Source organism: Bos grunniens, chromosome 26 (assembly GCF_055505025.1).
Source record: "Bos grunniens cultivar Pamir isolate PY7600 chromosome 26, Bosgru_T2T1.0, whole genome shotgun sequence".
Lineage (NCBI taxonomy): Eukaryota > Metazoa > Chordata > Mammalia > Artiodactyla > Bovidae > Bos > Bos grunniens.
The window spans coordinates 16,616,875-16,688,963 of NC_141190.1; the positions used below are offsets into that span (position 1 = coordinate 16,616,875).

At 38.7% G+C, this 72,089-nt stretch overlaps 1 protein-coding gene and 1 pseudogene across 2 annotated transcripts; one reads left to right on the forward strand and one right to left on the reverse strand.

Moving 5' to 3' along the window:
* Positions 1–4,460: 4,460 nt before the first annotated feature.
* Positions 4,461–52,033, reverse strand: LOC147344092 (cytochrome P450 2C21-like). 2 transcript variants are annotated; one of them, XM_086378797.1, is made up of 9 exons: positions 51,759–52,033; positions 44,588–44,750; positions 43,759–43,908; positions 36,428–36,588; positions 31,921–32,097; positions 30,786–30,927; positions 30,014–30,201; positions 7,333–7,474; positions 4,461–5,104 (listed from the first exon to the last, which is right to left on the reverse strand). In XM_086378797.1, the coding sequence occupies exons 1-9, from the start codon at positions 52,029–52,031 to the stop codon at positions 4,923–4,925; spliced, it is 1,578 nt and encodes a 525-aa protein (XP_086234923.1). In that variant the 5' UTR covers positions 52,032–52,033; the 3' UTR covers positions 4,461–4,922. The 2 variants fall into 2 exon arrangements, with proteins under 2 accessions (XP_086234923.1, XP_086234924.1); XM_086378798.1 differs by lacking the exons at positions 4,461–5,104; positions 7,333–7,474 and adding an exon at positions 9,084–9,232.
* Positions 10,330–11,090, forward strand: LOC147344093 (uncharacterized; annotated as a pseudogene).
* Positions 52,034–72,089: the final 20,056 nt, after the last annotated feature.

Consider the following 72,089-nt stretch of genomic DNA (forward strand, 5'->3'; position numbering starts at 1 on the left):
GATAAGGTGTCCATAGGTATGTGGATTTATTTCTGGGCTTTCTATTTTGTTCCATTGATCTACATTTCTGTCTTTGTGCAGTACCATACTGTCTTGATGACTGTGGTTTGTAGTAGAGCCTGAAGTCAGGCAGGTTGATTCCTCAAGTTGCATTCTTCTTTCTCAAGATTGCTTTGGCTATTCGAGGATTTTTGTATTTCCATACAAACTTGAAATTATTTGTTCTAATTATCTGAAAAAATACCGTTGGTAGCTAGATAGAGATTGCATTGAATCTATAGATTGCTTTTGGTAGTATAGTCATGTTCACTATATTGATTCTCCTGCTCCATGAACATGGCATATTTCTCCATCATTTGTGTCATCTTTGATATCTTTCATCAGTGTTTTATAGTTTTCAGTATATAAGTCTTTTGTTTCTTTAGGTAGATTTATTCCTAAGTATTTTATTCTCTTCGTTGCATTGGTGAATGAAATTGTTTCCTCAATTTCTCTTTCTGCTTTCTCATTGTTAGTATATAGGAATGTAAGGGATTTCTGTGTGTTAATTTATATCTTCTGCAACTTTTCTATATTCATTAATTAGCTCTAGTTATTTTTTGGTAGAGTCTTTGGAGTTTTCTATGTAGAGGATCATGTCATCTGCAAACAGTGAGAGTTTTACTTCTTCTTTTTCCAGTCTGCATTCCTTTTATTTCTTTTTCTGCTCTGATTGCTGTGGCTGTAACTTCCAAAACTATGATGAATAGTAGTGGTGAGAGTGGGCACCCTTCTCTAGTTCCTGACTTTAGGGGAAATGCTTTCAATGTTTCACCATTGAGGAAAATATTTGCTGTGAGTTTATCATGCATGGCTTTTATCAGGTTGAGATATGTTGCTTCTTTGCCTGCTTTCTGGAGGGTGTTGAATTTTGTCAAAGGTTTTCTCTGCATCTATTGAGATAATTATATGGTTTTTATCTTTCAATTTGTTAATGTGGTGTATCACAATGATTGATTTGCGAATATTGAGGAATCCTTGCATCCCTGGGATAAAGCCCGCTTGGTCATGATGTATGATTTTTTTAATATGTTGTTGGATTCTGTTTGCTAGGATTTTGTTAAGGATTTTTGCATCTATATTCATCAGTGATATTGGCCTGTAGTTTTATTTTTTTGTGGCATCTTTGTCTGGTTTTTGTTTTAGGGTGATGGTGGCCTCATAGAATGAGTTTGGAAGTTTACCTTCTTCTGCAATTTTCTGGAAGGGTTTGGGTAGGATAGGTGTTAGCTTTTCTGTAAATTTTTGATAGAATTCCACTGTGAAGCCATCTGGTCCTGGGCTTTTGTTTGCTGGAAGATTTCTGATTACAGTTTCTATTTCCATGCTTGTGATGGGTCTGTTAAGATTTTCCATTTCTTCCTGGTTCAGTTTTGCAAAGTTGTACATTTCTAAGAATTTGTCCATTTCTTCCAAGTTGTCCATTTTATTGGCATATAGTTGCTGATAGTGGCCTCTTATGATCCTTTGTATTTCTGTGTTACCTGTTGTGATTTCTCCATTTTCATTTGTAATTTTGTTGATTTGATTCTTCTCCCTTTGTTTCTTGATGAGCTGGCTAATGGTTTGTCAATTTTATTTATCTTCTAAAAGAACCAGCTTTTAGCTTTGTTGATTTTGGCTATGGTCTCTTTGTTTATGTTGCATTTAGTTCTGCTGTAAATTTTATTATTTCTTTCCTTCTACTAACCCTGGGGTGCTTCATTTCTTCTTTTTCTAGTTGCTTTAGGTGTAGTGTTAGGTTATTTATTTGATTTCTCTCCTGCTTCTTGATGTAGGCTTGTATTGCTATGAACCTTCCCCTTAGCACTGCTTTTACTGAATCCCATAGGCTTTGGGGTTTTGTGTTTTCTCTGGTTTGTTGGTTATTCAGAAGTGTGTTATTTAGCCTTTATATGTTTGTATTTTTAATATTTTTTTTCCTGTAGTTGACATCTAATTTCACCGTACTGTGATCAGAAAAGATGCTTGAGATGATTTCAAATTTTGTAAATTACCAAGGCTAGATTTATAGCCCAGGATGTTATCTGTCCTGGAGAAGGTTCTGTGTGCCCTTGAGAAAAAGGTGAAATACATTGTTTTAGAGTGAAATGTCCTATAGATATCAATTAGGTCTAACTGGTCCATTGTATCATTTAAAGTTTGTGTTTCCTTGCTAATTTTCTGTTTAGTTGATATATCCATAGGAGTGAGTGGGGTATTAAAGTCTCCCACTATTATTGTGTTACTGTTAATTTCCCCTTTCATACTTGTTAACATTTGTCTCACATATTGCAGTGCTCCTATGTTGGGTGCATATATATTTATAATTGTTATATCTTCTTCTTGGATTGATCTTTTGATCATTATGTAGGTCCTTCTTTGTCTCTTTTCATGGCCTTTATTTCAAAGTCTATTTCATCTGATATGAGTAATGCTACTCCTGCTTTCTTTGGGTCTCCATTTGTGTGAAATATCTTTTTCCAGCCCTTCACTTTTGATCTGTATGTGCCCCTAGGTTTGAGGTGGGTCTCTTGTAGACAGCATATATAGAGGTCTTGTATCCCTTCAGCCAGTCTTTGTCTTTTGGTTGGAGCATTCAACCCATTTACATTTAAGGTAATTATTGATAAGTGTGATCCCGTTGCCATTTGCTTTGTTGTTTTGGGTTCAAGTTTATAAACCTTTTCTGTGTTTCCTGTCTAGAGAAGATCCTTTAGTATTTGTTGAAGAGCTCGTTTGGTGGTACTGAATTCTCTCAGCTTTTGCTTGTCTATAAAGCTTTTGATTTGTCCTTCATATTTGAATGAGATCCTAGCTGGGTACAATAATCTGAATTGTAGATTTTTCTCTTTCAGTATGTCACTTTCAGTATGTCCTGCCATTCCCTTCTGGCCTGAAGAGTTTCTATTGAAAGATCTACTATTATCCTTATGGGAATCCCCTTGTGTTTTATTTGTTGTTTTTACCTTGCTGCGTTTAGTATTTGTTCTTTGTGTTTGATCTTTGTTAATTTGATTAATATGTGTCTTGGGTTGTTTCACCTTGGTTTATCCTATTTGGGATTCTTTGGGTTTCTTGGACTTGGGTGGCTATTTCCTTCCCCACTTTAGGGAAGTTTTCAACTATAATCTCCTCAAGTACTTTCTCATAGCATTTCTTTTTGTCTTGTTCTTTGGGGACTTCTATGATTCAAATGTTGTGGTGTTTAACATTGTCCCAGAGGTCTCTGAGGTTGTCCTCACTTTTTAAAATTCTGTTTTCTTTTTTCCTCTCTGCTTCATTTATTTCCACCATTCTATATTCCACCTCACTTATCCTATCTTCTGCCTCAGTTATTCTACTGTTGGTTCCCTCCAGAGTGCTTTTGATCTCGGTTTATTGCATTATTCATTATTGATTGACTTTTTTATTTCTTCTAGGTCCTTGTTAAACTTTTCTTCCCTCTTCTCAATTCTTGCCTCAGGACTATTTATCTGTAACTCCATTTTGTTTTCAGGATTTTGGATTATTTTTACTATCATTATTCTGAATTCTCTTCAGTTAGACTCTCTATCTCTTCCTCTTTTGTTTGGTTTGGTCAGCTTTTTATCATGTTCCTTAACTTCCAATGAGTTCCTTAACTCATTGGAAAAGACTGATGCTGGGAGGGATTGGGGGCAGGAGGAGAAGAGGACAACAGAGGATGAGATGGCTGGATGGCATCAATGACTCGATGGACATGATTTTGAGTGAATTCCAGGAGTTGGTGATGGACAGGGAGGCCTGGCGTGCTGTGATTCATGGGGTCACAAAGAGTCAGACACGACTGAGCGACTGAACTGAACTGAACTGAAGCAGATGTGTAATTTTTAGGGCATTATGCTTCTGTATCTATGAAAAATTAAAGTGCATATATATGTGCAGCCACACCACTTCTAAGAAACTATCCTGAAGAGACAGTAAAGGAATAATAGAAGATGTGTGCATGTATTAATAGTAGCATTTTTATATTAACAAGCTTTCAAAAATAATATAAATATCCTTGAATAGGACGATAATTTTTAAAAATTATCATATCTATTAACAGAGTATTATGAGATACATTAACTTACACTGCTTGTGAAAATATCAACTTTATGCTATTATATAATGTCACCAAAAAACCATAGCTATAAGTAATACATACACACATGAACACTAAACACACACATAGATTTCTCTGTGTATGTTCAAATATAACCCACATGTATATTAATTACCTTCCCCTCTTCTTTGCCTTTATATGTCTGTATGTCTGTGTGTGGGTGTGTGTGTGTGTGTTTAATCACTAGGGGAAAGAGGAAGAACATCTCTGGAAAGACTAATAAATTCAAGTTTTATCTCATACTATTCCCTCTAGCTGGAGTCATCTTCACCTGATTTCTTTTGCATGTATATACATATATACACAAACATACCCATCAAACACATAATTATATTTTTAATAAACATTGGGAAAAGGCAAAATTATACATCCAAACTGTCAAGAGATCATTCCCCCAGAGAGCTAAGTAGGAGTAAGAGATGAATACATTTTTAAAAATTTTATCACATGGGATAATTGCCAATTTTAATTTTTAATAAAATATAACATTTATAAGGTGCCCTCCATTTGGTATACACAATAAATGGGATGTAGCTTAAGATCTCAGGACTGTAATTTAAAAAAAAAAATTATTGGGGACAAAACTGTTTTATTTCATGCAAAAAAAAAAAAAACTTGAACTGAATCTTAAAGAAAATTAGAACAGGCAGGGCTCAAGAATGTCACTCCTAAAGGTAAGGGAGAGTTGGACAATGGGTAACAGCCAGGACAGAGAGCATCAGCTTGTGTAGATGGAGCTGGAGAGGCTCACTCTGCAACCTGGCAGTCAGCCCTTTCTTCAGACTGGAATGAAACACATCTCACAGAAGGGTGGAATAGAGATTAACCCTTTGAAACTTGGTGCAGTATCAATGTGCTTTGGATCAACCACAGATTTCAAGGTAAAATGCTGTAAAATGCTGACCAGGAGTAAAAACAGCTCCATGCGGGCCAGGCCTTCTCCAACACAAACTCTTTTTCCTAAAAATGACACATAAATTAAATAGTTGTTCAATTCTATTTCTAACATATCACAAAGGGGAGCATAAATAAATATGGAATGAGTAAATACATAAACAAACAAATTAATAAAAGACAAATTAACCTATGGCTTCTTCTATTTACACCAAAATCCGGTTTGCTTTATTTCCTCAGAACAGATTTCAGTGTACATTCTCTATTAAACGGAGTCTGTTCTGTACACCCATGTCAATATTGCTTTACTGAGGCTTGCCAGTAATATCTTTCTACATACACACTCACCCATCCCAAATAACATGAGCTCCACACTATATTTTTCCATCTACTTCCAATTCGAGAGTTTACCATTGCCAAGTATAAAAAGAAATGTCACAAACTTGACACAAATATTATTAACCATTCTCTAACCCCCAGACACACTAGCTATTTCAAGTGTTATGAGTATCCAGTCATTCCTCCAACTGAAATATTGTTTCCCTCAGCTCTTCCTGCTGAGATTATCTATATCCTTCTAGATCCACCACAGGTGTCACCTGCTCTATACAGAGTTCTTTGATCTATCCAGGGGGATATAATTCATTCTCTTGCTGGTTTTCCACAAGACTCATAAATACTTCTAATACAAAATGTTTCACATGAAATTATAATTATCCTGTGTCCCACACCCTGGAATATAAGCTCATAAAGTAAAGGCAAAAGGAGAAGGGATGTGACAGAGGATGAGATGGTTAGATAGTATCACCAACTCAATGGACATGAATTTGAGCAAACTCCGGGAGACAGTGGAGGACAGAGGGCCTGGTGTGCTGCCATCCATGGGGTTGCAAAGAGTCGAACATGACTTAGCAACTGAACAGCAACAAGAAAGTGAAGCCTTAGGTCTTATAATGATACTACAGTGCCAAGACAAAGCAATCCTGCAAACCCCACAAACTGGGCAGAAATCTTAAGCCAGTTTGTTATGAAACAATGGACCCAAAATTCAGGAAGTAGATAAGGAAAAGATTAGCAGGATCTCATTTTGAGATCAAATTCTGGGCATTGTTCATAATCTTGGGACCAAGCATCAAGCATTCCTTCAAACCTATTTTCCTGGATGTTCAATGAGGAGTGAACCTCCTATTTCTATCCCTATTTCAGTTCCTTCTGTAGGAAAGGCCCTTCACCCTCTACTTTCTACCCTTATCCTTTGGACTGTGCTGAACACTCTCCATTTCTCCATTTTTCCAGATCCATACTGTGTTTGTTTTTCTTTTACACCTACTGTGTATTTAGGAAGTTGATTTCTATGGACTGCATAACCCCACTAGTTAGTTCCCTTCTTCACCGTGAATAAACTCAGGATTAGACATTGAGAAGGTTAGAGTATGCCCTCCCTCAGTCCCGGCCTGTCAGGCCACAATTTCAGCAGTGGCTGTATTCTCCAGCCTATAGACCCATCTCCTGATGAAGCATCCATTCTCTCTTTGCTAAAGATCTGCTTGGGTTCCAGCAACACCCTCCTTCTCCCAGTCCTTCTGACATAGGATGATGACATTGTCCTGTTGATGCTCATCCCTGAGTACTTGACCATTCCTTGATACTTCAGTTAATCATGTCCACACCTCTGAAAAGAGTCTCTTCATTAAACTGCCTTTAATGAAACTTTCTGAGTACCCTGCCTCTCTTTCAAGGACTTCCCCAAATTAAAGGAGGATACTAAAATATTTCTTCCTGCAAGAAAATTTCTCTTTTGTTCCAACTACTCTGTCCTCTGCCCTGCTCCCAAAATGTAAGATTCAGGAGCTCCTCTCTCTGGGTTTCCACAGAAGCCTTTTGAATAGCACTTGTCTCTCTGGAGTATCATCATCTGTTAACTCACATTCCTCTTTCTTAAAGGAGAGCTGTCCCTTATTCACATTTCTATCCCTGGATCTGAGTGAGCATGGGTCTACTACATATAAGGTCCTCAGAGACATTTATTGAGTGAATGGCATCTCTGGACGGGGGAGAAAAGTCTCAGTGGAACTAGACTTCTCCGAGGAGCCCTTAAGATTGTCAGAGGTGGGTGAGAGGGCAGAACTCAGTGAGTGCAGCCTCCAATCCAATCAGAAATTATCTGCACCTTGGGAGTGGTGCCTCTGGACTCATGAAAATGACAATTTGTCCAGCTCAGAGTTGCCTCCATACAAAGCTCTTCCTCCTCTCATTTGACCTCTAATGTACAGACAAAAATGAAGCATGCTTGCCTGCTGAAAAAGCCATGAAGTGGTCAGTCTTCTTAAAGTTGCCACTTTCATCCAGGAAGTGACCAGGATCAAACTGCCCTGGGTTGGAAAACTCGTTATCATCATGCAGAACAGAAGTCAGAGATGTTAATATGACTGTGCCCTGAGATAAGGAAAAACACAATAACTAGATTATAAAGAAAGTCATGGAGTTTGAAAAAAATGCCTTATCTAATCCTTTTATTTTATAAGTGAGGTGGCTGAGGCACAAACATATTTTATTCTCTCCATGTCAAAGAACAAATTAATGACCAAGCCTAACAGGTCTTAAGTCATATGATGCCATATAAATCATATAAATGATTTATGATTCAATCATATAAATCAACAGTGCCAGTTGATTCAATCATATAAATCAACAGTGCCAGTTAAGTGACTCCAAGGCTAATCATCTTCAGCTTGTAGCCTACCAACAGCACTTGCTCTTCAGAAAATTAAGGCAGGTGCTTTGTTCTTGACAAATAAATTGGAGTGTTGATTAAAAGTGCTGATGTCACTAAAAATTCAGCTCATTCTCTTTGGAACTTAATATAGGGTCCTCTCCAAACATGACCTGATTGGCCATATTCTTTTTTTTTTTTTTAATGGGGTGATTGGAAATGTTTCACTATAGCTTACTCAATAACAGTAAGCTGCATAAGTGAAGCTAAGAATTTTACTTTTATCTTACTCATTCTTTTTTTTTTTAATTTTATTTTATTTTTAAACTTTACAATATTGTATTAGTTTTGCCAAATATCGAAATGAATCCACCACAGGTATACCTGTGTTCCCCATCCTGAGCCCTTCTCCCTCCTCCCTCCCCATACCCTCCCTCTGGGTCGTCCCACTGCACCAGCCCCAAGCATCCAGTATCGTGCATCGAACCTGGACTGGCCATATTCTTGAAAACTATTCAGTTTCCCTCTAAGATGAGAAACTGATATGTATCCCTCTTGCTGCTATGTTTTTTCAATGTAATTGTTGCATGCACTTGTGGAAACAAGAAGGAATTTCTGGGTTCTAGTAAGGTTTTCATAAACTCAGAGATATAGTACATAATGATTTGCAGTTTAGTTTTTATCATCAATCAAGTATTTCTCTCTTAAATTAAGGTTTATGACCATAGGTAATTTGTTTAGCTTTTCCATGCCCTTTACAAAAGTTTTGCCAACCTTGCTTTAAAGCAAAATTTATAACATTAATGATATGTTCATAATATACAAAATATACATGTGATAACTTTAACATAAAGGAAGTGGAACAAGTTAAATAGCCATACACAATTGCAGTGTCCTTGTATTTTAAACAAAATTTAATAGTATTAATTTTAAGACTGTAAATATATAAGGATGCAAATTGTAACCTCAGGGGCTTCTCAGGTGGTGCTAGTGGTAAAGAACCTGCCTGCCAATGCAAAAGACACAGAAGACGTGGGTTCAATCACTGGGTCAGGAAGATCTCCTGGAGGAGGGCATGGATTGCAATGGAGGAGGGCAATCCACTCTGGTATTCTTGCCTGGAGAATTCCATGGACAGAGAAGCCTGGCAGGCTACAGTCCATAGGGCCACAGAAGCGACTTAACACATGCAAATGCACTGTAATCTCAAGAAAAAACACTAAAAAAGAAAAAAATAGTTTGATGCCAATAGAAATTTACAGTAGCACAAAAACTTAAACTATTCCAGAAGAAGGAAGAAAAGGAGAAATAAAGGAATATAAAGAAGGGGACAACAGAGGATGAGATGGCTGGATGGCATCACCGACTCAATGGATATGAGTTTGGGTGAACTCCGGGAGTTGGTGATGGACAGGGAGGCCTGGCGTGCTGCAATTCCTGGGGTCGCAAAGAGTCGGACACGACTGAGTGACTGAACTGAACTGAAAGGAGAAGGACAAACAAAAACAATTATTTTAATATATAATTATTCCAAGAATAATAAAACAATGAAGGAGGAAGAGTGGAATATAAATTGAGTGAACAAGTGGAACAAAAATGATAGATTTATAGAAATAAAACACCTATTGATAACTATATTAAATTTGTGTACACCCGTGGTGGATTCATGTTGATGTATGGCAAAACCAATACAATATTGTAAAGTAATTAGCCTCCAATTAAAATAAATAAATTTACATTAAAAAATAAATTTAAAAATATTTTTTAATGAGCTAGGCATTCCCACTTAAAAGTCAGAATGCACTTAACAGACATATAAGGAAGACTCCATCCAAAAGCAACAGAATATGTTCTTCTAACCACAGATGAAAGATTCTCCAGAATAGATCATATGATAGAGTACAAAAAAGGTATTAATAAATTAAGAAGATTAAAATCATATCAACTATCTTTTCCAACCAAAATGGTACAAATCAAGAAATCAATTACAAGAAGAAAACTGGAAAATTCACAAAGATATGGAGATTAAACAATGTGCTATTGAACAATTGATGATTCAAAGAAGAGAATCAAAAAGTACATTGGGACAAACAAAAATGCAAGCACAGCATATTAAAACTCATGAGATTCAGGAAAAAACAGTTTTAAGATAAAAGTTCATAGTGAGGGGCAGTCCTAAGATGGCAGAGGAATAGGACCAGGAGACCACTTTCTCCCCCACAAATTCATCAAAAGATTATTTGAATGCTGAGCAAGTTCCACAAAACAACTTCTGAACACTGGCAGAGGACACCAGGCACCCAGAAAGGCAGCCCATTATCTTTTAAAGGAGGTAGGACAAAATATAAAAGATTAAAAGAGAGACAAAAGAGTTAGGGATGGAGACCCATCCCGGAGAGGGAGTCATAAAAGAGGAGAAGTTTCCAAACACCAGGAAACCCTCTCACCGGCGGGTCTGTGGGGAGTTTTGGAATCTCAGAGGGCAACATAACCGGGAGGAAAAATAAATAAATAAATGAATAAATAAAACCCACAGATTACACACCTGACGGCAACTCACAGTGGAGAAGTAGCCCAGATGCTAGCGTCCACCAGCAGCAAGCAGGGGATGAACAGGGAGGTGCAGGCGGCATTGCTTAGGGTGGGGACCAGGTCTGAATGCCCTGAGGACAATCTGAGGGAGCTAAATGAGATAGCAATCCAAACAGTGGGATAGCCAGAGAGAGAAAAAAAAGAGAGAGAGAGAGAGAGAACTTTCCTGAAAAAAGCTCTAAACTAAGGCACTGCCAGCCCGCTCACAGAACAAAGGACTGAGCAAATATCAGAGGAGAGCTAGCCAGCTGTAGGCTGGCCCATGCCCTGCCGGAGACAGAGAGGCAGGTGGGCGACAACCAGAGCTGGAAAGGGGCAGTCTTGGTTCCAGAGATGGCATCTGCGACAAAACTGCAAGCAGGCTCCCAGTTGCTAACCAAGTCTACCTGGGATCCTGGATAGTTGACATCCATCAGGAGGGTCGCAACCAGAGATCAGCTCCCTAGAGGAGACACTAGGCACACCTGAGATGGCACTCCCACTGCGCACCCAGGAAACCGAGCAGCTGGGACCAGGGAGGTGATACAATGCACCACTCCACCTGAGGAGAGTGCACTTGCCAAGCACCTGGTCACCTGAACCACTTGGACCTGGGAAGGACACAAAACACAGGCCCAATCGAGTCTGCATCTTTATGGAATACCCGAGAAGCTGAACCTGAGTGGCTTAGACCTGGGAGGTGCACGCAACGCAGGGCCTGCTTTAGATAATTCCCCTGTAGAGCAACCTGGAGCCTGAGCAGTGTAGACTGGGAAAGCACACACAACCTGAGCAGGGGCAAACCCAGTGTGTCATAGACACTGTGAGCACTCGCCACACACGCCAGGCATATTTGTTTGCAGTTTTCCTCCCTCCCCACAGCACGACTGAACAAGTGAGCCTAAATACGTGACCACCTTCGCCCCCTTGTGTCAGGGCAGAAATTAGACACTGAAGAGACTTGCAAACAGAAGAAGCCAAAATAAACAGAGGGAACGTCTTTGGAAGTGACAGGTGCAACAGTCATTTAAAATCCTGTAGTTGGCACCAACTACTTTGGAAGGGGCCTACAGACCTTGAGAAGTATAAGCTGTAACAAGGAAGTATCTGAAACTGAACTGACTCCACACTGCCCACAACAGCTCCAGAGAAATTCCTAGATATATTTTTACTATTAATATTTTTAAAATTTTTAATTTTTAAGTCCTTTATTACTGCTTTAATTTTCATTTTTATAACCTGCCTTGCAAAAGAAAGACCCTATTTTTAAAGTAAATTTCATATATATTTTTATAATTTTTGTGGTTGTGTTTTTTTTTTTTTAATATTGTATTTTTGAGAGTCTAAACTCTAGATTTTTAATCTTTGCTTTTTGGTATTTGTTATTAATTTTGTACTTTTAAGAATCCAATCTTCAGTACCCATTTTTACCTAGGAGTGTGATTACTGGCTTGATTGCCCTCTCCCCCTTTTGACTCTCCTTTTTCTCCCCTAGGTCACCTCTATCTCCTCCCTCCCCCATCTCTTCTCTACCAAACTCTGTTAATCTCTTTGGGTATTCCAGGATGTGGTGAACACTTAGGAAACTGATAACTGGCTAAATTTGCCTCTATCCTTTTGACCCCCCCCCCCCCCACCCTTCCCCTTCTAGCGACTCTATCTCCTTCCTCCCTCTTCTCTTCTCTTCTCCATGTAACTCCGTGAACCTCTCTGGGTGTTCCAGGCTGTGGAGAGCACATAGGAATTTGATTACTGGCTAGATTGCTCTCTCCCCTTTTGATTCCCCCTCTTCTCCTCCTGGTCACCTTTATCTCCCTCCTCCCTCTTCTCTGCTCCATGTAACTCAGCGAACCTTTCTGGGTGTCCCTCACTGTGGAGAACCTTTTACCATTAACCTAGATGTTTTATCATTGGTGCTGTATGGATGGAGAAGTCTTGAGACTACTTCAAGATAAGACTGAAAACCAGAGGCAGGAGGCTTAAATCCAAAACCTGAGAACACCAGAGAACTCCTGACTCCAGGGAACATTAATTGATAAGAGCTCAGCCAAAAGCCTCCATACCTACACTGAAACCAAGCTCTGCCCAAGAGCCAACAATTTTCAGAGCAAGACACACCAAGCTAATTCTTCAACAAAGCAGGAACATAGACCTGAGCTGTAATATACAGGCTGTCCAAAGCCACACCAAACCCACACACATCTCAAAACTCACTACAGAACACATCACTGCACTCCAGAGAGAAGAAATTCAGCTCCACCCACCAGAACACCAGACACAAGCTTCCCTAAACAGGAAACCTTGACAAGCCACTCGTCCAACCCCATCCTCAGGGAGGAACCTCTACAATAAAGAGGAGCCACAAATGGCAAGAATACAGAAAGGCCACCCCAAACACAGCAATCTAAACAAAATGAAAAGGCAGAGAACTATTTAGCAGGTAAAGGAACATGAGAAAGCTACTGGAGATCAATGGAGAAATAACTCCAGAAAGAATGAAGGGATGGAGCCAAAGGAAAAACAATACCCAGTTGTGGATGGGACTGGTAATAGAAGCAAGATTCAATGCTGTAAAGAGCAATATTGCATAGGAACCTGGAATGCTAGGTCCACGAATCAGGGCAAATTGGAAGTGGTCAAACAGGAGATGGCAAGAGTGAACATCGAAATTCTAGGAATCAGCAAACTAAGATGGACTGGAATGGGTGAATTTGACTCAGATGACCATTATATCTACTACTGTGGGCAAGAATCCCTTAGAATAAATGGAGTAGCCATCATGGTCAACAAAAGAGTCCAAAATGCAGTACTTGGATGGATTCTCAAAAACGACAGCATGATCTCTGTTCATTTCCAAGGCAAACCGTTCAATATCACAGTAATCCAAGTCTATGCCCTGACAAGTAATGCTGAAGAAGCTGAAGTTGAATGGTTCTATGAAGACCTACAAGATCTGCTAGAACTAACACCCCAAAAAGATGTCCTTTTCATTATAAGGGACTGGAATGCAAAAGTAAGAAGTCAAGAAACTCCTGGAGTAACAGGCAAATTTTGCCTTGGAGTACAGAATGAAGCAGGACAAAGGCTAACAGAGCTCTGCCAAGAGAAAGCGGTGGTCATAGCAAACACCCTCTTCCAAAAACACAGGAGAAGACTCTATACATAGATATCACCAGATGGTCAACACTGAAATCAGATTGATTATCTCCTTTGCAGCCAAAGACAGAGAATCTCTATACAGTCAGCAAAAACAAGACCAGGGGCTGACTGTGGCTCAGATCATGAACTCCTTACTGGCAAATTCAGACTTAAATTGAAGAAAGTGGGGAAAACCACTAGACCATTCAGGTATGACCTATATCAAATCCCTTATGACTATACAGTGGAAGTGAGAAATAGATTTAAGGGACTAGATGTGATAGACAGAGTGCCTGATGAACTATGGACAAAGATTTGTGACATTGTACAGGAGATGGGGATCAAGACCATTCCCAAGAGAAAGAAATACAAAACAGCAAAACGGCTGTCTGAAGAGGCCTTACAAATAGCTGTGAAAAGAAGAGGAGCAAAAAGCAAAGGAGAACAGGAAAGACATACCCATTTGAATGCAGAGTTCCAAAGAATAGCAAGGAGAGATAAGAAAGCCTTCCTCAGTGATCAATGCAAAAATATAGAGGAAGGCAATAGAATGGGAAAGACTAGAGATCTCTTCAAGAAAATTAGAGATACCAAGGGAATATTTCATGCAAAGATGAGCTCAATCAAGGACAGAAATGGTATGGACCTAACAGAAGCAGAAGATATTAAGAAAAGGTGGCAAGAATACACAGAAGAACTGTACAAAAAAGATCTTCACGACCAAGATAATCACCATGGTGTGATCACTCACACTCACCTAGGGCTGGACATCCTCGAATGTGAACTCAGGTCGGCCGTAGGAAGCATCACTATGAACAAACCTAATGGAGGCTATGGAATTCGGGTTGAGCTCTTTCAAATTTTAAAAGATGATGCTGTGAAAGTGCTGCTCTTTTCATGTCAGCAAACTTGGAAAAATCAGCAGTGGCCAGAGGACTGGAAAAAGTCGGTTTTCATTCCAACCCCAAAGAAAGGTAATTCCAAAGAATGCTCAAACTAATGCACAATTGCACTCATCTCACACACTAGTCGGAGAAGGCAATGGCACCCCACTCCAATATTCTTGCCTAGAAAATCCCATGGACGGAGGAGCCTGGTAGGCTGCAGTCCATGGGGTCGCTAAGAGTCGGACACGACTGAGCAACTTCACTTTCCCTTTTCACTTTCATGCATTGGAGAAGGAAATGGCAACCCACTCCAGTGTTCTTGCCTGGAGAATCCCAGGGACAGGGGAGCCTGTAGAGCTGCCGTCTCTGGGGTCACACAGAGTCGGACATGACTAAAGTGACTTAGCAGCAGCAGCAGCACACACTAGTAAAGTAATGCTCAAAATTCTGCAAGCCAAGCTTCAGCAATATGTGAACCATGAACTTCCAGATGTTCAAGCTGGTTTTAGAAAAGGCAGAGGAACCAGAGATCAAATTGCCAACATCCGCTGGATCTTTGAAAAACCAAGAGAGTTCCAGAAAAACATCTATTTCTGCTTTATTGACTACGCCAAAGCCTTTGACTGTGTGGATCACAATAAACTGTGGAAAATTCTGAAAGAGATGGGAATACCAGACCACCTGAACTGCCTCTTGATAAACCTATGTACAGGTCAGGAAGCAACAGTTCGAACTGGACATGGAACAACAGACTGGTTCCAAATAGGAAAAGGAGTACTTCAAGGCTGTATATTATCACTCTGCTTATTTAACTTCTATGCAGAGTAATCATGAGAAATGCTGGGCTGAAGGAATCACAAGCTGGAATCAAGATTGCCAGGAGAAATATCAATAACCTCATATATGCAGATGACACCACCCTTACGGCAGAAAGTGAAGAACTAAAGAGCCTCTTGATGAAAGTGAAAGAGGAGAGTGAAAAAGTTGGCTTAAAGCTCAACATTCGAAGATGGCGGAGGAGTAGGACGGGGAGAACACTTTCTCCCCCACAAATTCATCAAAAGAGCATTTAAACGTCGAGTAAATTCCACAAAACAACTTCTGAATGCCGGCAGAGGACATCAGGCACCCAGAAAAGCAACCCAACTCTTCGAAAGGAGAGAGAAGAAATACAGCTCCACCCACCAGAACACCGACACAAGCTTCCCTAACCAGGAAACCTTGACAAGCCACCTGTATAAACACACACACAGTGAGGAAATGCCACAATAAAGAGAACTCCACAAACTGCCAGAATACAGAAAGGACACCCCAAACTCAGCAATTTAAACAAGATGAAGAGACAGAGGAATACTCAACAGATAAAGGAATAGGATAAATGCCCACCAAACAAAACAAAAGAGGAAGAGATAGGGAATCTACCTGATAAAGAATTCCGAATAATGATAGTGAAATTGGTCCAAAATCTTGAAACTAAAATGGAATCATAGATAAATAGCCTGGAGGCAAGGATTGAGAAGATGCAAGAAAGGTTTAACAAGGACCTAGAAGAAATAAAAAAGAGTCAATATATAATGAATAATGCAATAAATGAAATTAAAAACACTCTGGAGGCAACAAATAGTAGAATAACAGAGGCAGACGATAGGATTAGTGAATTAGAAGATAGAATGGTAGAAATAAATGAATCAGAGATGATAAAAGAAAAACGAATTAAAAGAAATGAGGACAATCTCAGAGACCTCCAGGACAATATTAAACGCTACAACATTCGAATCATAGGGGTTCCAGAAGAAGAAGACAAAAAGAAAGACCATGAGAAAATACTTGAGGAGATAATAGTGGAAAACTTCCCTAAAATGGGGAAGGAAATAATCACCCAAGTCCAAGAAACCCAGAGAGTCCCAAACAGGATGAACCCAAGGAGAAACACCCCAAGACACATATTAATCAAATTAACAAAGATCAAACACAAAGAACAAATATTAAAAGCAGCAAGGGAAAAACAACAAATAACACACAAGGGAATTCCCATAAGGATAACAGCTGATCTTTCAATAGAAACTCTTCAAGCCAGGAGGGAATGGCAAGACATACTTAAAATGATGAAAGAAAATAACCTACAGCCCAGATTATTGTACCCAGCAAGGATCTCATTCAAGTATGAAGGAAAAATCAAAAGCTTTTCAGACAAGCAAAAGCTGAGAGAATTCAGCACCACCAAACCAGCTCTCCAACAAATACTAAAGGATATTCTCTAGATAGGAAACACAAAAACGGTGTATAAACTCGAACCCAAAAAAATAAAGTAAATGGCAACGGGATCATACTTATCAGTAATTACCTTAAGCGTAAATGGGTTGAATGCCCCAACCAAAAGACAAAGACTGGCTGAATGGATACAAAAACAAGACCCCTACATATGTTGTCTACAAGAGACCCACCTCAAAACAGGGGACACATACAGACTGAAAGTGAAGGGCTGGAAAAAGATTTTCCATGCAAATAGGGACCAAAAGAAAGCAGGAGTAGCAATACTCATATCAGATAAAATAGACTTTAAAACAAAGGCTGTGAAAAGAGACAAAGAAGGTCACTACATAATGATCAAAGGATCAATCCAAGAAGAAGATATAACAATTATAAATATATATGCGCCCAACACGGGAGCACCACAGTACGTAAGACAAATGCTAACAAGTATGAAAGGAGAAATTAACAATAACACAATAATAGTGGGAGACTTTAATACCCCACTTACACCTATGGATAGATCAACTAAACAGAAAATTAACAAGGAAACACAAACTTTAAACTATACAATAGACCAGTTAGACCTAATTGATATCTATAGGACATTTCATCCCAAAACAATGAATTTCACCTTTTTCTCAAGCGCACATGGAACCTTCTCCAGGATAGATCACATCCTGGGCCATAAAGCTAGCCTTGGTAAATTCAAAAAAATAGAAATCATTCCAAGCATTTTTTCTGACCATAATGCAGTAAGATTAGATCTCAATTACAGGAGAAAAACTATTAAAAATTCCAACATATGGAGGCTGAACAACACGCTGCTGAATAACCAACAAATCACAGAAGAAATCAAAAAAGAAATAAAAATTTGCATAGAAACGAATGAAAATGAAAACACAACAACCCAAAACCTGTGGGACACGGTAAAAGCAGTCCTAAGGGGGAAGTTCCTAGCAATACAGGCACACCTCAAGAAACAAGAAAAAAGTCAAATAAATAACCTAACTCTACATCTAAAGCAACTAGAAAAGGAAGAAATGAAGAACCCCAGGGTTAGTAGAAGGAAAGAAATCTTAAAAATTAGAGCAGAAATAAATGCAAAAGAAACAAAAGAGACCATAGCAAAAATCAGCAAAACCAAAAGCTGGTTCTTTGAAAGGATAAATAAAATTGACAAACCATTAGCCAGACTCATCAAGAAACAAAGGGAGAAAAATCAAATCAACAAAATTAGAAACGAAAATGGAGAGATCACAACAGACAACACAGAAATACAAAGGATCATAAGAGACTACTATCAATAATTATATGCCAATAAAATGGACAACGTGGAAGAAATGGACAAATTCTTAGAAAAGTACAACTTTCCAAAACTCGACCAGGAAGAAATAGAAAATCTTAACAGGCCCATCACAAGCATGGAAATTGAAACTGTAATCAAAAATCTTCCAGCAAACAAAAGCCCAGGTCCAGACGGCTTCACAGCTGAATTCTACCAAAAATTTAGAGAAGAGCTAACACCTATCCTGCTCAAACTCTTCCAAAAAATTGCAGAGGAAGGTAAACTTCCAAACTCATTCTATGAGGCCACCATCACCCTAATACCAAAACCTGACAAAGATCCCACAAAAAAAGAAAACTACAGGGCAATATCCCTGATGAAAATAGATGCAAAAATCCTTAACAAAATTCTAGCAATCAGAATCCAACAACACATTAAAAAGATCATACACCATGATCAAGTGGGCTTTATCCCAGGGATGCAAGGATTCTTCAATATCCACAAATCAATCAATGTAATACACCACATTAACAAATTGAAAACTAAAAACCATATGATTATCTCAATAGATGCAGAGAAAGCCTTTGACAAAATTCAACATCCATTTATGATAAAAACTCTCCAGAAATCAGGAATAGAAGGAATATATCTCAACATAATAAAAGCTATATATGACAAACCCACAGCAAACATTATCCTCAGTGGTGAAAAATTGAAAGCATTTCCTCTAAAGTCAGGAACAAGACAAGGGTGCCCACTTTCACCATTACTATTCAACATAGTTTTGGAAGTTTTGGCCACAGCAATCAGAGCAGAAAAAGAAATAAAAGGAATCCAAATGGGAAAAGAAGAAGTAAAACTCTCACTATTTGCAGATGACATGATCCTCTACATAGAAAACCCTAAAGATTCCACCAGAAAATTACTAGAAATAATCAATGACTATAGTAAAGTTGCAGGATATAAAATCAACACACAGAAATCCCTTGCATTCCTATACACTAATAATGAGAAAACAGAAAGAGAAATTAAGGAAACAATTCCATTCACCATTGCAACGGAAAGAATAAAATACATAGGAATATATCTACCTAAAGAAACTAAAGACCTATATATAGAAAACTATAAAACACTGGTGAAAGAAATCAAAGAGGACACTAATAGATGGAGAAATATACCATGTTCATGGATTGGAAGAATCAATATAGTGAAAATGAGTATACTACCCAAAGCAATTTATAGATTCAACGCAATCCCTATCAAGCTACCAACAGTATTCTTCACAGAGCTAGAACAAATAATTTCACAATTTGTATGGAAATACAAAAAACCTCGAATAGCCAAAACGATCTTGAGAAAGAAGAATGGAACTGGAGGAATCAACCTACCTGACTTCAGGCTCTACTACAAAGCCACAGTTATCAAGACAGTATGGTACTGGCACAAAGACAGAAATATAGATCAATGGAATAAAATAGAAAGCCCAGAGATAAATCCACGCACATATGGACACCTTATCTTTGACAAAGGAGGCAAGAATATACAATGGATTAAAGACAATCTATTTAACAAGTGGTGCTGGGAAATCTGGTCAACCACTTGTAAAAGAATGAAACTAGAACACTTTCTAACACCATACACAAAAATAAACTCAAAATGGATTAAAGATCTAAACGTAAGACCAGAAACTATAAAACTCCTAGAGGAGAACATAGGCAAAACACTCTCTGACATACATCACAGCAGGATCCTCTATGACCCACCTCCCAGAATATTGGAAATAAAAGCAAAAATAAACAAATGGGACCTAATTAACCTTAAAAGCTTCTGCACATCAAAGGAAACTATTAACAAGGTGAAAAGACAGCCTTCAGAATGGGAGAAAATAATAGCAAATGAAGCAACGGACAAACAACTAATCTCAAAAATATACAAGCAACTCCTACAGCTCAACTCCAGAAAAATAAACGACCCAATCAAAAAATGGGCCAAAGAACTAAATAGACATTTCTCCAAAGAAGACATACAGATGGCTAACAAACACATGAAAAGATGCTCAACATCACTCATTATCAGAGAAATGCAAATCAAAAGCACTCTGAGGTACCATTTCACACCAGTCAGAATGGCTGCGATCCAAAAGTATACAAATAATAAATGCTGAAGAGGGTGTGGAGAAAAGGGAACCTTCTTACACTGTTGGTGGGAATGCAAACTAGTACAGCCACTATGGAGAACAGTGTGGAGATTCCTTAAAAAACTGGAAATAGAACTGCCTTATGATCCAGCAATCCCACTGCTGGGCATACACACTGAGGAAACCAGAAGGGAAAGAGACACGTGTACCCCAATGTTCATCGCAGCACTGTTTATAATAGCCAGGACATGGAAGCAACCTAGATGCCCATCAGCAGATGAATGGATAAGAAAGCTGTGGTACATATACACAATGGAGTATTACTCAGCCATTAAAAAGAATACATTTGAATCAGTTCTAATGAGGTGGATGAAACTGGAGCCTATTATACAGAGTGAAGTAAGCCAGAAGGAAAAACATAAATACAGTATACTAACACATATATATGGAATTTAGAAAGATGGTAACAATAACCCGGTGTATGAGACAGCAAAAGAGACACTGATGTATAGAACAATCTTATGGACTCTGTGGGAGAGGGAGAGGGTGGGAAGATTTGGGAGAATGACATTGAAACATGTAAAATATCATGTAAGAAACGAGTTGCCAGTCCAGGTTCGATGCACGATACTGGATGCTTGGGGCCAGTGCACTGGGACGACCCAGAGGGATGGTATGGGGAGGGAGGAGGGAGGAGGGTTCAGGATGGGGAACACATGTATACCTGTGGCGGATTCATTTTGATATTTGGCAAAACTAATACAATTATGTAAAGTTTAAAAATAAAATAAAATTAAAAAAAAAAAAAAAGCTCAACATTCAGAAAACGAAGATCATGGCATCTGGTCCTATCACATCATGTCAAATAGATGGGGAAACAGTGGCTGACTCTATTTTCTGGGCTCCAAAATCACTGCAGATGGTGATTGCCGCCATGAAATTAAAAGACGCTTGCTGCTTGGAAGGAAAGTTATGACCAATCTAGACAGCATATTAAAAAGCAGAGACATTACTTTGTCAACAAAGGTCCACCTAGTCAAGGCTATGGTTTTTCCAGTAGTCATGTATGGATGTGAGAGTTGGAATATAAAGAAAGCTGAGCACTGACGAATTGATGATTTTGAACTGTGGTGTTGGAGAAGACTCTTAAGAGTCCCTTGGACTGCAAAGAGATCCAAAAAGTCCATCCTAAAGGACATTAGTCCTGGGTGTTCATTGGAGGGACTGATGTTGAAGCTGAAACTCCAATACTTTGGCCACTTGATGCGGAGACCTGACTCATTGGAAAAGACTCTGATACTGGGAAAGATTGAGGGCAGGAGAAGAAGGGGATGACAGAGGATGAGATGGTTGGATGGCATTACTGACACAATGGACATGGGTTTGGGTGGACTCTGGGAGGTGATGATGTACAGGGAGGCCAGGAGTGCTGCAATTCATGGGGTCTCAAAGAGTCGGACACGACTGAGTGACTGAACTGAATGAAAAGAACATTATAAATGCCCACCAAACCAAACAAAAGAGGAGGCGATAGGGATTCTACCTATCTAGGAGACTTCAGAAAAATAATAGTAATAGTGATCCAAAATCTTGAAAACAAAATGGAGTTACAGATAAATCGCCTGGAGGCAATGGTTGAGAAGATGCAAGAAATGTTTAACAAGCACCTTGAAGAAATAAAAAAGAGTCAATCGATAATGAATAATGGAATAACTGAGATCAAAACACTCTGGAGGGAACCAACAGTAGAATAAGGGAGTCAGAAAATAGGATAAGTGACGTGGAAGATGGAACAGTGGAAATAAATGAAGCTGAGAGGAAAAAAAAAAAAATTTAAAAGAAAAGAGGACAACCTCAGAGATCTCTGGGACAATGTCAAATGTCCCAACATTCAAATCATGAGTCCCAGAAGAACAAGACAAAAGAAAGGCCATGAGAAAATACTTGAGGACATGATAATTGAAAACTTCCCTAAAATGGGGAAGGAAATAGACACCCAAGTCCAAGAAACCCAGAGAGTCTCAACAGGATAACCCAAGGCAAAACGCCCCAAGACACATATTAATCAAATTTTAAAAAATCAAACAAAGATCAAATATTAAAAGCAGCAAGGGAAAAAAACACAAACAACACACAAGGGGGCTCCCATAAGGATAACAGCTGATCTTTCAATAGAAACTCTTCAGGCCAGAAGGGAATGGCAGGACATATTTAAACTGATGAAAGAGAAAAACCTACAACCCAGATTACCATACCCAGCATGGCTGTCCTTCAAATATGAAGGAGAAATCAAAAGCTTTACAGACAAGCAAAAGCTGAGAGAATTTAGCACCACCAAACCAGCTCTTCAACAAATGCTAAAGGATCTTCTCTAGACAGGAAACAGAGAAAAGGTGTACAAACTCAAACCCCAAACAACAATGTAAATGGCAATGGGATCATACTTATCAATAATTACCTTAAATGTAAATGAATTGAATGTACCAACCAAAAGACAAAGACTGGCTGAATGCATACAAAAACAAGATCGCTATATATGCTGTCTACAAGAGACCCACCTCAAAACAAGGGACACCTACAGACTGAAAGTGAAGGGCTTGAAAAAGATACTTCATGCAACTGGAGACCCAAAGAAAGCAGGAGTAGCAATACTCACATCAGATAAAATAGACTTTGAAATAAAGGCTGTGAAAAGAGACAAAGAAGGACACTACGTAATGATCAAGGGATCAATCCAAGAAGAAGATATAACAATTATAAATATATATGCACCCAACATAGGAGCACCGCAATATGTAAGGCAAATGCTAACAAGTAGAGGGGAAATTAACAATAACAAAATAGTAGCAGGAGACTTTAATACCCGACTCACACCTATGCATAGATCAACTAGACAGAAAATTAGCAAGGAAACAGAAACTTTAAATGATACAATGGACCAGTAAGAGCTATTTGATATCTATAGGACATTTCACCCCAAAACAATGAATTCCACCTTTTTCTCAAGTGCACATGGAGCCTTCTCCAGGATAGATCACATCCTGGGCCATAAATCTAGCTTTGGTAAATTCAAAAAACTTGAAATCATTCCAAGCATCTTTTTTGATCACAATGCATTAAGATTAGATGTCAACTACATTCAGAAAACTAACATCATGGCATCTGGCCCCATCACTTCATGGGAAATAGATGGGGAAACAGTGGAAACAGTGTCAGACTTTATTTTTCTGGGCTCCAAAATCACTGGAGATGGTGAATGCAGCCATGAAATTAAAAGACGCTTACTTCTTGGCAGGAAAGTTATGACCAACCTAAATAGTATATTAAAAAGCATAGACATTACTTTGCCAAGAAAGGTCCGTCTAGTCAAGGCTATGGTTTTTCCAGTGGTCATGTATGGATGTGAGAGTTAGACTGTGAAGAAAGCTGAGCACCGAAGAATTGATGCTTTTGAACTGTGGTGTTGGAGAAGACTCTTGAGAGTCCCTTGGATGTCATGGAGATCCAACCAGTTCATTCTAAAGGAAATCAGTCCTGGGTGTTCATTGGAAGGACTGATGCTGAAGCTGAAACTCCGATACTTTGGCCACCTCATGAAAAGAGTTGACTCATTGGAAAAGACTCTGCTGCTGGGAGGGATTGGGGGCAGGAGGAGAAGGGGACAACAGAGAATGAGATGGCTGGATGGCATCACCAACTCGATGGAGATGAGTTTGAGTGAACTCCGGGAGTTGGTGATGGACAGGGAGGCCTGGCATGCTGTGATTCATGGGGTCGCAGAGTCGGACACGACTGAGCAACTGAACTGAACTGAACAGAGAAAAAACTATTAAAAGTTCCAACATATGGAGGCTGAATAACACGCTTTGGAATAACCAACAAATCACAGAAGAAATCAAAAAAGAAATCAAAATATGCATAGAAATGAATGAAAATGAAAACACAACAACCCAAAACCTATGGGACACTGTAAAAGCAGTGCTAAGGGGAAGGTTCATAAGAATACAGGCTTACCTCAAGAAATAAGAAAAAAGTCAAATAAATAACCTAATTCTACACCTAAACCAACTAGAAAAGGAAGAAATGAAGAAACCCAGGGTTACTTGAAGGAAAGAAATCATAAAAATTAAAGTAGAAATAAATGCAAAAGAAACAATAGAGACCATAGCAAAAATCAACAAAGCTAAAAGCTGGTTCTTTGAGAGGATAAATAAAATTGACAAACCATTAGCCAGACTCATGAGGAAACAAAGGGAGAAAAATCAAATCAATAAAATTAGAAATGAAAATGGAGAGATCACAACAGACAACACAGAAATACAAAGGATCATAAGAGACTACTATCAGCAACTATATGCCAATAAAACGGACAACTTGGAAGAAATGGACAAATTATTAGGAAAGTATAACTTTCCAAAACTGAACCAGGAAAAAATGGAAAATCTTAACAGACCCATCACAAGCATGGAAATAGAAAGTATAAACAGAAATCTTCCAGCAAACAAAAGCCCAGGACCAGACGGCTTCACAGCTGAATTCTACCAAAAATTAAGAGAGGACTAACACTTATTCTACTAAAACTCTTCCAGAAAATTGCAGAAGAAGGTAAACTTCCAAACTCATTCTATGAGGCCACCACCACCCTAATACCAAAGCCTGACAAAGATGCCACAAAAAAAGAAAACTACAGGCCAATATCACTGATCAAAAGAGATGCAAAAATCCTTAACAAAATTCTAGCAAACAGAATCCAACAACATATTAAAAAGATCATACATTATGACCAAGTGGGCTTTATCCCAGGGATGCAAGGATTCTTTAATATCCACAATCAATCAGTGTAATACACCACATTAACAAATTGAAAGATAAAAACCATATGATTATCTCAATAGATGCAGAGAAAGCCTTTGACAAAATGCAACATCCATTTATGATAAAAAAAAAAAGCCCTCCAGAAAGCAGAAATAGAAAGAACATACCTCAACATAATAAAAGCTGTATATGACAAACCCACAGAAAACATTATCCCCAATGGTTAAAAGTTTAAACCACTTGCCCTAAACTCAGGAACAAGACAAGGGTACCCAATCTTACTGCTACTATTCACCACTTACCACTTATTCAGTACTTACCACTATTACCACCACGAACTATTCAACATAGTTTTGAAAGTTTTGGCCACAGCAATCAGAGCAGAAAAAGAAATAAAAAGAATCCAGATTTAAAAAGAAGAAGTAAAACTCTCACTGTTTGCAGATGACATGATCCTTTACATAGAAAACCCCAAAGACTCTACCAGAAAATTACTAGAGCTAATCAATGAATATAGTAAACTGGCAGGATATAAAATTAACACACAGAAATCTCTTGCATTCCTACACACTGACAATGAGAAAACTCAAAAAGAAATTAAGAAACAATTCCATTCACCATTGCAACGAAAAGAATAATATACTTAGGAATAAATCTACCTAAAGAAACAAAAGACCTATATAGAGAAAACTATAAAACACTGGTGAAGGAAATCAAAGAGGACACAAATAGATGGAAAAATATACCATGTTCATGGATCAGAAGAATCAATATAGTGAAAATGAGTATACTACCCAAAGCAATCTATAGATTCAATGCAATTCCTATCAAGCAAGCAAGGGTATTTTTCACAGAGCTAGAATGAATAATTTTACAATTTGTATGAAACTACAAAAAAACTCGTATAGCCAAAGCAATCTTGAAAAAGAAGAATGGAACTGGAGGAATCAACCTGCCTGACTTCAGGCTATCCTACAAAGCTACAGTCATCAAGACAGTATGGTACTGGCACAAAGACAGAAATATAGATCAATGGAATAAAATAGAAAGCCCAGAGATAAATCCATGCACCTATGGACACCTTATCTTTGACAAAGGAGGAAAGAATATACAATGGAGAAAACATTGTCTCCTTAACAAGTGGTGCTGGGAAAACTGGTCAACCACTTGTAAAAGAATGAAACTAGAACACTTTCTAACACCATACACAAAAATAAACTCAAAATGGATTAAAGATCTAAACGTAAGACCAGAAACTGTAAAACTCCTAGAGGAAAACATAGGCAAAACACTCTCCAACATAAATCACAGCAGGATCCTCTATGACCCACTTTCCAGAGTAATGGAAATAAAAGCAAAAATAAACAAATGGGACCTAATTAAACTTAAATGCTTTTGCACAACAATGGAAACTATAAGCAAGGTGAAAATACAGCTTTCAGAATGGGAGAAAATAATAGCAAATGAAGCAACAGACAACGAATTAGTCTCAAAAATATGCAAGCAGGTCATGCAGCTCAATTACCGAAAAATAAGTGACCCAATCAAAAAATGGGCCAAAGGACTAAACAGACATTTCTCCAAAGAACACATACAGATGGCTAACAAACACATGAACAGGTGCTCAACATCACTCATTATCAGAGAAATGCAAATCAAAACCACAATGAGGTACCATCTCATGCCTATCATAATGGCTGCTATCCAAAATAAATGCTGGAGAGGGTGTGGAGAAAAGGGAACCCTCTTACACTGTTGGTGGGAATGCAAACTAGTACAGCCACTATGGAGAACAGTGTGGAGATTCCTTTAAAAACGGGAAATAGAACTGTCATATGACCCAGCAATCCCACTGCTGGGCATACACACCAAGGAAACCAGAATTGAAAGAGACACGTGTACCGTAATGTTCATGCCAGCACTGTTTATAATAGCCAGGGCATGGAAGCAACCTAGATGTCCCTCGGCAGATGAATGGATAAGAAAGCTGTAGTACATATCCACAATGGAATATTACTCAGCCATTAAAAAGAATACATTTGAATCAGTTCTAATGAGGTGGATGAAATTAGAGCCTATTATACAGAGTGAAGTAAGTCAAAAAGAAAAACACCAATACAGTATATTAATCCATATATATGCAATTTAGAAAGGTGGCAATGATGACCCTAAATGCAAGACAGCAAAAAGACACAGATGTAAAGAATAGACTGTTGGACTCTGTGGGAGAAGTCAAGGGTGAGGTGATTTGAAAGAATAGCATTGAAACATGTATATTATCATATGTGAAATAGATCGCCAGTCCAGGCTGGATGCATGAGGCAGGGTGCTCAGGGCTGGTGCACTGGGACAACCCTGAGAGATGGGATGGGGAGCGAGGTGGGAAGGGGGTTCAGGATGGGGAACACATGTACACCCATGGCTGATTCATGTCAATGTATGGCAAAAACACTACAATATTGTAAAGTAATTAGCGTCCAATTTAAAATAAATAAATCTTTTTTAAAGTTCATAGTGATAAATGCCTACATCGAGAAATAAGAAAGATCCCAAACAAAAAACCTAACTTGATACCTCAAAGAACTAGAAAAAGAATAAAAAGCAAAGTTAAAATGTGGTAGAAAAGAAATAACAAAGAGCAGAAAAAATAGAGAGAGACAAATAAGACAATATGAATAAGACCTGTATTTTTTTTAATGATAAACAAAGTGGCAAACCTTTAGATTCACCAAGAAGAAAAGAGGTACAACTCAAATAAACAAATCAGAAATAAAAGAGGAAACATTAAAATTGATACCACAGAAATACAGAGGATGATGACAGATGATAATGAACAACAATACATGAACAAATTGGACAACCTGGAAAAAATAGATAAATTCTTAAAAAACATGCCAACCTATAAAGACAAAATCATGAACAAACAGAAAATTTGAACACAGCAATAACTAGTAAGGAGATTGAATTGGTGGTCATATCCCAATAAACAATCAAAAAAAAACAAAGATAGTTTTGGGTTTTCCTGGTGGCTTAGACAGTAAAGAATTGACCTGCAGTGGGGGAGACCTGGGTTCTATCTCTGGGTTGGGGAGATCCCCTGGAGGAGGGCATGGCAACACACTCCAGTATTCATGCCTGGAGAATCCCATGGACAGAGAAGCCCAGTTGGATACAGTCCATGGGGTCACAGAGTCAGACATGACTGAGCAACAAAGCACAGCACACAGATAGTTTTGATAATGAATTCTACCAAATACAACATTTAAAGATAAATGAATACAAACTCTTCCAAAAAATACAAGAGGAAGGAACACTTCCAAATTTATTTTGCAAGGTCAACATTACTCGGCTATCACAACCAGAGAAGAACATTACAAAAAAAATGAAAATTAAAGGCCAATACACTTGATAAACATAGATGCAAAAATCCTCAACAAAATATTAGCAAACTAAATACAGTAAAAAGGGCCATAGACTATGAACAAGCTGGATTCATTTCAATGATTCAAGGATGGTTCAATATGTGTAAATCAATCAATGTGATACAACTCAGTAAGAAAATGAGGGATAAAAATCATATGACCATCTCAAGAGAGTCAGAAAAAGCATCTATGAATGTCAACATTAATTCATGATTTAAAAAAAGAAAACTGAACAAAGTAGGTATGGAGGGAACATACCTCAACCTAACACCGGCTATATATAACAACCCCACAGCCAATATCATATTCAACAGTGAAAAGGGGAAAGCTTTTCCTCTAATATCAGGAATAAGACAAGCATAACCATTGTCACCACTTTTACTGAACAGAAGGGATCAGGATTTGGGAAAATTTTTCTTAAAATGCAAAAGGATTAAGTATGTTTAAATGCTAATGGAAAGGAGCCAGCAAGCAGAGAGAGAATACAGATAAAGAAAAAAGAAGAAATGGTTCCTGAAAAACTGACAGGAAAGGGATCCATGAGAAAGGCAGAAAGATTTACTTTTGATAAAAAGAGAGCCCTTCTTCTACAACAAAACGAAAGAGAAAACAAAGGATTTGGATGTAGCTACATTTGTAAAACCTTGAGGATGGGCATTGAGGGAGTTTCCTACAATGGCTCTTAGTTTCTTTGTGGAAGACTAACTCACTTGGGGAGAAGTCCTCAGCAGAGAACTGGAAGGGAAGAATTCAGGGCTGAAAGCCCATGTCGTGCTTGTTGGAGAAAATTGAGTTGGGTTACCAAGCAAGAATGTTGGATAAGATTGAGGATTCATTTAGGGTTGGTGATAATAATAAAACCTGCTGGGCTGCATGGTCTTTTTCAGAAGGAGTCATTAGCTCAAGCACAAGCAGAAAGGCAGAAGATTGTTGCATTGGATTTTGGATAAGTACGTGAAACAGATAGTTAGGGAGGTGACTAACTATCTGATAGATATTCAGGTGGGGGCAGCATGGTGTGAGACATATGAGAATAGAGGATACTGGTTAAGTGCTCATAATAGTAAAACATACACTGGAAAATAAGTAGACAGAAGAGTAGGCTAATGAACAGGCAGAGTGTGGAGTTATCAGTGTACTGAGAACCCTGTGGAAGCCTAAGTACTATTATATTTATTAAATTGTATTAATAAACAAAACAGGAAAGGAGCATGTGGTCAGAGGGTAAAATATGTATGACATGACTGTGTAGTACCTGTAAACAGTTGTGTGCATGCTTAGTCACCCAGCCATGTCCAACTCTTTGTGATCCCATGGACTGTAGCCCACCCAGCTCCTCTGTCCATAGGGATTTTCCAGGCTAGAATACTGGAGTGGGTTGCCATGCCTCCTCCAGGAGATCTTCCCAACCCAGGGATAGAATCCAGGTCTTCTGCATTGCAGGAAGATTCTTTACTAGCTGAGCCACTTTAAGAGTCAAGTTATCAACCATTACAGCAGTAGAATTATACAGTGCCTAACTGTCTACTGGCTTCCCCTTGGTTCAGACGGTAAAGAATCTGTCTACAATGCCGGAGACCTGGGTTCAATCCTTGGGTTGGGAAGATCCCCTGAAGAAGGGAAAGTCTACCCACTTCAGTATAATGGCCTGGAGAATTCCATGGACTGTGTAGTCCATGGGATCACAAAGAGTCGGACATGACTGAGCGACTTTCACTTTCAAGAGTCTTGAGTATAGATGAAATACCTCTTACCTTGGGAATGAGGTATTCTCTGAACTTAACATCCTGAGTTGCTGCATGGGGCATACTGCTGGGGACAAGGTCAATGTATCTCTGGATCTCATGCAGCACAGCATCTGTGTAGGGCATGCAGCTCTTGTCCTGCATGCAGGGGCTTCGGTTTCTGCCAACCACACGATCAATTTCTTCCTGAACTTTAGCTGGCAAGATAGGAATCAGTATTTAGGTATAAGATAAAAAGACATTTTCTTATCTTCTTAATCATTGTTCCATTGGAAAATTTGTTTGCCAAAAAGGATATAATTGAAAAGAATTTTTAATTTGTATATAATTTTTGTAGAGTGAATCTTTTTGACAAAAGATTGTGATTTTGCTGAATCAATCCTTTCACTACAAATGCATTTGAGTAGAATTATCTTTTGACAAAAATATATCTATCTGGACTTAGAAGGCTTTATCAAGCAATGCCCTTTTAGAGAGAGAGGAAGGCTAATGCTTTCCAGATCCTAGGATAACTCTCTTTACTACATTTGACATGATGCAGATCAATGATACTCCACCACAGAAAACAACAGTGACCTCAGCCCTTGAAACCTCTGCTGCTGATTAAATATTTTATTATGAGTTTTAATTTGAATTTAATTCATCCAATTATAGGAAGATCTACTAATAATGAATTTTTCTTCTTGTACAATATCTAGGCAGATGAAGAATGGAATAGTCATCAATGTTGCGTGCCAATTTCTACCCAGAATTTCATCCTGTTCATCATCTGTGATCCTACCTGTGACCTCTGGGTGCTTCAGCAGGAGCAGGAGTCCATATCTCAGAGTGAGGCTTGTTGTCTCTGTTCCAGCACTAAACACGTCCCATACGGTGGTGATCAAGTTGTCCATGGTAAATTCAGAATGTTTGTTGTGTTTTTCCTAGCAATGATGTATTAGGAGTACTTGATAAATAAAAGAACCTTATAAATAACATAAAATAATTTCATATAACATCATAATTTTTTTAACATCATAATTTTTTAAAAATTTAATTATCTGACAAATTAAGCCAAACATTACAGAGTGTTATAGATGAAGGTAAAGTTAGATGAGTTGTTAGAATTACTTCCGTTAAAACATAGAGTTAAACTTCCAAGTCCTTTCTGATTCTTCACTTTTGATACTCACTAGAGCAAATCAGTGCTTCAGTAATTTCTAACTTCTCTCTTATCAAGTAATCACTGCTACTCACTGTCAATTCAAGCATCTATTGTTTATTTCATCATATCTGAAGTTCTCACTCAAGTATTCAGAATCACCTATCCTCAAACTGCAACACTATTCCCAAAATCATCAGTCATTACACCCATGACAGTTTCTCAGTTATAATCAAGATAATCTCTAAAAATTCCACACATTTCATCTCTGTACTTATCATTCCCTGAACCAATTTTGTCATCTCTGTTAATCTAAGCCAGAGTTTTCTCAAAACTTACCTCAGCTGTTTCCTACTATCTTTCCAACAGTGAGCCTTTCTTGATTCCCACAAATTCCTACTTTCTCTCATTTGTTACATCATTCATTCATGGAATTTATATGACGAAAAAAGAATATGCTGTCTATCAATAATCTTGAATGTGCCTATTTGTCTGTGTGTGAGTGCTTCAACCTGTCCCCAAATAAAGAACCAGCTTTAACACGGTAAATATTAAAACTTCCGAATAATTTTCAGTGACAATTTATAAATATCTCAAGACATCCACTATGGTTTGTACAGGCAATATTCACTCTTGTGTGTGCAAGCAGTGAACACATATTTAAGAAGGAGCATTTGTTCTAATAAACCAATTTCACTGAGAAGAACAAAGCTATTCCATGTGTCACATCACTCCACCCACAAAGATAAAGTAGCAAATCTGGGTTCCATTTTACCTTTTCCATTTTAATCAGAAAGTAATCAATAAAATCTTGAGGGTTATTGAGGTCCAGGGATTCTTGGTGTTTCTTTATTTCCTCCAAAATAAACTTTCTTTGCTCAGTCATGTTTTTAAATATTGTATTATGACTTCCTGGGAAATAATGTAGTAAAGAGGGGAAAGTATTGTAGAGCTGAAAGATGAAAGAATCATTCATTAATTCATTCAGCAAACGTTTACAGGCCCATATTATGGATCAAACACGTTGCTATAAAATGAGTAGATTAAGATGAATAAAACATGCATCTTGCACTAGAATACATTTGAGATTGAGAGGGAACTGATAAATTAGCTGGAGTAACAGCATGCACAGGTTACCAACTAATTTCAAAACCATTCAAATTCATTTCTAACCATAACCCTCTAAAGAAATTCAGGATCATACTACCATCTTTCCAAATGAGGGTACTGAGATCCAGAAAGGTTCATCAACCAGTTTAAAACACAAAACTAGTGATAGAGGTAGAACCCAGTGTTCACTCCAGTGTACCCTACACGCATGTCTACAGTCACCTAAAAAATGTGCAGGGATCACACCCTTTTTGTTATAGTTTTTATGAAAGTATAGCTGATGTGCAATATTTATTAGTTTCAGGTGTACAAAATTGTGTTGTGACATTTATATGCATTACAAATTTTTCACCATGGTTAGTTTAGGGACCCTCTGTCACCATACAGCTATTGAAATGTTATTGACTATTCCTTGTGCTGTATATTATATCCCTGTGACTTTATTTTATAACCAGAAGTTCAGACTTCTTAATCTCCTTCATCTATTTCATTCATGCCCACATTCCCTGCCCTCAAGTGACCACTAGTTTATTCTCTGGGTCTATGAGTCACTATTTTGTTCTGTTTGTTTTCATTTTTAAATTCCAAGTATGAAGTAAATCATATGGTATTTGTCTTTCTCTGCCTGACATTTTCCCTTTAGCATAATATCTTCTAGGCCCATCCATACTGTCATAAACAGCACTATTCAATGTTATATGGCTGAATAAATTTCCATTGTATATATACAAACCATATTTTCCTTATCTATTCATTCTTTGATAGATACTAAGGTTGCTTCTATATCTTGACTATTGTAAACAAAGGTACAGTGAACATAGGGGTACATATACATTTTCAAATTAGTGTTTTTATTTTCTTTGGATAAATACCCAGGACTGGAATTGCTGAATTGTACATAAGTTCTATTTTCAATTTTTTGATGAGCTCCCATATTGTTTTCCATAGTGCCTGCACCAATTTACATTCCCACCAACAGTTCATGAGGGTTCCTTTTTCTCCACATTCCCCCCAACACTTGTTATTTCTTTTTGACAAGAGCCATTCTGACTGATATGAGGTGATATCTCACTGTGGTTTTAATCTGCATTTCCCTGATGACTTGTGATGCTGAATATATTTTCATATGCTTATTGGACATCTATATATCCTCTTTGGAATAATGCTTATTCAAGTCCTTTAGACACTTTTATTTATTTTGAGTTTGCTTTTTTGTTTTTTATTTTGAATTGCATGTGTTCTGTGTGAATTTTTTATATTAACCCCTTGTCAGATATATATTGTTTGGAAATGTCTTTTCCCATTTAATAGGTAACCATTTTGTTCCCCTGGCATCCTTGTCTTTTTGCTAATCTTAAAAAATGTTTTCAGATTTTCACTGTTGAGTATGATGTTAGCTATGGGCTTGTCATTATGGCCTTTATTACATTTTGTGGTGTATTCCTTCAATACTCACTCATGAAGAGCTTTTGTCATAAATGGATGTTCAATTTTTTAAAGTCTTTTTTAACATAATTTGTGATCATAAATTTTTTTCTTCATTTTGTTAATTTAATGTATCAGATTGAATGATTTGCAGATATGGAACTACTCTTGCATCACTGGGATAAATTTAACTTAATCATGGTTTGGGCTTTCCTGATAGCTCAGCTGGTAAAGAATCCGCCTGCAACGTAGGAGACCCTTGTTCAATTCCTGGGTCAGGAAGATCCGCTGGAGAAGGGATAGCCTACCCACTCCAGTATTCTTGGGCTTCCCTTGTGGCTCAGCTGGTAAAGAATCCGCCTGCAGTGCAGGAGACGTGGGTTTGATCCCTGGGTTTGGAAGATCCTCTGGAGAAGGGAATGGCTACCCACTCTGGTATTCTAGCCCGGAAAATTCCATGGACTGTATAGTCCATGGGGGTTGCAAAGAGTCAGACGCAATTCAGCGACTTTCATTTCACAATCATTTGGCTTATGGCCCTTTTAATGTATTGGTGAATTCTGTTTTCAAATATTTTATTGAGAATTTTTGAGGAAGTGTTCCTTTCTCTTCAATTTTTTGCCAAAGTTTGAGAAAGATATGTATTAACTCATCTCTAAATTTTTAATATAATTCACCTGTGAGGCTATCTGGTCCTATATTTTCAATGATGGAGGTGTTTTGATGATTAATTCAATTTGATTACTAATGATAAGGCTGATTAGATTTTCTGTTTCTTCCTGATTTAGTCTTGATATGTTATGTGTTTCCGTGAATGCACACTTTTTTTCTAGGTATCCAGTTCACTGGTATGTAATTGTTTATAGTGGTGATCATGATCCTTTGAAGTGTTGTGATATCAGTTGTAATGCTTTTCTCTTTCATTTCTGATTTTATCTATTTGGATCGTCTCTCTTTTTATCTTGATGAGTCTGGCTAAGGTTTATCAATTTTTGTTTATCTCTTCAAGAACCAGCTTTTAGTTTCATTGATCTTTTCTATTGTCTGCAGTTAATGTTTCATTTATTTAATCTCTGACCTTTATTATTTCCTTCCTCCTACTAACTTTGAGCATTGTTTGTTCTTCTTTTTCTTGTTATTTTATGTGTAAGGTCAGATTGGTGGTTTTGTTTTGTTTGTTTGTTTGTTTGAGTTTTTTTTTTTTTTTTTTAGTTTCCTGGGGTGGTAGGCCTGTTTGCTACAAAACTCCCTCACAGAACTATTTTTGTTTGTCACAAGGATTTTAAAATGTTCTATTTCCATTTTCAATTATCTCAAAATATTTTCATTTCCTCTTTGATTTCTTTATTGACCTATTATCCAATCCCCTCATGTTTGTATTTTTCCAGTTATTTTTTTCTTGTGATTGATTTCTAGTTTCACACAGTTGTGGTTAGAAGAGATGCTTGATATTATTTCAATTTTTTGAATTTATTGACATAATTAATTTGTTTTGTGACATAACACAATCTATCCTGGAGAATGTTTCATGTACACTTGAAGAGAATGTGTATTTGACTGCATTTGGATGGAATGTTCTGTATAAATCTGATCTAATGTGTTGCTTAACACCAATTTTTCCTTATTAAGTTCAGATGTGCATGATTTGTTCATTGGTGTAAATGGTGTGTTAAAGTCCCATACCATTCATTATTATATTATGATCAACAATTCCCTTTATGTCTATAATATTCACACCCTTTTTTGGTAATGAATAAACTCACCAGAACTATTAAGTTAATGCCTAAATTATGTAGCTTATTTTTATTTAGGCATTTTATACCTTGAGAAATATACGTGTTAAATCTCTTCAGTCATGTTCAACTTTTTGTGACCGTATGGACTGTAGCCTGCCAGGCTCCTCTCTCCATGTGATTTCCCAGGCAAGAATACTAGAGTGGGTTGCCATGCCCTCTTCCAGGAGATCTTCCTCACTCAGGGAATGGAACCTGCATCTCTTACACCTCCTACATTGGCAGATGCCTTTTTTACAAATAGCACCACCTGGAAAGCCCTGAGAAATATACACGTTGCCCTTATTCACCTGGATATTTCTAATCCTAAAGGTTATTGGATCCTTTTTAAATAGTACCTTCATGACTTAATACCTTTGCTAGACACTGAAGAAATTTATTAAGGCTGGTAGCTTGTATCAAACTAGCTAGAGAATTGAGAAATCTAGCTTCTAAGTCTAGCTCATTCTTTTTCTTGGTTAGGCTACTTTGGAAAATATGTTTAATATCTCTGGGTGAATTTTCATGTTCCAAAAAATGAGGAATAGAATATTTGTCCTCTATGGTCCTTCCCAAATGGAAAACATCATAACCTTACATTTCACATAGAATCTTAGTTATAAAGGATGTACCACATACGTTATTAATTTTTCCTGACATGTACTATCATAAAAAATGTATTTTATATACCACTCTCTTTATCTATAGCTATATAAATCAGAGGGTTAAAAAGGTTTCTGAAAAAAATATTTTGCTATAATGGATACACTAAATATTATATTTTTCTTTTTATTACAATATTTCACATTTTAAAACTCAATTCATTAGCTAAATTGAATTGATAACTCACTAATCAGTTACAGGTGATAGTTTGATTAACATTATCCATTTTGATAGAACACAAAGGGATGTGGAAGGATGAACAATCAATTAGCTAGACATTTGTTTACCATTTAAAGAGAATCTTGACCTTACCTCTACCCAGGGGGTGCTTACAAGCCTTGAATTTTCATTAAAATATTTTATCAAGGTTAGCAATCTCTCATCACTGTACTCAAAACGATTCCGGAAAATAATGGAGCAGATCACATTGCAAGGAGCACAGCTCAGAAGTAAAGTAGGATCACAAGGAGATCCTAAAAAGTCAATATAAATGTTAGAAAATATTCCAGTATACAAATCTTACATTTACTGTTTAAAGTAAGTAAGAAGGGTTGACTTCCAAGATTTTTTTTTTAATTATAGAAACAACCTGGGCATGCAATCATCACTATTCAACATGCCTAAAATAAAATTTATTGTGTTTTCCCAAGCAAAATTATCTAATCCAGTGTGATGTATTTATTTTCCCTCCAAGTGTTCTCCTATTTATGTCATTATCCAAATAACATCTAAAAGGTAACTCACAAGAAAAAGGTTATTTTAAAACGTCTTTAATGTTGCCAGATTTAGCCCTCACTGTCGATACTTCTTCATCATGCCTACAGGAAACAGCAATGTCATAAGAAAATCAAGAAACTGGGGAGACTTGAAATAATATTTCAACAATGCAGCTGAAAAAATTGGACTGGTCAGAATGGTCATCATCAAAAAATCCACAAACAATGAATACTGGAGAGGATGTGGAGAAAAGGGAACCCTCCTGTACAGTTGGTAGGAATGTAAACTGATGCAGCCTCTATGGAAGACAGTATGGAGATTCCTTTAAAAACTAGGAATAAAATGCCATAGGACCCATCAGTCCCACTACTAGGCATTACCCTGAGGAAACCAAAATTGAAAAAGACACATGTACCCCAATGTTCACTAAAGTAATATTTGCAATAACTAGGACATGAAAGCAACCTAGATGTCCATCAATAGATGAATGGATAAAGAAGCTGTGGTACATATATACAATGAATATTACTCAGGCATAAAAAGGAATGCATTTGAGTCAGTTCTGATGAGGTGGACAAACCTAGAGCCTATTACAGAGTGAAATAAGTCAGAAAGAGAAAAGTAACTGTTGTATATTAACTCATATATATGGTATCTAGAAAGACAGTACTGATGAAACTACTTGCAGGGTAGAAATGGAGATGCAGACATAGAGAACAGACTTATGGACACAGGTGGGTGGGAGGAAGGAGAAAGTGGGATGAATGGAGAGAATAGCATGGAAACATATACACTAACATATGTAAAATAGATACCGAAGGGAATTTGCTGTATGAATCAGGGACCTCAAACCAGGGTGACAACCTAGAGGGGTAAAAAGGCGTGGGAGGTAGAAGGGAGGTGCAAGAGGGAAAGGACATATGTATACCTATGACTGATTCATGTTGATGTATGGCAGAAACCAACACAATATTGTAAAACAATTATCCTTCAATTAAAAACAAATAATTTTTTAAAGAAAAAAATTGGAGTGTGCTTTTTCTATAGAAGAAAAGAACAGTGACAGAAATTAGAGTTACATTCAGATATTTTGAAAATATGTTATAGTATTAGAAACAGGCCTCCCAACCAAAATAAAGAATATGACTAGCTTTATTCCTGTTTGATGAAAATTTGTAAACCTCGTCTTTTCTTCTTCTACTGACATCTGGACTAGGTGACTTTAAAGAAAGCTCAAGTGATACTTTGCAAGAAGAACAAAATTTAAAGCACACAGGGTCTGCTTTTTCACTGAGAACCTTCATCTGCAATCTATCCCCAAAAGCCCATAAAAATCTCAAGCCTGCATCCTTCCTCTGCTCTCTCAAGCCATTTTTGGATCTGGTTTCTAGCCACCTGCCTTCCACAGAAAGCCTCATTATGTGTGTAATAGACCTTTTCATATCCTATTGAGATGTGTGTATCACTACCAATCTTAACAGCTAAACTAAATTTTCTATGGGAGGTCCATCCTGCTTCTGCCTGGTTACTGCTGCTGCTACTGCTGCTAAGTTGCTTCAGTTGTGCCCAACTCTGTGCGACCCCATAGATGGCAGCCCACCAGGCTCCCCCGTCCCTGGGATTCTCCAGGCAAGAACACTGGAGTGGGTTGCCATTTCCTTCCCCAATGCATTAAAGTGAAAAGTGAAAGTGAAGTTGCTCAGTCGTGTCCGACCTCAGCAACCCCATGGACTGCAGCCTTCCAGGGTCCTCCATCCATGGGATTTTCCAGGCAAGAGTACTGGAGTGGGGTGCCATTGCCTTCTCCAGCCTGGTTACTACCACAACACTATACTCCAAAAGGAAAAAGTCTAGCAGGGATTAAAAAGTAGAAGTTACAAGGAAAAAGATTCTGCCCAACATGTGAAATAAGCTTCCAACAGTCAGTTAACCAGTGACAAACTCAGTTCAGTTCAGTTCAGTCAATCATTCATATCTGACTCTTTGCAACCCCATGTACAGCAGCACACGGGGCTTTGCTGTCCATCGCCAATTTGCGGAGCTTGCTCAAACTCATGTCCATCGAGTTGGTGATGCCATCCAATCATCTCATCCTGTCATCCCCTTCTACTCCTGCCTTCAATCCTTCCCAGCATCAGGGTCTTTTCCAATGAGTCAGCTCTTCCCATCAGGTAGCCAAAGTAATGGAGTTTCAGCTTCAACATCAGTCTCTTCAATGAATATTCAGGACTGATTTCCTTGGAATTGACTAGTTGGATCTCTTTGCAGTACAAGGGAATCTCGAGAGTGTTCTCCAATACCACAGTTCAAAAGCATAAATTTTTCAGTGCTCAGCTTTCTTTATAATCCAACTCTCACATCCATACATGACTGCTGGAAAAACCACAGGTTTGACTAGATGGACCTTTGTTGGCAAAGTCATGTCTCTACTTTTTAATATGCTGGTCATATTAAATAATAGGTTGGTCATAGCTTTTCTTCCAAGGAGCAAGTGCCTCTTAATTTCATGGCTGCAGTCACCATCTGTAGTGATTTTGGAGCCCAAAAAAGTAAAGTCTCTCACTGTTTCCATTGTTTGTCCATCTATTTGCCATGAAGGGATGGGACTGGATACCATGATATTAGTTTTCTGAATGTTCAGTTTTAAGCCAACATTTTCATAACTTTTTCACTCTCCTCTTTCACTTTCATCAATAGGCTCTTTAGTTCTTCTTCACTTTCTGCTATAAGGGTGGTATCATCTGTGTATTTGTGGAGAAGGAAATGGCAACCCACTCCAGTACTCTTGCCTGGAGAATCCCATGGATAGAGGAGCCTGGTGGGCTACAATCCATGGGGTTGTGAAGAGTAAGACACAACTGAGTGACTTCACTTTCATTTTTCACCTTCATGCATTGGAGAAGGAAATGGCAGCCCACTCCAGTGTTCTTGCCTGGAGAACCCCAGGGATAGGGGAGCCTGGTGGGTTGCCATCTATGGGGTCGCACAGAGTCGGACACGATTGAAGTGACTTAGCAGCAGCAGCATCTGTGTATTTGAGGTTATTGATATTTTCCTGGCAATCATGATTCCAGCTTGTGCTTCATCCAGCCCAGCATTTCATATGATATACTCTGCATATAAGTTAAATAAGCAGGGTGACAATACACAGCCTCAATGTACTCCTTTCCTAATTTGGAACCAGTCTGTTGTTCCATGTCTGGTTCTAACTGCTGCTTCCTAACCTGCCTACCGATTTCTCAGGAGGCAGGTCAGGTTGTCTGGTATTCCCATCTCTTTCAGAATTTTCCAATTTGTTGTGATGCACACAGTCAAAGGCTTTGGCATAGTCAGTAAAGCAGAAGTAGATATTTTTCTAGAACTCTGTCAGTTTTTTGATGATCCAACGGATTTTGGCAATTTGATTTCTGGCAATTTCCTCTGCCTTCTCTAGATCCAGATTGAACATCTGGAAATTCACAGTTCACATGCTGTTGAAGCCTGGCTTGGGGAATTTTGAGCATTACTTTGCCAGCACATGTTCAGTGCAGTTCAGTCGCTCAGTCGTGGCCAACTCTTTGCAATCCCATGAACCGCAGCACACCAGGCCTCCCTGTCCATCATCAACTCCTGGAGTCTACCCAAACCCATGTCCATCGAGATGGTGATGCCATCCAACCATCTCATCCTCTGTCATCCCCTTCTCCTCCTGCCCTCAATCTTTCCCAGCATCAGGGTCTTTTCAAATGAGTCAGCTCTTCGCATCAGGTGGCCAAAGTGTTGGAGTTTCAGCTTCAACATCAGTCCTTCCAATGAACAGCCAGAACTTATCTCCTTTAGGATGGACTGGTTGGATCTCCTTGCAGTCCAAGGGACTCTCAAGAGTCTTCTCCAACACCACAGCTCAACAGCATCAGTTCTTCAGCACTCAGCATTCTTTATAGTCCAATTCTCACATCCATACAAGACTACTGGAAAAACCTTAGCCTTAACTAGATGGACCTTTGTTAGCAAAGTAATGTCTCTGCTTTTTAATATGCTGTCTAGATTGGTCATAACTTTCCTTCCAAGGAGTAAGCGTCGTTTAATTTCATGGCTGCAGTCACCATCTGCAGTGATTTTGGAGTCCAGAAAAATAAAGCCTGCCACAGTTTCCACTGTTTCCCCATCTATTTGCCATTAAGTGGTGGGACTGGATGCCATGATCTTAGTTTTCTGAACATTGAGCTTTAAGCCAACTTTTTCACTCTCCTCTTTCACTTTCATCAAGAGGCTCTTTAGTTCTCTTCACTTTCTGCCATAAGGGTGGTGTCATCTGCATATATGAGGTTATTGATATTTCTCCTGGTAATCTTGATTCCAGTTTGTGCTTCCTCCAGCCCAGCATTTCTCATGATGTACCCTGCATATAAGTTAAATAAGCAGGGTGACAATATACAGCTTTGATGTACTCCTTTCCCTATTTGGAACCAGTCTGTTGTTTCATGTCCAGTTCTAACTGTTGCCTCCTGACCTGCATACAGGTTACTCAAGAGGCAGGTCAGGTGGTCTGGTATTCCCATCTCTTGAAGAATTTTCCACAGTTTACTGTGATCCACACAGTCAAAGGCTTTGGCATAGTCAATGAAGCAAAAATAGATGTTTTTCTGGAACTCTCTTGCTTTTTCCATGATCCAGCAGATTTTGCCATTAGATCTCTGGTTCCTCTGCCTTTTCTAAAACCAGCTTGAACATCCAGAAGTTCACGGTTCACGTATGGCTGAAGCCTGTCTTGGAGAATTTTGAGCATTACTTTACTATTGTGTGAGATGAGTGGAATTGTGTGGTAGTTTGAGCATTCTTTGGCATTGTCTTTCTTTGGGATTGGAATGAAAATTTTCCAGTCCTGTGGCCACTGCTGAGTTTTCCAAATCTGCTGACATATTGAGTGCAGCACTTTCACAGCATCATCTTTCAGTATTTGAAATAGCTCAACTGGAATTCCATCACCTCCACTAGCTTTGGTCGTAGTGAGGCTTCCTAAGGCCCACTTGACTTCACATTCCAGGATGTCTGGCTCTAGGTGAGTGATCACACCATTCTGATTATCTGGGTCATGAAGATCTTTTTTGTGTAGTTTTTCTGTGTATTCTTGCCACCTCTTCTTAATATCTTCTGCTTCTGTTAGGTCTATACCATTTCTGTTTTATTGTGCACATCTTTGCATGAAATCTTCCCTTGGTATCTCTAATTTTCTTGAAGAGATCCCTAGTCTTTCCCACTCTATTTTTTTCCTCTATTTCTTTGCATTATTCACTAAGGAACACTTTCTTATCCATCCTTGCTATTCTTTGGAACTCTGTAGTCAAACTGGGCTACCCCATGAGTATGAGGTCTCCATAGTTAGGTGGAATCAAGCAGAGTATGGGTGGTCATCAGTAAGGAAGCTGAGAGAAGGCCATATTAATTATGGGAAAACGGAAACAGCTAACAATAATTTCTGCTTGAAATACAAATCAGGTGGACAAAACCACTTACAAATAATGTGTATCAAATTTCATTATTTATTGATTTACTAATTCCATTTCAGAAATTTTATTCTAGAAAGTAATCAGAAATATTCAATGATTAATATGTTTTTTATATTATTATCAACAAAGTATTGAAAACAGTTTATCTGGACAAATAAATAAAGCTTGGTCAAATAAACTATGGTACCTGCAAAATAATAAGCTACTATACTATTAATAATGTTCTTGATAAAAGAACATGCAAACATATTTAATATGTTAAATTTTAACATAAGGATAGAGAAGAATCTATTCAGATGAACCTTGTGTTCTTATCACTGCTTCTGCCAAATCTTCCACCCATTCCTAGATAATATGCACCAAAAGTCCAGATGATGTTCATTGACACTCTATTTGAGAAACTTACTCAAAGAAGAAACCAGAATCATGCATATATCTGTAATTATTGCATTGTTTATATCAGTAGCAGCAAAAAATGAGGAAGAGAAACCTATCTGGATGACTATATATCAGTGGTAAAAAACCACAATACTGAGTTACAAGTTAGAATATAGCATTAGTAAGTTAATAATGTTCTTTAAAAATGAAATATTGAGGTTAAAAACCACATATGTCTTATGATTCTGATCTTGCTCCTTCCCTGTCAAGTCTCCTATTCACGCCTTTCTCTCCTACCCCCTCTTCGGTCCTGCATGGGCATCCACACACATGTACACCGAGCAGATGTGTGCTGCTGCAGCTCCCTCCCTTCACACTCAAGGGGAGCTATAATACAACCTTATGCGCAGAGAAGTACTTGGTGCAAAATCTATACCTGAACCACTAATTTTATCTCAGTTTTGTTGAGATATCACAGATAGACAAGAATGTACAAGTTTAAGGTGTACTGCATAATGACGTGACATACATGTGTTGCAAAAAAATTTGCAATACTTCTCAAGAAGCTACCTGAGAACTTAGTCTTTCAAATTATTTTCACCAAGTTACTAGAAGATTGCCAAAATTAACACTTGTTTCTTTTTCCTGTGCACATGTATAAGCACATTTCCCAGCTCCTCTTATAGATAAGCACATTTCCCAACTCTTGTGACTGAGTTTACAGCCCGTGGAATATGAAAGAACTTTCGTGTGCCTGCCATACCTGACCTATTAAAAACAGTATCGCACTTTTTTTTATTCTTTCCTTCACCCTCACTACCATTCAAGGAGATGAACTCTGGGAGCCACAGGAAGGCAACCATGTGCTGAAGGCATCAAAGGCCCTGGAAACCAGGTGCTTGAAAAGGCCATTATGCCAGCAACTTCCCCTCCTACCACTGTCATGTGAGCAGGAAGTCAACTTCTGTTGGATTTGAGCCATTATCTCTCTGTAGTCTACTTGTAATAGCATTTAGTCTGCCCAAGCAGTTACTGCTAATTACATAAAGAAATACCCACCATTGGTTTTTTTTAATGCTTCCACCAAACATAAGGCTTCCTCTTGAATTCTGTGTTCAATAGTCCTCTTCCCCATCCCCATATTCCTCAAAACCATGAGGGAGAAACGCCGAGTTTGCTTCCATATTTCTCCATTGCTGAAAACAATTCCTATCAGGACGAAAACCAAAAACAGAGAAGAATAATCCATTGCCATGAATTTTAGCTGAGAGTCTTTAAACCAGGAAATGACAAGGATACCTAAGCAGGGATTAAATATAGGAGTGACAGCCTCAGGAATTCCTATCAGGCCTTTCATCATTATTGTTTCCCCATGACCCTCTTTTCAGAGCATATTTGTGCTTTATGCTTTGTATTATATTCTATTGGATAAAAAATTTTATTTTGCTTTTTTTTCTAAGAAGAATAGAAAATTGAATGCAATGTACATACTTCAAACCTTTGTTGGTTCCATGTATATATCATGCAAGCTTCCAAAACTAGTGTCTTAGCAACCATGACTCAGGCCAGAAAGCAAAATATTCAATAATTAGGATAATTTGTTGTCATTTTCCTCCCTTACTTTTCTCTCTGTCTCTTCTCTTTTTCTTACCTGGTCATAATTTATTAATAGAACATTAGTTGTTAGAAGATTTGCTTTCACTGCACTTAATGTTTCATTCAGACTGTGTCATCTTCATAATTTTAAATAGGGATTAATGATCCATAGAAAACTGTTTATTTATGATGCTTTCATAAACCCCTGTATTACCTATAATTTCTCAATTCCTTAGCCTATTTGAATCTTTCCAACCTACAATTCCCACACACTCCTCAAATAGAAACATACCTAATCCCTGGTTGATGTTGTCTGCCACTGGTAAACTACCTCTGCCAGAAAATTCCTCACTCTGATCAATCAGGACTTGCTTCACTGCTTCATATCCATGCAACACCACAGTGGGCTTCATGCCAAAATACAGAGTGAACACAGGACCATAATCTTCTGCTATCTGGAAAAGGAACAGGAGATGCAAGAACAGTGAGCATTTCAAAACTGAAAATGTAGATAATATAGGAAAATGTAGATAATGTGGGAAATATTTTTAATCTTAAGATTCACCCATTATAAAAGGTTTCAATTTCTAGAACCAGTAATTTAATATGATATCACTTTACTACAATGATAATTATCATTATAGTATTAGGAATACTGTTATTATTATCATCAACATCAATAGTTATTCTTTATTCAGCTCCTACAATGTGACAAAGGCCATAGTATGAATTTTATTAGTATTATTCTATTAAGCTTTTTTCTGCCAAACCTATAATTGCTCCTTCCTTCTTATAGTGGCAATAAATGATATGTTTCCTCTGTTTAAGGGAAGGTGCTCCATCTCTCACACATGCAGACTGATAATCATCCCCTCATCATCCATTCTTCACATCTTTAGCACCAGAGACCTCTAAGCATTCAAAATACATAAGGACCTAGCCATAGACATTTTCCATCTTCCCAGTGAGATGATGCAAGTAAGTTTTCATGAACTGAGATAAGCAAAAGGGATGTGCACAAATTCTACACTGGCATAAATGGATGACAACACACCTTTCATTTCTCCTCCTATCCATAGGTTGAAATGACAGCATGGAGATGACCCCTCTGTGGCTGCAAATGAGAACAAAAGCCTTAGAGCATGCGATGGTAAACTACAAGACTGAGAAGATCTGGTTCTCTGAAAGAACTCATGGAGGAGAGGCAGCTCAGCAGCACTTAACTCTACGCCTGCTATGTGGAAGGCAGAAATAAACTGTCTTCCTTAAGTCACTGCATTATTGCGGTCTTTCTGTCATGACAGCTTATTTAGTGTACAGACTTTCACTGTTTCAACTTGTCCAATGTTTGAGTCCTTTTGCCACCTTATAATCCATTCTCCATACAGCAAGCCATTTCACAAAGCCAATGTTAAAGAATATCATATTGTTTTTATGGTAAAGACCAATATTCTTAAAATCCCTGTAAGATCTACATACTCTGCTGTCTGCTTACCTGCCTAATCTCATCTCACACCATGCTTTTACCTACTCTCTTGGTGACAAACAATTGGTCCTCTTTCAGACATTTCAATAACTAAGTCTGCTTCAGGCTGAAAAAAAAATGGAACAAACATATACCTGTATTTTATCCAGTTAATGTTTAATTATTTTTCAGATCTCATCTCCAATTTCACTTCCACAGAGAACCCTTACTAACTGTGCCTCCTACCTGTAATCCTTTAAACTACATCACCTTTTTAAACTACATCACTGTGTTCCTATTATATGGTTTGTAATCATGCACTTATTTGGATAACTATTTCATAAATACACGCTTACCATCTAGACTGTAAATTCCATACTGCTGACCTTTTTTTTTTTTTTTTTTTTTAATTCACTGCTCAGATAGTTAAAGAACCTGCTTGCAATGTGGGAGACCTCGGTTCAGTCCCTGGGTTGGGAAGATCCCCTGGAGAATGGAAGAGCTACCCACTCCAGTATTCTTGCTTGGAGAATTCCATGGACAGAAGAGCCTGGCTGGCGGGCTACAGTCCATGGGGTCACAAAGAGTCAGACATGACTGAGTGACTAAAATTTTCACTTTCTTTCACTTTGAAAATTCCCAGCATCTGACACACCTGGGACTGAAAGTAGGCATTCAACAACTTGTTAAGCTCAGGTATTAATATTTGTGCATAATAATTATTATTCACCTTTTAAAGAAATAGAAATTAAAGCTCAGAGAGATTTTATAATTTGACCAAGCCTGTGAGTTAACAAGTGTATGAGCTGGGGTGCTGACATAGTCACTTCAAAACCAGAGTCTGATACACAGAAGGAGGAGCTTCCAGGGGCAGTGCTCTCATGACTACCTTTCCCAGAGAAGTCAGATTTCCGATAATTCCTACAAGATTTAAAGACCTATAGAATGCTAATGCTAAGTCATTTCAGTCGTGTCCGACTCTGTGCAACCCCATAGACGGCAGCCCACTAGGCTCCCTTGTCCCTGGGATTCTCCAGGCAAGAACACTGGAGTGGGTTGCCATTTCCTTTTCCAATGCATGAAAGTGAAAAGTGAAAGTGAAGTCACTCAGTCATATGCGACTCTTAGAGACCCCATGGACTGCAGCCTACCAGGCTCCTCCGTCCATGGGATTTTCCAGGCAAGAGTACTGGAGTGGGGTGCCAATGCCTTCTCCAACCTATAGAATAGTAATTCATTAATTGAGCAAACACAACAGAAACTATGAAATTTCTTGAAACTTGGTTATTTCCTTGATTTCAAATCAATGTATTATTCTTTCAGGAAAATTTTGGGGTTATCACTCTGTAACTATGCAGTTTTTAAAAATTAAAGCAATTTCTTTGCCATTAGAATTCGCCAAAAATAAGTGCTATAAAGGACACATAGGTCACAACATGGACAGAGAATTCCTACTTTTGACAATTTCAACAATGATCTCATTGATCTCACTCCCTTCTGGCAATCTTTAGCTGTATACCATCTAAAATCATGTCTGGGTGTCATACATCATGGACAAGTGAGATTAATCCCAGGGATGCAAGTATGGTTCAATATCCTCAAATTAATCAATGTTATACCCTACATTAACAAATGGAAAAATAAAATCATATGATTGTTCAATAGATGTAGGAAAGTTTTTTTATAAAATCCAATATCCATTTAAGATTAAAAATTCTCCACAAAGTAGGTATAGAGGCAACATACTTCAACATAATTAAAAAATCACATATATAATAAGTCCACAGCTAACATTATCATACTTGACAGTGAAAAACTGAAAGCATTTTCTCTTAAATCAAGAAAAAGATAAGGATGCCCACTCTTGCCACTTTTACTCAAAATATCATATTGGAAATCAAGGCCATAGCAATCAAAAAAAGAGAAATAAAAGGAATTGAAAAGAATGAAGAAAAACTGTCCTTATTTGTAGAAGATACAATACTATGCTTATAAAATTCTAAGTTTAGTTCAGTCACTCAGTCGTGTCCAACTCTTTGTGATCCCATGGACTGCAGCAGGCCAGGCCTCTCTGTCGATCACCAACTCCTGGAGTTTACTTAAACTCATATCCATTGAGTCAATGATGCCATCTGACCATCTCATCCTCTGTTGTCCCCTTCTCCTCCCACCTTCAATCTTTCCCAGCATCAGGGTCTTTTCCAATGAGTCAGTTCTTCACATCAGGTGGCCAAAATATTGGAGTTTCAGCTTCAGCATCAGTCCTTCCAATAAACACTCAGGACTGATTTCTTTTAGGATGGACTGGTTGCATCTCCTTGCTGTCCAAAATTCTAAAAATCCCAACAAAAAGCTCCTAGAGCTCATCAGTGAATTTGGAAAAGTTGTAGGATAAAAAAAATTAACATACAGAAATCTATTCCATTTCTAAACAATAAGAACAAACTATCAGAAAGAGAAATTATTAAAACAATCCCACTTATCACCACATAGAAGAGAATAAAATTCCAAGCAATAAATCTAATTAACCAAGGAAGTAAAAGACATGTACTCAGAAAACTATAAGATGCTGATTTAAAAAAAAAAGACAATACAAATAGATGGAAAAACATAACATGCTCATGGACAGGGAAAGTTAATATTGTTAAAACGAACATATTACATATTACCCAAGGAAATCAACAGATTCAAAGCAAATCCTATCAAAATACCAGTGTAATATTCAAAATGCTAAAACAAGTAATTCTAAAGTTTGTATGGAAACACAAAGTAACTCAAGTAGACAAAGATATCCAAAGAAAGAACAGAACTGAAAGTATCATACTCCCTGATGTCAGACTACAGTACAAAGTTACAGTAACCAAAACAGAATTGTACTGGCACAAAAATGGACACAGGTCTATGGAGCAGAGCATATAGCCCAGAAAATAATCCACACTTACATGAACAACAAATCCGTGAAAAGGGACACAAAAATATACAGTAGGGAAAAGGCAAGTTCTTCAATAAGCGGTGTGAGGAAAACTAGACAGTTACACATAAAGAATTAAATTAAAATATTTCACATGCTAGTAAGGTTATGCTCAAAATCTTAAGATAGGCTTCAGCAGTACATGAATCAAGACCTTCCAGATGAAAAAGCTGGGTTTAGAAAAGGCAGAAGAACCAGAGATCTAATTGCCAACATTCATTAGATCATAGAGAAACAAGATCAGTTCAGGTCAGTTGCTCAGTCATGTCTGACTCTTTGCAACCTCATAGACTGCAGTACACCAGGCCTCCCTGTCCATCACCAACTCCTAAAGTATACTCAAACTCTTGTCCATTGAGTCAGTGATGCCATCCAACCATCTCATCCTCTTCTAAGAGAAAGCAAGGAAATTCCAGAAAAATATCTACTTCTGCTTCATTGACTACACTAAATCCTTTTACAGTATGGATCACAAAATCTGTGAAAAATTATTAAAGAGGTGGGAGTACCAGACCACCTTACCTGTCCCTGTGAAACCTGTATGCGGGTAAAGAAGCAACAGTTAGAACTGGACATAGAACAATTGACTGGTTCAAAATTGTGAAAGGAGTACAACAAGGCTGTATATTGTCACCCTGCTTATATGCAGAGTATATCTTAACTTATATGCAGAGTACATCGTATGAAATGCTGGGCTGGATGAATCAAAAGCTGGCATCAAGATTACCAGCAGAAATATTGACAACCTCAGATATGCAGATGATACCAATCTAATGGCAGAAAGCAAAGAGGAACTAAAGAACCTCTTGAGGAGGGTGAGAGAGGAGAGTGGGAAAGCTGACTTAAATCAGCATTCAAAAAACTCAGATCATGGCATCCGGTCCCATTATTTCATGGCAAATAGAAGGGAAAAAGTAGAAGCAGTGACAGATTTTATTTTCTTGGGTTCCAAAATTACTGTGGACAGTGACTACAGCCATGAAATTAAAAAATCTTTCCTCCTTGGAAGAAAAGCTATGACAAATCTAGACAGCATATCAAAAAGCAGAGACATCACTTTGCTGACAAAGGTCGATATAGTCAAAGCTATGGTTTTTCTAGTAGTCATGTACGGATGTGAGAGGTGAACCATAAAGAAGGATGAGCACTGAAGAACTGATGCTTTTGAATTGTGGTGTTGGAGAAGGCTCTTGAGAGTCCCTGGGACTGCAAGGAAATCCAACTGGTCCATCCTAAAGGAAATCAGTCCTGAATATTCATTGGAAGGACTGTTGATCAAGCTGAAGCTCCAATACTTTGGCAACCTGACAGAAAGAGCCAACTCATTGGAAAAGACCTTCATACTGGGAATGACTGAAGACAAAGGAGAAGAGGGTGGCAGAGGGTGAGACGGTTAGATAACATCACTGACTCAACGGACATGAGTTTGAGCAAACTCCAAGAGATAGTGCAGGACAAAGTAGCCTGGGATGCTGCAGTCCATGGGTCGCAAAGAGTCAGACATGACTCAGTGACAAACAACACAGAAACAAAACATTTTCTCATACTATATACAAATCTTAACTCAAAAAGTGTTGAGGACTTAAATGTAAGACCAGAAACCATAAAACTCTAGAAGAAAACATAGGCAGTATACTCTTTGACGTGTATCATAGCATATATTTTTGGATCTGCCTCCTAGTGAAGTGAAAATGTTAGTCACTAGGCTGTATCCAATTCTTTGCGACCCCCTAGACTGTAGCCCAGGACTTCCCTGGTGGCTCAGATGGTAAAGTGTCTGTGTACAATGCGGGAGACCAGGGTCCGATCCCTGGGTCAGGAAGATTCCCTGGAGAAGGAAATGGCAAGCCAGTCCAGTACTCTTGCCTGGAAAATCCCATGGACTGAGGAGCTTGGTGCAGGCTACTGTCCATGGGGTTGCAAAAAGTTGGGCATGACTGAGCAACTTCACTTTCAGACTGTAGCCCACAAGGCTCCTCTGTCCATGGAATTCTCCAGGCAAAAATACTGAAGTGGGTAGCCATTCTCTTCTCCAGGGAATCTTTCTGAACCCAGGAATCAAACCCAGGTCTCCCACATTTTGGGCAGATTCTTTACCATCTTTACCACAAAAAAGAATGAAATTTTGCAATTGCAATAACATAGACTAATCTGGAGGGCATTACACTTAGTGAAGTAAGTCAGACTGAGAAAGAAAAATACTCTATGTTATCATTTATATGTGGAATATTAAAAAAAATAAAATTGATGAATTGAACAGAATACAAACAGACTCATATACATAGAGAACAAACTAGTGGTTACCAGTGGGAAACAAGAAGAATAGAGGGGGAAAAGAGGGGTAAGAGATTAAAAACTATAGACTACTATGTATAAAACAAATAAACTACAAGGATAAATTGTTCAGCACAGGGAATACAGCCTGTATTTTATAATAAATTTCAAAGGAACATAATCTACAAAATTTTATATATTCTCACGTGAAACTAACATAATATTGTAAATCAACTCTAGATCAATTGAAAATAAATTAATAGGGCTCCGCTGGTAATCCAGCAGTAATCTGCCTCACAATGCAAGGGACACTGGTTTGATCCCTGGTCTGGGAAGACCCCACACGCTGCAAGGAAAAAGCCTGAGTGCCACAGCTACTGAGCCTACACTCTGGAGACTGTGAGGGGCAACTACTGAACCCAAGAGCCACAGAGACTTCTCAGAGAAGTCATGGCAGGAGAATTCCACACACTACACCTATAGTGCATTTTCTGCTTTCCGCAGCTAAAGAAAGCCTGTGCATAGTAATGAAGACCCAGCACAGCCAAAAATAAATATTTTTAAATAAATGAATAAAAATAAATAACAATGAATAAATATATAAATAAAACCACTTCCAGGTGTCCAATGGGAACTCCCCTTTAAAACCACTTTTAACAAACATGGTGTCTGGGACTAAGGAGTCTGGGACAAGACATAGGGCAGTCTTATTTATTCATTACAAACAACTGGAAGAAAAGTAATCATACTTGCCTTGCTTATGGATTTGCTGATATTCTTAATATTTATCTGCAGAATATTTCCAACAATTGGGAGAGGAGTGGGCCCAGGTGGCAGCTTCCCTTTGGCATGCCTCTGATTCCATAGAAAAAGGAAAATCAAAATAGAAAGACAGATCACTAGAACTACAAAGAGATCCATTGGTGTGCTTTGCGTGAGGGCAACTGAAAGCTTAGAATCCAAACACTTGATAAAAACTAAGTGCAAAGAAAAAAACAAACAAAGTGCAAGCTTATCACCAAACATGCAATAAGTCTTGAACTTTTAAATAAATAAGACTTTATCATCAGTGCACTTTGGCTTGTCAACATATATTTAAATGAAAGGTTAAATTAGTATTGATAAACTACTGTTTGTTTAATGTTCTCGTCATTACTATTTTGTACTCTATCCTTGTGGAAACCCATGTTATTGCTAAATCTTACTGCTGTTTAAGTGAAAATGGAACTAAATCTATTTTATTACTCAGCATATCCATTTGTTAAAAAATATTTTTTGTCACCATATACTGAATTACCAAGAACTTCTCAGTTTTCTAATAACTTTTTCTTTTTCATGGCTAAATTTAGCTGATGGTTTTAACTTTTCTGTTTTCACTAAGTTAAGTCCTTCAAGGATGTAAGTTTCAATGGAAATCTCAACTAAAAAACAATTCACTTTCTCAGAGATGGCCATATTTTAGTAATAAAATTGAAGGTATCCAGAGTTTCAAAGGACTGGAATTCACAACCACAGCAATTGATGAAAGCATCTCTGCTCATCATATGAGCAGAAAAAGAAGCACTCTCTTAGAGCTTTTTCTCATAAAATCCATGGTAACGCCAGGTGAAGACAGAAGGAGGCAGGACAAATAAAGAAAGGAATACGGAGCTGGTCTTATCTTAGAAAAGAGAATCCCACTAGTCTCACAGAGTTCTTTTTTATTTTTTTGTGCCAGGAGTTCTGACACCACTTACTTCCAGAGGAGATGCTGGTCAGCACACACTAGACAGAAAACAGGAATAACAAGTCAAGGAAAGAAATCACTCAAAGATGTTAGTGGAAGGTCCCTTGGCTGCATATCACCCACCTGGCTTCTCTGCATACCCATTTCCGATAAGGTTCACAGAGCCAGAGCAAACCTTGTATGTTCACACCTAGGTGAAAAAATACACTCCAGCATTCAATACTATAAATATTTGAAAGTGTCTAGAAACTCATAGACATGAACAAAATTTCAAGACTCAAAAGATATTTGAGGACCTCCAATTGCATAATAAGTATCAAACTTAAAAGTCAGAAAACTAATCCTTGAAGGACTTAACTTAGTGAAAACAGAAAAGTTAAAATCATCAGCTAAATTTAGCCATGAAAAAGAAAAAGTTATTAGAAAACTGAGAAGTTCTTGGTAATTAAGTATGTGGTGGCAAAAAATATTTTTCAATAAATGGATATGCTGAGTAATAAAATAGATTTAGTTCCATTTTCACTTATTTTAAACAATAGTAAGATTTAGCAGTAACATGGGTTTCCACAAGGATAGAGTACAAAATAGTAATGATGAGAACATTAAACAAATTAAGTAGTATGGGAAATAGTTCTATTAATAGAAATCCTAGTGACTTTATCACAGGAGTTTTAAGGAGAGAGAAAAATAAGCAAATAATAATAAACAAAGGAAATTGAATATATTTTTCCTACAATGATGAAAAATCCAAAGAATCCACCAAATTCTAAACAGGATTACAGAGAAAAAATCCACACTCCTAAAATCTTGTGAAACATGGGAATAACAAGGGAAAATAAAACCCTGAAAAGTTTTAAAGAGAAAAAGGAAGTTACAAAGAATGAGACTCAATTTAGAATAAATCTTTCCTTACACAATGCTTATAAATGATTAAAAACAGTCAAGTAAAATCTTCAAAAGCTCAATAGGAAATGACTTTCAAAATTGTTATTCTACACCTGATAAACTCAATTCAACCATAAGGTCAAAATATAGACATTTGGGGGCCTTCCCTGGTGGACTACTGGTTAAGACTCCATGCTTCCACTGCAGGGAGCGCAGGTTCAATCCCTGGTCAGGGCACTAAGGTCCTTTGTGCTGTGTGGTAGAGCCCAAAATAAAATCAGTAAGAAACATATAGACATTTTTGGACATGCGAACATTCAGACTTTTTTATAATCTTGAAATCATTTCTGAAATAATTACCTGAGGAAAAACTCCAAAAAAATAAAATAAAATAAAAATGTATCCCCAAAAGGGGAGAAAGTGGGACACAAAATTAATGATGTACAAAAGGCAAGCAAAACTTTTGAGTCTAAATAATGACTGAGAATGTGGTAGCAAAGCTTAAAGAAATTATCAAGTTATTTTTCATAAGGAAAAGAGGGCTAAAATTCTAGATGTTTCTAACAAAATATGCAAGCTGATATAGAGGGTAGGAAGTTGTCAGCATTTAGACACTGGTCTGTATTATTCTAGTAAGGCTATCGATAGTAATTCTAATTTTTAATTATATAGACAGATACAAGCAATTACAATACCAAAATTTTGCCTGAAAGTTTAAAATACACCTAAAATGAAATATCTTTCCTTTTAATAGAAGAAAAGCAAAATGAAATGAAAAAAGCTTGATCAGTCCAGCTAAGGACAATATGAAAGAATGAAGTCTGTTAAGCATGAGGTAAAAATCATCAAGTGAGGCACTGTGACTTCTCATTTCCTGCAAAGACTGTTGGGTTTTTATCAGAAGCACCTCCTGAATATACTGCCCAAGACCAGTATGGATCGAATTAATATGAAGACTAAAAGTGAATTCTGTGTACAAAAATCAAGTGCAAACAATAACAATGATGAAAATTACCAAAAAGTTGTATGGAAAATAGTTCTAGAATGTCCTTCATTGCTAGCAAGTACATCAGTAACATTTATTTCAGGTATATCTGGATACTTATTTTGAATAACATTTAATTAATTGGTTTAGGTAATACATGCATGCTAAGTCACTTCAGTCGTGTCTGACTCTTTGTGATCCCATGGACTATAGCCGGCCAGGCTCCTCTGTCCATGGGGTTCTCCAAGCAAGAATACTGGAGTGGGTTGCCATGCCCTCCTCCAGGAAATCTGCCCAACCCAGGGATTGAAACCACCTCTCTTATATCTCCTGCATTGGTAGGCAGGTTCCTTACCATTAGCACTACCTGGGAAGCTCAATGTAGTTAATAAATACTTTCTAATATTTAAGAAGCCAAATTTAATAATAAAATACAACTAGCATATAACCAACAAGGTAAGATTGATTGAGGAATTATTTTACTGGCTCTTCTGTGCCAGATATTTCCCACCCAGTTAGCTCACTTGATCTTCATAAGATGCTTTGAACAGAAATGTTTCAGCTGAATTACCTGATACCTCCCTGCCCAGTTAATAAAGGGTAGAGATGGAATGTGAACCTAAGACATCTGCCACACCACATATGCCAAGTATAACTTTAAAAAAGAAACTAGTGTTCCACAACAAGAGCGGGCTGGAGAGAAGTCCCCCTCTTAAGAGCTGTGCATGTATAAAACTCAATCAAAACAGCCAGTTTTACTTAGTTTTCAACATGGAAGTCAGCAAGAAGGTTCTCAGAGACGAGAGCTTCCCTCCAAAGCTTCTGCAGCAGCAGAGGAGCACGGCTCAGGGTGGAGGCTGGGGAACTAACCACATACACCCAGTCTGTAAAAACCACCATATCCATATTCCATGGATAAGAACACAACACGTTTAAATTAGCATCTAAATGTAATAAAGAAAAACACCAATATAGTATACTAACGCATATATATGGAATTTAGAAAGATGGTAATGATAACCCTGTATGAAAGACAGCAAAAGAGACACAGATGTATAGAACAGTCTTTTGGACTCTGTGGGAGAGAGAGAGGGTGGGATGATTTGGGAGAATGGCATTGAAACATGTATAATGTCATATATGAAATGAATCCCCAGTCCAGGTTCGATGCATGATACAGAATGCTTGGCGCTGGTGCACTGGGATGACCCAGAGGGATGGTACAGGGACGGAGGTGTGAGGGGTGTTCAGGATGGGGAACACGTGTACACCAGTGGCGGATTCATGTTGATGTATGGCAAAACCAATACAATATTGTAAAGTAATTAGCCTCCAATTAAAATAAATAAATTTATATTTTAAAAAATCAAAAGAACCAAATTTAAAAGCAGTCTTCTTTAAAGCCACTATTAGATTTTTAAATAATGTGCCTAGGATTCTAAAGTGCTTTTTTTTAAAGAAAATAAGTGGCTTCCCTTAACTAAAAAATAATTATTTTTATTTGCAGAAAGTTTACAAAGCACTTTTGTGGCTGCCTTATTATTTGACTCTCATAATCAACTCATAAAATAGATATCTTTCAATCCATTTTACAGATGAGGAGAATGAGAACCAGAACTGAAGGGATGCATTTAAATTACTATTTTTAAGGCATAGTTGGAGAAGGCTCTTGTGAGTCCCTTGGACTGCAAGGAGATCCAACCAGTCCATTCTGAAGGAGATCAGCCCTGGGATTTCTTTGGAAGGAATGATGCCTAAAACTGAAACTCCAGTACTTTGGCCACCTCATGCAAAGAGTTGACTCATTGGAAAAGACTCTGATGCTGGGAGGGACTAGGAGCAGGAGGAGAAGGGGACGACAAAGGATGAGATGGCTGGATGGCATCAATGACTCGATGGACATGAGTCTGAATGAACTCCGGGAGCTGGTGATGGACAGGGAGGCCTGGCGTGCTGTGATTCACGGGGTCACAAAGGATCAGACACGATTGAGTGACTGAACTGAACTGAACTGACTGAAGGCATAGTACAAGACTTCAACTCTGGTTTTGTAACTTGTGAACTCTGCATTGGAAAGTGTTTCAAGTCAAATACATTCTACATTTGCTGAGTAAATGTTATGTATCTTGCAGCCTCATTTTGGCATGAAAATCCATTTAGGATTAAAAAGTTACTGAGTCAGTAATTTCATCATGAATAAATAAAAATAAGAGTTCAGAAAAGTTTGTCCCTTTGAAATCTTTAGAACCTCAGGAAGCCAGAATCACAGATTCAAAGAATTTGATTTCAAAGAAAAGCACTTATTAGGTGTGAAACCCCATACCTACTGTGCACTGCCTGAGGAAATTCTTGACTGGAAGAAGAGTTGTTTTTGTTGTTATTCTTGTGGGATTCAGATGACCATTATATCCACTATTGTGGGCAATTGCTCTAAGAATCCCTTAGAAGAAATGTAGTAGCCCTCACAATCAATAAAAGAGTCTGAAATGTAGTACATGGATGCAATCTTAAATGATAAAATTATCTACATTCGTTTCCAAGGCAAACCATTCAACATCACAGTAATCCAAATCTATGCCCAAACCACTGATGCCAATGAGGCTGAAGTTGACCAGTTCTATGAAGACTTATAAGATAGAACAAACACCAAAAGAAGATGTCCTTTTCATGATAGGGGATTGGAATGGAAAAGTAGGAAGTCAAGAGATACCTGGAGTATCAGGCAAGTTTGGCCTTAAAATACAAAATGAAACAGGGCAAAGGCTAACAGAGTTTTGACAAGAGAACAGATTGGTCATAGCAAAAACCCCTTTCCAACAACACAAGGGTTGTCTACATATGGACAATACCAAATGGTCAATACTGAAATAAGATTGATTATATTCTTTGCAGCTCAAGATGGAGAAGCTCTATGCAGTCAATAAAGACCTGGAGCTGATTGTGGCTCAGATCATCCTTATTGCAAAATTGCTGCTTATTGCAAAAATTCATGCTTAAATTGGAGAAAGTAGGGAAAATCAGTAGGACATTCAGGTGTGACCTAAATCAAATCCCTTGTAACTATACAGCTGCTGCTGCTGCTGCTGCTAAGTCGCTTCAGTCGTGACCAACTCTGTGCGACCCCATAGACAGCAGCCCACCAGGCTCACCCGTCCCTGGGATTCTCCAGGCAAGAACACTGGAGTGGGTTACCATTTCCTTCTCCAAAATAACTATACAGAGGAGGAGACAAATAGATTCAAGGGGTTAGATCTGGTAGACAGAGTGCCTGAGGAATGGACAGAGGTTTGTAACATTGTACAAGGGGCAGTGACCAAAACCATCCCAAGGAAATGGAAAACAAGAAGGCAAAGTGGTTATCTGAGGAAGACTTACAAGTAGCTGAGGACAGAAGAGAAGTGAAAAAGCAAGGGAGAAAGGGAAATATATACCCAAATGAATGCAGTGTTTCAGAGAATAGCAAGGAGAGATAAGAAAGCTTTCTTCAATGAATAATGAAGGGAAGTAAATGAAAACAATAGAATGGGAAAGACTTGAGATCTCTTCAAGAAAATTGGAGATATCAAAGGAACATTTAGTGCAAGCATAGGCACAATAAAGAACAGAAACTGTAAAGACCTAACAGAGGAAGAAGAGATTAAGAAGTGGCAAGAATACACAGAAGAACTACACAAGAAAAGGTTAATGACCTAGATAACCATGATGATGTGGTCACCAATCTAGAGGCAAACATCCTGGAATGTGAAGTCAAGTGGGCCTTAGGAAACATTAGTACAAACAAAGTTAGTGGAGGTGATGAAATTCCTGCTGAACTATTTCAAATCCTAAAAGATGAAGCTGTTATAGTGTAGCACCCAATATGTCAGAAAATTTGGAAAACTCACCAGTGGCCACAGGACTGGAAAAGGTCAGTTTTTATTCCAATCTCAAAGAAGAAGAGTGTCAAAGAATGTTCAAACTACTGAACAATTGCACTCATTTCTCATGCTAGTAAGGTCATGCCCAAAATCCTTCAAACCTGGCTTCAGCAGTATGTGAACTGAGAACTTTCAGATGTAAAAGTTGGGTTTAGAAAATGCAGAGGAACCAGAGGTTAAATTGTCAACAATTTTTGGATCATGGTGAAAGCAAGGAAATTCCAGAAAAATATCTACTTCTGCTTCATTGACTACCCTAAAGCCTTTGACTGTGTGGATCACAACAGACTGTGGAATGCTTAAGGAGATGGGAATCCCAGACCACATTACCTATGTCCTGAGAAACCTATATACAGTCAAGAAGCAACAGTTAAACAACTTACTAGTTCAAACTTGGGAAAGGAGTACAAAAAGGTTGTGTATTGTCACCCTGTTTATTTAACTTCTATGCTGGGTACATCATGCAAAATACCAGGCCGGATGAATCACAAGTTAGAATCAAGATTGCCAGGAGAAATAGCAACAACCTCAGATAAGCCAATGACACTGTCCTTACGGCAGAAAGTGAAGAGGAATTCAAGAGCCTCTTGATGAAAGTGAAAAAAGAGAGTGGGAAATTTTGGCTTAAAACTCAACTTTCAAAAATTTGAGATCATGGCATATTGTCCTGTCGCTTCATGGCAGAGAAGAGGAAAAAGTGGAAACAGTGACAGATTTTGTTTTCTTGGGTTCCAAAATCAGTGCACATGGTAACTGCAGCCATGAAACTACAATAATAATAATAATAATAAAATAAATGCTTGCACCTTGGAAGAAAAGCTATGACAAGCCTCAACAGTTTATTAAAAAGCAGAGACATCACTTTGCTGACAAAGATCCATATAGTCCAAGCTGTAGTTCTTCCAGTAGTCATGTATAGATGTGAGAGTTAGACAATAAAGAAGGCTGAGCACCAAAGAATTAATGCTTCCAAACTGTGATGCTGGAGAAGACTCTTGAGATTTCCTTGGAGAGCAAGGAGATCAAGCCAGTCAATCCTGAAGGAAATCAACCCTGAATATTCACTGAAAAGACTAATGCTGAAGCCAAAGTTCCAATAATTTGGCCACCTGAGTAAACAGTGAACTCCTTGAAAAAGACCCTGATGCTGGGAAAGATGGAAGGCCAAAGGAGAAGAGGGCAGCAGAGGATGAGATGGTTTGATAGCAGCACAATGTGCTCAATGCACATGAATTTGAGCTAACTCTGGGAGACAATGAAAGACAGGGAAGCCTGACGTGCTACAGTCCATGGGGTTGCAAAGAGTGGACACGACTTATTCAGTGACTGAATAGCAGGAATAATTTTGGGAAACAAAAAAAAGTCTTTATTTGCAGAGTATATGATCATTTATGTAGAAAATCAGCAGAAGCTACATAGAAGAGTAGATTTTTGAACGATAATATTCTATCTGTTTCTTCAGAGCAATCTCTTTATCTGAAAAACTTGTGACTTCCCTTTTTCTCTGCAAAAATTCTGGGGTCTTATATGCCTAACCATTTTACTCTTCATAGAAGGAAGAAAACATAGAAATTGTTGAGCTGGGACAGATCTTAGGAATATTCTAATAAAATGCCTTATATCTGTATTTTAAGAGCAATGTGATAACGGCTCAGAGAGGCAAAGACTTCCACACACAATCACACAGTGGGTTAATATCAGAACTTCCAGTTGAAAAGTTTTGCTTCCTCAAATATGAGTTTTTTAATCATGTGAATCTAAAGAAATTGTAAATATTGAACATAGTAAACACATGCTGTTAAATTTTAACTCTCTAGTAAATTAACATGAGAAAGCTGAAAGGTTACAAAAGTTTGTGGTAACCTGTGTTACCCCAGATAAGAGGGACATCAAAGTTTAGGGTACAACAGCCTTCTACCTAAAGTCCTCAATCAGAGCTCAAAAAGAAACTTGGATGTTAATAGAAGACATACTCTCTTGCCCTTTGCTCTCAGTGATCCCCAAAATTCTAAATAAAGAATATGTCAGAATATTTGAGTACAGAATCTACTTTCTAGGCCCCTGACCAGAACTCTAATTTGTGAGTAGGTAGAGAATAGGCATTGCTGCTGCTGCTGCTGCTGCTACTAAGTCGCTTCAGTCGTGTCTGACTCTGTGCAACCCCATAGATGGCAGCCCACCAGGCTCCCCCATCCCTGGGATTCTCCAGGAAAGAACACTGGAGTGGGTTGCCATTTCCTTCTCCAATGCATGGAAGTCAAAAGTGAAAGAAGTTGCTCAGTCGTGTCTGACTCCAGGGACCCCATGGACTGCAGCCTACCAGGCTCCTCCGTCCATGGGATTTTCCAGGCAATAGTACTGGAGTGGGTTGCCATTGCCTTCTCTGAGAGAATAGGCATTAGTTGAGGCTAAAAAAAATCACACCATCCCCTAAGTAAGCAAGGTTCAGTGTGGTGAGGGAATCTCCCAGGTAGAAAGAGTTCACCTCACCAGGAGAGGGAGAGAAGTCTGAGCAAAAGGCTTCTCCAGCCTTTGGGGTCATTGTACAAATGTCCTGCTTTGATTTCACCCTACCCAGACTCACAAAGCTCAAATGTATAGAGTTCTGAGGAACAAGAAGAAAAGCAGGGACTACTAATAGCAGCCACAGAGTAGAAGTTGTTGCAGTTCACAGGGACCTACTTAAGAGACAAACTCAGCAGATTCCACCACTGATTAAACAAAGATCTTGCAAGCCACCTGGCATTTCCTGCAGATGACACCAGATTTTGCACCACAAGTATTCACATTTGCTGATGTGGCTACAGGAATCTCCCCACCCCTCCCCTACTCTGTCCCTAGACCCCAGCCAGAGTCCAAGAGCCACACCCAAAGCCAGCTCTTTTTCTGAGGCTGTGTGAGTGCAAGATGCAAGCATAGACTCCTCTGGCTGATACCCACTGCTGGTCATACACTTAGACTAACTGCTCCAGCTGAGCACCCGCACACACCCAGCCTGAGCCCTGTGTGTGGCCTCCACTGCAGTGCACATGTCTAGAGGGAGAGTTTGCAGCTGTGGGAGAAAATGCCAACAGCCATGACCCCTGCAACTGCCAGTGAGCCCTTACTTGGCCTGATTCTTGCTTCCTACACATTATATATATATATGTCTGCACCTGGCTTCTGCCCCAACATAAGACCTGTAGCTGACTCATGCTGCTGAGTTTGTGTCCACCACTTTCTCTGGCCACCACCAATGCCTGTCCTGTTCCCTAGCCACTGGGCCTTTAGACACCACTGAAGATGCCTATTATCCTTACAGCCACTGTGCAACCCCAGCAGTGTTCATCAAGGTCCACATAGTTTGTCAGTGTTGTGGTACCAGTGGCCTGAGATGAAGAAACATCATGCCCCTTTCCTCAGACTCAGTGCTTCCACATGCTCCCACAACTCATACCTTGCAGCACTTGACCTAGAGTAACAGCATATGTCAGCACACTCCCACTCACAGGTGAAAATCTCTTACTAAAGACAGTCCATAAAGCCTGGAAGAGGTGGATGCTTTTTCAAATCTGTAGACCTATGAGGAAGGTTCCGGGAATCACTGAAGAATCAGGGGGAAATGACTCCATCAGAGGACTACAGTAAATCTCCAGTAGCTGGATGTAAAGGAATGGAGATCTAGGAATTGTCCAACAAAGCGTTATAAACAATTGTTCTAAAGGTGCTCTGAGAGCTACAAGAGAATACTGATAAACAATTTAACAGTAACTGGAGACAATCAAAGAACTAAATGGGAAGTTCAACAAAGAGAAAATATAAAAAGAACCAAATATTGCTTATGAGTACAATGACTAAACAATAGACGGTTTCAACAGCAGAGTGGAGAAAGCAAAGAAAAGAAGCTGTGAGCCTGAAAACAGAAGATTGAAATTCTATTTTCAGAGGAGTAAATTAATACAACAATGCAGCAGCAGCAGAGAAGGAATGAAGAAATGTTATGGAACGTATTGGACATCTTCGAGAGAAATAATGTATTCACCATTGGAGTCCCAGAAGGAGAAAGGTAGGCAAAAGGAGTGAAGGGCTTACTTAAAGAAATAATAGCTAACAGCTTCCCAAACTTGGAGAGACAGTTGGCTATTCAAGTTCATGAAGCAAATAGATCACCCAAAACTTCAATCCAAAACAATCTTCTCCAAAATATGTGTAATGAAACTATTTAAAATAAAAAATGAAAGAGTTTTAAAAGCAACAAAAGAAAATATATTTCTCTTATAAAAGGGATTAAACCTTAAGGCTATTAGAATATTTCTCAACAGAGACCTTGCAGACAAGGAGATAATGGGATGGTATATATTCAAAGTTCTAAGAACAACAACCAAAAAAAAAAAAAACTTCCAATAAAGAATGTTTTACCCAGTATGGTTATCCTCCAGAAGGGAAGGCAAGATAAAGAATTTTCCAATAAAAATAAACACAATAGTAAACAAGTGGGACCTGATTAAACTTAAAAGCTTTTGTACAGGAAAGGGAACTATAAGCAAGGTGAAAAGACAACCCTCAGAATGGGAGAAAATAATAGCAAATGAAACAACTGACAAAGGATTAATTTCCAAAATATACAAGCAACTCATACAACTCAATGCCAGAAAAACAACCCAATCAAAAAGTGGGAAAAATACCTAAACAAACATTTCTCCAAAGAAGACATACAGATGGCTAACAAACACATGAAAAGATGCTCAACATTGCTCATTATTAGAGAAATGCAAATCAAAACTACAATGAGATATCACCTCACACCAGTCAGAATGGCCATCATCAGAAAGTCTACAAATAATAAATGCTGGAAAGGATGTGGAGAAAAGGGAATACTCTTGCACTGTTGGTGGGAGTGTAAATTGATACAGCCACTATGGAAGACGTTATGGAGATTCCTTTAAAAAACTAGGAATCAAAGCACCATATGACCCAGCAATCCCACTCCTAGGCATATACACTGAGGAAACCAAAATTGAAAAAGATACATATGTCCCATTGTTCATTGCAGCACTGTTTACAATAGCTAGCACGTGGAAGCAACCTCGATGTCCATCGATACATGAATGGATGAAGAAGTTGTGGTACACACACACACAATGGAATATTGCTCAGTCATAAAAAAAGAAATGCATTTGAGTCAGTTCTGATGAGGTAGATGAACCTAGGCCTATTATACACAGTGAAGTAAGTCAGAAAGAAAAAGATAAATATTGTATACTAATGCATATATACAGAATATAGAAAAATGATATTGAAGAATTTATTTGCAGGGCAGCAATGAGAAACAGACATAGAAAATAGACTTATGGACATGGAAAGAGGGAAGGAGAGAGTGAGATGTATAGAGTAACATGGAAACTTACATTACCATATGTAAAATAGACAGCCAATGGGAATTTGCTGTATGTCTCAGGAAACTCAAACAGGGGCTCTGTATCAACCTAGAGCTGTGGGATGGGGAGGGAGAAAGGGGTGAGGCTCAACAGGGAGGGGATGTATGTATACCTACGGCTGATTCATATTGGTTTGACAAAAACAACAAATTCTGTAAAGCAATTACACTTCAAGTAAAAAAAATCTGGGGAGAGGGGTCCTAAGATGGTGGAGGAATAGGACGGGGACACCACTTTCTCCCCCACAAATTCATCAAAACAACATTTGAACGCTGAGTAAATTCCACAAAACAACATCTGAATGCCGGCAGAGGACATCAGGCACCCAGAAAAGCAGCCCATTTGTCTTCAAAAGGAGCTAGGAAAAAATATAAAAGACAAAAAGAGAGACAAAAGAGGGAGGGACAGATTCCATCCCGGGAAGGGAGTCTTAAAAAAGAGAGAAGTTTCCAAACACAAGCAACACCTGAAGCTCAATTCCAGAAAAATAAACGACCCAATCAAAAAATGGGCCAAAGAACTAAACAGACATTTATCCAAAGAAGACATACAGATGGCTAACAAACACATGAAAAGATGTTCAACATCACTCATTATCAGAGAAATTCAAATCAAAACCACAGTGAGGTACCAGCTCATGCTGGTCACAATGGCTGCTGTAGAAAAATGTACAAACAACAAATGCTGGTGTGGGTGCAGGGAAAAGGGAAAGCTCTTACACTGTTGGTGGGAATGCAAACTAGTACAGCCACTATGGAGAACAGTGTGGAGATTCCTTAAAAGACTGGAAATAGAACTGCCTTATGACCCAGCAACCCCACTGCTGGGCATACACACTGAGGAAACCCAAATTGAAAGAGACACGTGTACCCCAATGTTCATCGAAGCACAGTTTATAATAGCCAGGACATGGAAGCAACCTAGATGCCCATCAGCAGACGAATGGATAAGAAAGCTGTGGTACATATACACAATGGAATATTCAGTTCAGTTCAGTTCAGTTCAGTCGCTCAGTCGTGTCCGAATCTTTGAGACCACATGAATCGCAGCACGCCAGGCCTCCCTGTCCATCACCAACTCCCGGAGTTCACTCAGACTCACGTCCATTGAGTCAGTGATGCCATCCAGCCATCTCATCCTCTGTCGTCCCCTTCTCTTCCTGCCCCCAATCCCTCCCAGCATCAGAGTCTTTTCCAATGAGTCAACTCTTCACATGAGGTGGACATTCCTTCCAAAGAAATCCCAGGGCTGATTCCTTCAGAATGGACTGGTTGGATCTCCGTGCAGTCCAAGGGACTCTCAAGAGTCTTCTCCAACATCACAGCTCAAAAGCATCAATTCTTTGGCACTCAGCCTTCTTCACAGTCCAACTTTCACATCCATACATGACCACAGGAAAAACCATAGCCTTGACTAGACGGACCTTTGTTGGCAAAGTAATGTCTCTGCTTTTGAATATGCTATCTAGGTTGGTCACAACTTTCCTTCCAAGGAGTAAGTGTCTTTTAATTTCAGTGGAATATTACTCAGCCATTAAAAAGAACACATTTGAATCAGTTCTAATGAGGTGGATGAAACTGGAGCCTATTATACAGAGTGAAGTAAGTCAGAAAGAAAAACACCAATAGAGTATACTGATGCATATATATAGAATTTAGAAAGATGGTACCAACAACCCCGTGCGCAAGACAGTAAAAGAGACACAGATGTATAGAACAGTCTTTTGGACTCTGTGAGAGAAGACAAGGGTGGGGTGATCTCAGAGAATAGCATAGAAACACGTATATTATCATATGTGAAACAGATCACCAGTCCAGGTTTGATGCATGAGACAGAGTGCTCATGTCTGGTGCACTGGGATGACCCAGAGGGATAGGATGGGGAGGGAGGTGGGAGGGGGCTTCAGGATGGGGAACACATGTACACCCACGGCTGATTCATGTCAATGTATGGCAAAACCCACTACAATATTTTAAAATAATTAGCCTCCAATTAAAATAAATTAAAAATAAAGACACGCTAAAGGCTAACAAGATCGTGAAAAGATGCTCAACATTCTTGATTAATAAAGAAATGAAAATCAAAACAATGAGATATCTCACACCTTTCAGATGGCTATCGTCAAAAAGACCACAAATAACAAATGTTGGAGCAGATGTGAAGAGGTAGGCATGTAAATTGGTGCAACCACTAAGAAAAATATCAATAGTATGGAAGTTTCACACAAAGCTAAAATAGAAAGAGCAATTCCACTCTTGGGTATTGTGTTGTTCAGTCACTAAGTCATGTCTGAATCTTTGCAACCCCATGAACTGCAGCACATCAGGCTTCCCAGTCCCTCACTATCTCCTAGAGTCTGCTCAAACTCATGCCCATTGAGTCAGTGATGTCATCCAACCATCTCATCCTCTGTTGCCCCCTTCTCCTTTTGCCTTCAATCTTTTCCAGCATTCATTCCCAGTGGAAAATTCTGAAAGAGATGGGAATACCAGACCACCTGACTTGCCTCTTGAGAAACCTATATGCAGGTCAGGAATCAATGGTTAGAACTGGACATGGAACAATGGACTGGCTCCAAATAAGAAAAGGAGTACGTCGAGGCTGTATATTGTCACCCTGCTTATTTAACTTATATGCAGAGAACATCATGAGAAACCCTGGGCTGGAGGAAGCCCAAGCTGGAGTCAAGATTGCTGGAAGAAATATCAATAACCTCAGATATGCGATGACCCCACCCTATGGCAGAAAGTGAAGAACTAAAGAGCTTCTTGATGAAACTGAAAGGGGAGAGTGAAAAAGTTGGTTTAAAGCTCAACATTCAGAAAACTAAGATCATGGCATCCAGTCCCACCACTTCATGGCAAATAGGTGGGGAAACAGTGGAAACAGTGGCTGACTTTATTTTTGGTGGCTCTAAAATCACAGCAGATGGTGACTGCAGCCATGAAATTAAAAGACACTTACTCCTTGGAAGGAAAGTTATGACCTACCTAGACAGCATATTAAAAAGCAGAGACATTACTTTGCCAACAAAGGTCCGTCTAGTCAAGGCTATGGATTTTCCAGTGGTCATGTATGGAAGTGAGAGTGGGACTATAAAGAAAGCTGAGTGCTGAAGAATTGATGCTTTTGAACTGTGGTGTTGAAGAAGACTCTTGAGAGTCCTTTGGACTGCAAGGAGATACACGAGTCCATCCTAAAGGAGATCAGTTCTGGATGTTCATTGGAAGATCTGATGTTGAAGCTGAAACTCCAACACTTTAGCCACTTGATGCGAACAGCTGACTCATTTGAAAAGACCCTGATGCTGGGAAAGATTGAGGGCAGGAGGAGAAGGGATGACAGAGGATGAGACGATTGGATGGCATCATGGACTCAATGGACATGGGTTTGGGTGGACTCCGGGAGCTGGTGATGGGCAGGGAGGCCTGGGGTGCTGCGATTCACAGGGTCGCAAAGAGTCGGACACGACAGAGCGACTGAACTGAGCTTTCCCAGCATTAGGATCTTTTTCAAGGAGTCTGCTCTTCGCATCAGGCGGCCAAAGTGTTGAAACTTCAGGTTCAGCATCAGTCCTTCCAATGAATATTCACGGTTGATTTCCTTAAGGATTGACGGGTTTGATCTCCTTGCAATCCAAGGGACTCTCAATAGCCCTCCAGCACCACAATTCCAAAGCATCAATTCTTTGCTTCTCAGCCTTCTTTATGGTCCAACTCTCACGTGAATACATACATGACTACTAAAAAAATCATAGCTTTGACTATATGGACCTTTGTTGGCAAAATAATATCTCTGCTTTTTAGTATGCTGTCTAGGTTTGTCATAGCTTTTCTTCTAAGGAGCAAATGTCTTAATTTCATGATTGCACTCACCATCTGCAGTGATTTTGGAGACCAGGAAAGTAAAATTAGTCACTGTTTCTAATTTTCCCCCACCTATTTGCCTTGAAGCGATGGGACCCAATGCCATGACCTTAGTTTTTTGAATGTTGAGTTTGGGGCCAGCTTTTTCACTCTCCTCTTTCACCTCTATCAAGAGGCTCTTTACTTTCTTTTCACCTTCTGCCATTAAAGTGGTATCATCTACATATATGAGGCTGTTGGGCATATCTTGGGTATAGATCCAGAAAAAATGAAAATCTTAATTTGCAAAGATACTTGCACCCCAATGTTCCTAACAGCACTATTTTCAACAGTGAAGATATGAAAGCAAGGTAAGTGTCAGTCAACATATGAATGAACAAAGAAGATGTACTATATGCATATAATGGAATACTGCCCAGTCATAAAAAGAATGAAATTCTCCTAAATACAAAACCATGGATGGACATTAAGTCAGACAAAGACAAATACTATATGATACTATTATATGTGTAAACTAAAAAATAATACAAATGTATATGTACAACAGAAAGAGACCTACAGATATATATACCAGGCTCAGTTCAGTTCAGTTCAGTTGCTCACTCATGTTCGACTCTGCGACCCCAAAAATCGCAGCACGCCAAGCCTCCCTGTCCATCATCAACTCCCGGAGTTCACTTAAACTCATGTCTATCGAGTCGGTGATGCCATCCAGCCATCTCATCCTCTGTCGTCCCCTTCTCCTCTTGCCCCCAATACCTCCCAGCATCAGAGTCCTTTCCAATGAGTCAACTCTTCGCATGAAGTGGCCAAAGTATTGGAGTTTCAGTTTTAGCATCATTCCTTCCAAAGAAATCCCAGGGCTGATTCCTTCAGAATGGACTGGTTGGATCTCCTTGCAGTCCAAGGGACTCTCAAGAGTCTTCTCCAACACCACAGCTCAAAAGCATCAATTCTTCAGCGCTCAGCCTTCTTCACAGTCCAACTCGCACATCTATACATGACCACAGGAAAAACCATAGCCTTGACTAGACGGACCTTTGTTGGCAAAGTAATGTCTCCGCTTTTCAATATGCTATCTAGGTTGGTCATAACTTTCCTTCCAAGGAGTAAGCGTCTTCTAATTTCATGGCTGCAGTCAACATCTGCAGTGATTTTGAAGCCCCAAAAAATAAAGTCTGACACTGTTTCCACTGTTTCCCCATCTATTTCCCATGAAGTGATGGGACAGGATGCCATGATCTTCATTTTCTGAATGTTGAGCTTTAAGCCAATTTTTCACTCTCCACTTTCACTTTCATCAAGAGGCTTTTGAGTTCCTCTTCACTTTCTGCCATAGGTGTGGTGTCATCTGCATATCTGAGGTTATTTATATTTCTCCTGGCAATCTTGATTCCAGCTCGTGTTTCTTCCAGTCCAGCGTTTCTTATGATGTCCTCTGCATATAAGTTAAATAAGCAGGGTGACAATATACAGCCTTGATGAACTCCTTTTCCTATTTGGAACCAGTCTGTTGTTCCATGTCCAGTTCGAACTGTTGCTTCCTGACCTGCGTACAAATTTCTCAAAAGGCAGATCAGGTGGTCTGGTATTCCCATCCCTTTCAGAATTTTCCACAGTTTATTGTGATCCACATAGTCCAAGGCTTTGGCATAGTCAGTAAAGCAGAAGTAGATATTTTTCTGGAACTCTCTTGCTTTTTCAATGATCCAGCGGATGTTGGCAATTTGATCTCTGGTTCCTCTGCCTTTTCTAAAATCAGCTTGAATATCAGGAAGTTCACGGTTCACATATTGCTGAAGCCTGGCTTGGAGAATTTTGAGCATTACTTTACTAGCGTGTGAGAATGGTGCAATTGTGCGATAGTTTGAGCATTCTTTGGCATTGCCTTTCTTTGGGAGTGGAATGAAAATTGACCTTTTCCAGTCCTGAGGCCACTGCTGAGTTTTCCGAATTTGCTGGCATATTGAGTGCAGCACTTTCACAGCATCATCTTTCAGGATTTGAAATAACTCAATTGGAATTCCATCACCTCCATTAGCTTTGTTCGTAGTGATGCTTTCTAAGGCCCACTTGACTTCACATTCCAGGATGTCTGGCTCTAGGTGAGTGATCACACCATCATGATTATCTGGGTCGTGAAGATTTTTTTTGTACAGTTCTTCTGTGTATTCTTGCCACCTCTTCTTGATATCTTCTGCTTCTGTTAGGTCCATACCATTTCTGTCCTTTATCGAGCCCATCTTTGCACAAAATGTTCCCTTGGTATCTCTAATTTTCTTGAAGAGATCTCTAGTCTTTCCCATTCTGTTGTTATCCTCTATTTCTTTGCATTGATCACTGAAGAAGGCTTTCTTATCTCTTCTTGCTATTCTTTGGAACCCTGCATTCAGATGTTTATATCTTTCCTTTTCTCCTTTGCTTTTCGCTTCTCTTCTTTTCACAGTTATTTGTAAGGCCTCCTCAGACAGCCATTTTGCTTTTTTGCATTTCTTTTCCATGGGGATGGTCTTGATCCCTGTCTCCTATACGATATCACAAACCTCATTCCATAGTTCATTAGGCACTCTGTCTATCAGATCTAGTCCCTTAAATCTATTTCTTACTTCCACTGTATAATCATAAGGGATTTGATTTAGGTCATACCTGAATGGTCTATTGGCTTTCCCTACTTTCTTTAATTTCAGTCTGAATTTGGCAATAAGGAGTTCATGATCTGAGCCACAGTCAGCTCCCGGTCTTGTTTTTGCTGACTGTATAGAGCTTCTCCATCTTTTGCTGCAAAGAATATAATCAATCTGGTTTTGGTGTTGACCATCTGGTTATGTCCATGTGTAGAGTCTTCGCTTGTGTTGTTGGAAGAGGGTGTTTGCTATGACCAGTGCATTCTCTTGGCAAAACTCTATTAGCCTTTGCCCTGCTTCATTCCATACTCCAAGGCCAAATTTGCCTGTTACTCCAGGTGTTTCTTGACTTCCTACTTTTGCATTCCAGTCCCCTATGATGAAAAGAACATCTTTTTGGGGTGTTAGTTCTAAAAGGTCTTGTAGGTCTTCATAGAACCATTCAACTTCAGCTTCTTCAGTGTTACTGGTTGGAGCATAGGTTCAGATTACCGTGATATTGAATGATTTGCCTTGGAAACAAACAGAGATCATTCTGTCATTTTTGAGATTGCATCCAATACTGCATTTCGAACTCTTTTGTTGACCATGATGGCTACTCCGTTTCTTCTAAGCGATTCCTGCCATGGTAGTACATATAATGGTCATCTGAGTTAGATTCACCCATTCCAGTCCATTTTAGTTTGCTGATGCCTAGAATGTCGACGTTCACTCTTGCCATCTCCAGTTTGACCACTTCCAATTTGCCTTGATTCATGGACCTGACATTCCAGGTTCCTATGCAATATTGCTCTTTACAGCGTTGGACCTTGATTCTATTACCAGTCACATCCATAATTGGGTATTGTTTTTGCTTTGGCTTCATCCCTTCATTCTTTCTGGAGTTATTTCTCCACTGATCTCCAGTAGCATATTGGGTACCTACTGACCGGGGGAGTTTCTCTTGCATTTTGTATCCTATCATTTTGCCTTTTCGTACTGTTCATGGGGTTCTCAAGGCAGGAATACTGAAGTGATTTGCCATTCCCTTCTCCAGTAGACCACATTCTGTCAGACCTCTCCACCATGACCCGCCGGTCCTGACTGGCCCCACATGGCATGGCTGTTTCATTGAGTTAGACAAGGATGTGGTCCATGTGATCAGATTGTCTAGTTTTCAGTGATTATGGCTTCATTGTGTCTGCCCTCTGATGTCCTCTCACAACACCTACCATCTTACTTGGGTTTCTCTTACCTTGGATGTGGAGTATCTCTTCACAGGTGCTCCAACAAAGCACAGCTGCTGCTCCCACCAGCTGCGATGGACCACAAAAAGTGGGGCCTAAAGGAGCTACCCCTCGCCCAAGGTCAGGGGAGGCGACCAAGAGTGCCAGGCTGCGATGGCACAGGAGTGGCCTAGAGGAGATACCCGACACCCAAGGTCAGGGGCAGCAGCCAAGACGAGCTACCACACGCCCGAGTTCAGGGGCGGTGGCTGAGAGGAGCTACCCCACACCCGAGGTCAGGCGCGGCGGCTGAGAGGAGCAACCCCACGTCCAGGGAGGGGTGGCTGCACAGGCGCAGAAGGGCCAAGAGGAGCTACACCACGTTCAAGGTCAGGAGAGGCGGCCCTAATGAGATATACCAAGCTGCTGCTGCTGCTGCTGCTAAGTCGCTTCAATCGT

Bases quoted from the DNA above. Each gene is read 5' to 3' on its own strand.
- LOC147344092 (XM_086378797.1), bottom strand. From the start codon at position 52,031: ATGTTTGGTGATAAGCTTGCACTTTGTTTGTTTTTTTCTTTGCACTTA. The intron at 30,928-31,920 runs GTAAAATGGAAC...CATCATTGCTAG, and splicing joins TTCTGATTAAAATGGAAAAG to GAAAAACACAACAAACATTC. The intron at 5,105-7,332 runs GCAAGCATGCTT...TGTCATTTTTAG, and splicing joins CTTCATGGCTTTTTCAGCAG to GAAAAAGAGTTTGTGTTGGA.